Here is a 70,767-nt window from a genome sequence, read left to right as displayed (position 1 = left end):
ATCAGATGGCCATAGAATATTCCATGAAGTGTCTCACTGCATCATGGTAATAAAGTCCTAAAATCACATTTTAATTAACAGACATTCACTGTTCAGTTAGGTTTCACATAATAGACATCTATCTATCTATCTATCTATCTATCTATCTATCTATCTATCTATCTATCTATCAGATAGATATGCTCCTAAATGTTCAGTGGGTGGTGCATTTTTTTTCCCTCTATAACACCACCTGGCCCAGAGCACGTGGAGTAAATATTGGATTTTTCAGGCAAATTATAATTGTCAAATTTAGCTAAATTTTGCTCACATAAGTTTCACCAGATCCAATACCCAACCCCAGTGTGAAACCCGACATAGTTCAGGAATGCATGATGTGTGTGTGAAGGAAAGCCTTTCCAAATGAGATCCTTTGACTTCACAACAGCAATTAACATAATTTAAAGTGCATCTTTCACTTTAAACAATGTATTGTAACAGGTGTGACATAAAAGGTTTATGAGTAAATACGGCTTATATTTCAAAATAAAAGGTGCTACTACTGCCCTTACTTACTGACCTGTTTGCTATTCTGTGTTTGTTCTTGAAGCAGAGCTTTCCTTTTTTTTAATGCTCTAAAACACTTAGAAGGTATTTGGAGAGCCAATTAACAGTTTCACCTCAACTAATGTTTTTCTAACATTTATAAGATGCACTTTAGCAACTCATGAATGTAGTTTGTATTCAAGGTCAAGAGCAGGTGTCATGGTTTAGGGTTCAGGCTTCAGAATCTAAGATCTGGACAGAAGTTACCAGTTTTGATTATAAACATGTTCTCAGGTCATCTTTGACACTTTTTTATTTATTGTGGAATCACAGCTCAAATTCAAACACAAAAATCACTAGAAAACCAGATTACGTCATTTGAACTGTTTTCCCTGCTGCGAATAAAAAAAATGGGTCATCAGAATCCTGCACAAAGGATCTGCACATGCTCTCTCTATCTGTTGGCAGTTTTAGCTCCGGTTCATAGATGTTCAGATTTGCACATTTTAAAGATAAATATTCAAACAAAATCTGTCTTTTTTTCACACAACTGAGCACAAATCCAGCGAAGCTCATTCCAGAGACGTGTTTCTTTAACAACTAATAGAAGAATAAAACGCCTCAATAGTAGTTTATGACCTTTTTGTGCGGGTTTAGAGTGACGCCTCCTCCCCCGACTCCTGTACATGGCAGCGCAGGAGTGCGCGGCGATGTGTGATGATACGGGGTTGCTGCTGCTCTGCGCCGCGCCGCACCGCACTGCAGCATGCAGAGGACCTAACCTCTGAGGAAATTTCATTAGTATTGGTTTCGGCTCAAAGACTCGACGCCACTTTCCTCTGGCCAGAAAAAAAAAACAAACATGCCTGGCGAAGAGAAATGATGCAGCGTTCCTGCACTCCTACAAACAAATCCAATAGAAGACTTACTGTAACGCAGTATTATTTGTATTTTTTATTTATTTATTTATTTTGTAAATGCTGCCGAGCGTAAAGAAACTCGAAAGCGCAGAGGTGATTTTTTTTTTTTTTTAATACATGCAAAACTGTGGCTGCTGGTGTGAATCAGAGCGTTGTTGTCATGGCCATAGATGTCTCCTAGCAGCACGGAGACAGTTGTCTCCTTTCCTGTTGGCCCGCCTACGCAGGCTTCATCAGGGAAGACTTTAACACCGCCGATAGCAGCAGAAGCAGCAGCTCTCATCATTCTGCTGAATTTATGTTTCCCTCACGTATATTCTTAGTCCCAGGCTACAGTTCGGTAGGCGAAAATGCGTCAGTCAGACGCTGCGACGCTTTTTGCACTGAGCAGGGGAAGACTTACTTTGTGCACACGTGTACGGCTTTCCCATCAATTATTGCAGCGGCTGCTTCTGGTTTTGGCTTCTGATTGAAGCTGACGTCTTAAAAGCTCATTCTCTGCCTTTTAAACATTGATCCGGCGCCGGTCAGCCCCGCGTTCAGGCTACTCCTTCTGTCAACATCTCTCTCCCTGCGGCAGAGCATTCGCCATTAACTTCATCAATGTGCGTTGTGTGGCCTGTTTTTTTTTTTTTTGTTCTTTGTAAATCTGTCCTGTGTTGCCAGCAGGAGTATGACAACGTCGCTAAACAAAGGAGCCATATTTCTTTTTGCCTGACGGCGTACAAGATATCAAATGCCGATTGTTCTGACGTGAGGTGCTCTTTGAAGTTCGAACAAATCAATTCTTTTCATCCGTTTAAAGCTGAGTTCCTGCTTCCCTTTAAATTGTCTGTTTCCATAAAGTGGCGGTACTTAGCAGTGATTGGAAAGAAGCATACGGGTCATTTCGTCCTGTCGCCATTTTTGTGGTTTAGCCATTTCAATCTTTTCTTGGCTTCCTTTTTGGTGGCATCCTTTCTGCTACCCAAAAGGAGAAACGTCTGTTGTCGAATGTTTCGTACCGATCAATTCGTATCAATATCATTTCTTTAGAACAGAGTTAAATAAAGTGTGAATTTTTACCAATTTCTCCGTTATTGAGGAAAATACATAACCACCAAGAAATACCAGTTTCTCAATGTTTATGAACTGGTTTGATAGGGGTGTAAAATTTGCCTCTTTATAATTATTTCAAGGATGTCGAGATGAAACAATAGATTTTATGGAAAGTTCACTTGGGAGCAAATTCTGATGAAATTCATTTATTTTTCTTTTAAAACGTGAGTGATCAAGTTTCCTGTGTGCAATTAACTTGCTGCCTCTTGTTTCGGTGTAAACATAACCGGCATACTGTCGTTCTTTGAACCATTGCAGAATGAATGGAAACCTCCCTGATAGATCATGATTATTTTAACGGTTTCCGACATGCTAAGGAGAACGGCTAATCTATTTTAAATTAAAATGTTTGGCCTGGTAATCAATAATGACAATAATTATTAAGCACGGCGTTAAAATCTCCAGGCAGCAGCTTTGGATCTAAAACGACATTGATTCTGTTGGCCTTGGAGCAGCAGCAGGTCTCGGGAGAAAACCTGTCCTCGTTCATTTTTTAAACATCAGCTGAAACTGAGTAAACCGTGGTTTCTTGTTTGATGTTATATAAATTTTAAAAAAGCTAAACAAACCAAAAATATTAATTAGCCTCCACTGGTACTGCTCGATTGACAAAAAAATTCCTTTTCAGTCAGAAACGTCCAAAATACAGTTGTTAAAATTTCACAGAAAAGTCCCCAGAAGTTGTCATTTTAATGCCTATAAGTCAACAGTTGCACACCAACTCTGATCTCCTAATCAATCCAAGATGGCTGACTGGCATACATGCACTATTACATGAGTGAATGCGTAGTACTGTCTCTGAAAAACACAGAATGTAAAAAAGAAAAGAAAAGACAGGTCACTTACCTGAAGAATGAGGAAATACTTTCAGTTTCTGAACTCGTAGGTGGAACATTCTTAAATTTGACTCCCGAAGGTATTTTTTTGACATCAGAGGTATATGAAACGTGGCACAAGTAGCCATTTCATCCAGCCTTACCACTGAATACAACTAAAGGAAGCTCAAGTTCAGGAAATATAAAGTATGTATGTGTCTAGACTGTGATACTAATATCCTACAGACCGTAATTACGTGTGCTAACGTTGTTACGCCACACTTTACTAACCTCTTTCCCTCTTTCTGTGTCTTGCAGGGCCGTATTTGCAGGAAATCAGGAAAGTCCAAGAAAGCTTTTAGTCGTAAAGAGGCCGAGGCCACATTCAAGTCCCTGGTGAAGACCCACGAGAAGTACGGCTGGGTGTCCCCACCCATTTCCGACGGCTGAGTATCCGGCCGCCATCCCTCCACCCGCCCGTGCTAGCCGGAGAGAAGAAGAAGAAAAAATACAAGCTAGCCTCGACGCGCAAAACAACACACCATGCTAACTCAAAAATGACTCATCTTCACTTTTGGCTGTTTCACGCAACGGTTTTTTTTTGGTAACGTTTTTTCATTATTACTGTTACCACACTACTACAGAAGCGATTTTAGCTTTTTTTCTTCACCGTCTTGTCCAGGGAATCTTTCTGCTAACTCAGAAAGAGGCAGCAGAGCAAGGAGGGTGTTCGTGTCTGAATGTTTCACTTTAAAAGAAATCAGCTGGGAATGTGCGTCACTTCCATCGGATTTATTTATTTCTTTTCTTTTTCTTTTTCCCCCAGCACACACTTATGTAGGTGCAGCCGGACAAATCGGATATGCGAACTTTTTTTTTCCACACCATGTGAAAGACTACTGAATAAAGGAGACTCATCTTTCTCGCCAGTCCTCTCTTTAGCACTGAACTGGCTACAACCAACCATTCGTGTAGCTCTCGGGTCATTTCCATACAAATTAAGCTGTTAATGTTTAATAGACGGGCAGCGCACTGGCATTTATACCCACTTGTTCCGTCATTCGTTTAGTTTTTCTCCCTCTCTTGCTTTCGACTGTGCCGTTGCTCACGGTTCAATGCAACATAACGATTGTAATTTACATGGAGCTGTGCTCTTACGCTTTCTTCTTTAACTTGCTTTGTTTCTCTTTCTCTCTCTTTCCTTCTCTTGTGGCTAAACTTAGAGCTGTGTTGCGTAGATGGATTTAAAAAAAAAAAAAAAAAGTCTCACGTTGCTTTATGCAAAGACCTTGTATGATAAACAGAATGATAGTCAGTCACCTTCTTTCGTTCTCTCTCTGCATTCATGTTAGCTTGTCTGTAGGAGTGGAAGGAGGATGTAATTCCCATGATTTAGATACCAGATGGTCCAGCTGAAGGCCGGGCTTCAGTGTGTCTGTGTGTGTGTGGGTGTGTGTGTGTGTGTGTGTTTACGAAGAGACAACCCTTTAAAACGGTGAAACACTTGGCTAACTGCGACTGACGCTACCACTTGAAGGGAGCGCTAATTTCTTTAGCTAAACCACTAGCCGTCTTGTCCCACTGTGTCATTACGTTAAACATGAGTGGAGTTTTAACCGTAGACAATGTCTGTCGACCCTTCATGTAAAGAAGAAAATGTTAGCAGGGGGAAAAAAAGAAAAGAAAGGAAAAACCTTTTTAGCTCCACACAGGGCGCTTTAAGTGAACGAATGCATCAGAGAACTCCTGATTGATGCGGCGGGGAGAAACGGAGGACAAGGAAGGAAGAAGAAGAAGAAGAAGGGAAGGGGAACTGAGCGCTCTTTGATCACTGCCGGCTGCTCTTGGGAAAATGTCAGGTGGCTTTGCAAAGCGGCTGAGCGACGGGTTTTATTTGCTCTACCTGTTGAGTTCTTGAGTTCCATCCTTTTGAAAGGAGTTTCTAGGCGTCGGAAATCAAGCGTGCAGCCACAGTATCAGTCATGGGCCTTCTGGGCAGAGCGTCCCTCCGTCCGGTCCGGTTTGTTTTGCTACGTTCCAGGTAAATGTCAGAGGAAAGGCCGCTAATTGGTCTGACATTTCCGCAGACCGTCATTAGAAAAGAGCAGCGAGAGCAGGAGGACGGAGGACGTCAAGCCCCGCGCTCGGCACTGACATATCGTCGCTTTCCTCTCCCATTTCGCTTTCGAAGCGAGGGAGCGGCCTGTTCGTGGCAAGATGTAGCTAAATGATAAGTTCGGATGAGCTGAATCGTGGTTCGCGGCCGTTAGCAAACATCCGTGAGCAAAAAAAAAACCGTCAACAGAGACACACCATCTGGTATGTGATCATGTTCTAAAGCGTGCTAGTGGTTTCTTTCTTTTTGTTTGTTTGTTTTTTTTACGAGTTTGGCTCTTTAATTTCAGACAAAACTGTAATCTGAGTAATTGTTACAACAAAATATCTCGAAAGCTGAGTGTTTGCTGGTTCCAAGAGAAACCTTTTTTTGTGACATACAGTAGTTTAGACTGGTAGTTTGCAGAAACTAACTGGGTTAACTGACTATTTGTAATATATCTGCATGTGTTACGTGATTGGTAGCTAGCTACTGTATATCGTTTTTCAAGAAAAAGCAAGAAAAATAGAGAAAACAAAAATGCAAATGCTTCTCTTTTCTTTATTTTAATTTATATTAATATTTTTTGTTCTTTTTTTGAGTCCTGTACTGTATGGACTTTCTATTTCTTTCTAAATGTCCTGAATGGGGAAAAAAAAAAAAAAGAAGTCACATTGTGTTGAATGTTTGTGTTTTAATTTATTTGTGGTTTGCCAAAACGATGATTTTTGAAGCATGTTGCAGGAAATGTCACCGGGAAATGAGAGGAAACAAGCAAAAAAAAAAAAAAAAAAGTAAACAAATAAACAAAACAAAAAAAAGATAGCTTATGTATTTGTGCGATAGGGGGAAGGTGTGTTTTCGTTGGGGGTGAAAAAAGATTACGGGAGGGCAACACATTCACTCGCTCCTTCCTGTTCCCCTCCGTAACGTCGCCACTGCCCCTTCCCCGCTGGTCCTAATCGACACACTGATTTGGCTCGAGTGTAACGCAGTCAACACGGCCTGGACGCAGGCGACCCTCAGCAGCAGATCTAGGATCAGTAACTTCTCAAGGGAATCTGACCCGTGATCCGCTTACTTGCGAGCAACTTGTTTTTTTTTGTGCGTGTGTGTGTGTGTCCCACTCCTAGCTTGAAAGCGTTTGGTCAGAGACCGAGGTCTTAAAAAGTTCAAAAGGTGAAAGGTCGTTGCAAGACCAAACAGGAATGTGCAATAAAAATGACATCTTATTGAAACCCGACTGAGCTGGTGGTTTTGTTTCTGATTCTGAGTCCCGAGCTACACTTTCATGCATTTTAATGATCCACTTCAGGTTGCCGTGTCCTCTGCTCGGCCTCCCCTGCATTGTCCCACTTTTGTGCTCGGTAGGGGCAAAGCTTAAAAACCCCCGTCGGTCGAGAAAAGGGCTGGAAGCACCAGCCCTCTGTGCTTTTATGAGCCGCTTTGTCCAGCCTGATGGAGATTTGCTGTTTCTTCTGTGCGAACAGAGCAGCTGTCTTACCATACCAGTCCTTTTTAGTGGGGTGGGGGGCGAACAAAAAATCTTGTTTGCACAAGTGATGGGGAGACGTTTCTTTGGACTGAATATGTAATTTAGGAGCAGTGTGAATTATGTGGAATTACTGAATTGCAACAATCGTATTCGAAACTACACCAGACTGGATTGGAACACCAAAGATAATGACGAATGGTGTGTGCTAAAAGAACAACAAAGTGTCTGTCTTGTTGGCAGTTGATTGTTGTAAAAAAAAAAAAACAATAAAAATGGCAGTTTTGTGTTTTTCATTTTTGAGTATGATAATCAAGTAGTTGTACAATACCAGAATCTAATTCATCTTTAACCCTCCTGCGGTCTGAAGAGGTGAGGAGATTTGTATTTTTTTTCACTCTGTGCTCAGGGGGGCGAAATGCTTTGATGAGTTTTTTTTGTGTGTGTGTTTTGGTTTTGGGAACTGACGGTCTGACGGGACAACCTGCCCCCTAAATTCCCCGCTGTCCGACCGTGACATTTGCCGAGCTTCTTCCTGAGTGTCGTGCTAAAACTGTGGGAGGTTTAAAAAATAATACAGTTGGAAGCATTCTTTGCTTGCAGGAAGGAGGCCATTGGGGTCAAACCAATGCTGGGGTCTGCCTGTTCACCCCATGCTTCTCCATTAAAATAAACCGGTTAGGTTAGTCAATCTCTACAGGGTGTACCCTAGCATTGTCCAATAAATGGTGGAAAAAGACACTGGCCTTCCATGACCCTAGAAGGATAATTGGGTATTGATATTGAAACTGCATGAATGATTTATAATCTATCATTGATACATTTTTATAATCTAACTTTTAATTCTAGTGCATTTATTCATCTCACAAAGAAATAACCCTGAATAATTCTGCAAAATACATAAAGTTAATCTTTGAATTCAAACCCTGAATTTCTGCTTCATTTTAATAAGTTAATCAGATTGCCTGGTAAGGGCTAATCAGTAATCCATGACTTCCTGTTTCCATAAGGTCTACCTGAGACAAAACAAAGGCTATTTTCTCCTAGCCACTCTTCAGAAATCAAGGTGCATTTCTAGTACAAATGTGCTCAAATCTTTGCATGTATTCTGCCAATGTTGAAAAAACACAATTTCCCGATTGCAGCGTTTCAACAGGTGAATAACTTTGTTCATGCAGTAAGCCATTCAAAATCATGGCAATGATGCATGTAAACAGTTACATGAGATGATATTCCTAATTCAGTAATGGCTCTCATCATCTATCAGTGATCAGAGGAATAGGCGTCGTATAGATGCGTTTTAGCAACAAGCCCTTTATACTTTTTTTTATACTTTATACATTTTGGGGAAATTCTAGTCAGTGATTTTATAGAAGAGCTATCGACACGTTTGAATGACAAAAATTTGTATGAACAGCATGAGAGCCATGCTGTGAGAGCTCTGGTGGAGCCAGCTGAACGTTGTCTGAAAAAAAACAAAACACCAAACCATCATCATCCTGCTACTTTCTGTTGACTTGTCATTTTGGCCAGTAGTAACAGCCAGCTGTTGATCACTCGTGTGAAGTGAAAAAGATGCTTCCATTGCAGTTTTGCAAACTACATCTACCTCCACACAGCAAAGAAACTACCTCATCCCAGCGCAAAAAAACTTTTCATAAAAAAAAAAAAACATCGAAACTGGTGTGTCTTTATTAAGCAAATGTATTTTTGGAATTTCAATTTGTGCAATTCCACGGGTAATGAAGGCATATGTGTTGACCTTCATTAACCATGAAGGTTAATGAAATTTTGTAGATTTAGGAGCTGTCTACAAAAAAACGGCTACTTGCATGAACATCTAAATATCTACAGTCAGTGCCATAGTTCAAAACAAAACATCTGGAACAATGACGAGGCTGGATGAGAACACAAATTTATCTTGCCAGCTTGCAGAGTGGTCATTTTGGATGGTAAGGGATGTAGACATGGGCGCAGCATGGGAGGGGGGGGAGTTATGACAATTCTGAGGGCCTTTGACAACAGGGCCCCACAAAAAAAAATCATATATTTTATTTTATTTTTTTTTACAGAAATAGAAAAAAAATTGGGGCCCTGTCAATTACTTTTATTGTGTTTTTTAAAATTGTTTTTGGCAGTAAAAATTAAATGTTACCCCTCCCAGACCAAAAAGCACACATCCATGTTTGCACTGAACTCCCCCCGTATCTGCGTTAAATGCTGCTTAGCGCGATTGACGGTGACGTTTTCAGCAGCAGTCAGTAGAAGACAAGAACGACTGTGGCAGTTACTATGCTGCCTAGAAAAAAATAAAGTTTTTTTTTTTTAAATAGAGATAAGAGAGAGAAAAAGACAAGAGTATCTATTTGTAACAGTTTTTCTCCAAGAGAGGTGGGTAGACTGAGATTATCAACCATTTAGCATAGTTAGCTTAGCTACAGACTACTGTTTGCCTCCATAGCATTTAATGAATTAAGGAAAAGAAATACCAAGATATTCATAATTTTAACTTGTCCCTGTACCTTTTACCACACTTGACAACAGGTCAGCAGCAGCTCTAATCCCCGATACCAACATAAACCCCTCACCCTGTCCCAGTGAAAAAGGTGAGCAAAACTGTATCCAATCACAACCTAGTTAGCATCATTCCAGGGAATCTATAGGTGTTTCTCTGTGTCTTTGCTCCTAAGTGAAATTACAGCTGCAGTATGTAACTTTTATTAAAAATAAAAAATTTTTTACATATATGTTTGAACTGTCATTGTGTTGTGACAGTATGGCATGAGAGATAATTTGTGAAAAAATTATTTCCTCTGCCTTCTCCCAGTGCTATCTAGAAACAACCAATCAGAGGCAGGAGGCGGGTTTTAGCGCTGTCAATCACAATCTCATGCGGCTGCTCAACCTCCCTTCCCCTTGACCGTATAGCTCTGTGCTATGCTGCAGCTAGCATAGCACAGAGCTATGCAGATTCAAACTGTGAATGCTCAGTTTAGTTAACATAGCTACCAATGACGGAAGATAAACAGTTTTCCTGTAACAATAAGTTGATTCTCCACCATTAGCACATTTAGCAGTGAGTGAATGAAGTTGATTAACAACACTAAAACCCTTCTCCTAGTTCTGATTGGTCAGAACGGTGCGTTACTTTAGCTAGCAACAGTAGTTCAGGGAGCAGGTGGAGGTACGTTCTAAAACTAATAATAATAAAAAATTTAAGCAACCTATTTGCATGCAGTGTGCGGACTGTTGCATGTAAAATTCACTAACAGCAAATATTGTGCTAGTATCAGCATCGGACCAAAGAAAGCAAGGCAGTTGCAAGCCTTTAAAATTGTGATGCTTTTGATGGGTCAGATAGACTCAAGAAACTGTAACAGCAGGGGGGGCAATCTAATTTTTTGTCACGGGGCCCAAGATTCCTGTGGCCGCCCCCAGATGCAGATATCTACAAAGTTCAGATTTAGAGAGGTGAAGCAAAGAGTGGCAATGTTTGGGTCATCAAGCATCCATGACAGTCATTAAACACCATCTACATTCCCACCAGTTGCTTAGGGGCCAGTCAGGAAAAAAAGGCTTTTTATATCCTAACATCTACTGGGATAGTGGTATTGGTTAAACAAGACAGATTTTTTATTTTTTTTTTATGTATGTGCTGAAAAGTCGACTTTGTTGCAACCAAATTAGCTTTTATTTAATTCACTAAACTCAGCTAAATATAGCAAGCATTTTGAGAGAAACAAACCCGAATCGTCAAACTGGGTGTGCCAGAAAGTGTGCCGCTTAATGTTGACTAACATAAAACATTTATTTCCCAAATGGAATTTGTTTTTTTGTTGTGGCGAAAATTTCCCAACGTTTTTTGGTGTGATGTTATGCAACAAAAGATTAATTTATTCACAGGTCTTTCGCACATTTGCACCAGGAGAGCAAATAACTGTGGCGGGCGCTCGGCGAGCTCTTCACTCTAACACAACGAATCAAAAGGCGTTGTGACAACTTTTCAGGAGGACAAATGATAAAAATCATCCATGAAATTTGGGCCTCCAGTCCCACGATGAAAATATTGCGATATTTTCTTATCGCGATATTTTCTTATCGCGATAAGTCCTTTACAGTGAGACTCAAAGGGTTGATGTTTGTGACTAGAAGCTTTTCTTTCAGGAGACACTCAGATTTCCTTTAGCTAGGTCTTTAAAAATAAAAAATAATAAACTTCTGACAAAAATGACTTACGGAGGTGTAAAAAGAGTTATGACTGAATAAAATGTGTGTTTATAAGAGTGAACAAGAAGCATTACTCAGCTTATTTCACTGGCGCTGGTTAACGTGCCCTTTGGTTGTCCCTCTGCCAGTAGTTGTTATCCAATACATAAAACATTTTTTTATGTTTTGCATTAACTGAAGGAGTCTAATTGAGACTGCTAGCAGCACTGTTGCTTCAATTACAGCATAAAATGCCACCAGTGAAAAGGGCCAACTACCTATTACTGTAATAGGAATCTATGAAACTGTTAGTGTTATTCCACTAATGCAAATAATACCCTGCTGCTCTTTTGAGTCTTTTTATTTTATTTAAATAAATAAAAAATCCTAAAATTAAAGTATTATGCTTAAATAGGCACAAAGCAGAAACTTCACCATTTACTTTCCTCAACTACATCTCAATCCAGCTATTTCAACTTTAAGCAGTACGTTTCTGTCGTAAAATAATGTCAGCCAAATAGTTTTGTAATGGGTAAAATGACAACTGCTGGGAGAAAGGAAGGAGTGGAAACCAAAAGAAACAAAAACGTTACCTTCAGCTTCAAAACCTTACACTGACCACCTGTGAAGCTCTAATGTGAACTTAGCCTCCTGTTTAATGTCATAAAACTGCATCGTGATATTCAATTTATAGATTTTTCTTTTATGTCAGAAAGCCTGAAAACAGCAAAAATGAGTGTAATCTCGTTTTCTGTGGGCGTGCCGGCTTTTGCGTTAGATTGTTTCGTATCGAGGCTTTGAAAAGACGCCGCCTCGCTGTGCCTGGAACAACGTGTTCGGAAAACGTGTTGGGGGTGTGAAAGGTGATGATTGTTGTGGCTTTCTGGAGCAAAGTGTCCTGACCTGAGTCAGACTGCGGGTCTAACAACTCTGCTGGGAAAAGCTCCCGCACTCGGCAGAGTTATAGAAACACATGGAAACAAATGTTGCACAAAATGTATTTTGTGGAAAATACATTTTGTATTTTTTTAAAATGTATTTTATTCATTTACCTGAGTAGAATTGCGGTTACTATAGCCATTGATTCATTCTAATAGATACATTTTAAGTAAAACTAAATTAGTAGTTTGTAGTTGCAACGTGTCAAAGTTGAAAACACGAATACGTTTGTATTTTGATTTATTGGCTAAACATGGATCTGATGTAGAATTAGCATCTTCGTGCGTTAGCTTAGCATTCTTAAATTTAAGGTAGTTTATTCCCAAGTTTTTAGTTGTCTGTTTATGAGGCTTTTTATGCTATTTTTTAATCTGCAAGCATGATATGAAAGCCACGTTATTGTCACTTACTGCTCCTGGTAAAATGTATAGCAGCTAGCTTAGCTTAGCTTAGTTTACACAAGGCAATCTGAAAGCAGCTCCCAAGTCTTTGTCTTAAGATATCTTTGTCTGTCTACTTGCACCACTAAATCTCATTAACTTACGCTTTATCGAACAGAATCGCTATACTTGGATTAACCCTTGTCTTGAGATAAAAGCTAATTTTAATTAAACAGCCCAAGTAAAAAATAAAAAAAAAACATACTCTAATCTTAATCCATGTCTGGGAAACCGATCCCATTCCTTTTTGTTGGAATCATGCACAATAAAAAAAAAAAAAAAAGTGGTAATAATTGTGATTTTATGAGAGATGATGTGAGAGGAGCCTAAGCATAAACTCATTAAGTTAACAGGTTTTCACGTTAATTTGCCAGGTATTAGCAGAAACCCGTGAAAGGATTTGTGTACATTTTTTTTAAGAAGGTACTGAATGCCGGCTCTCTGCTGTTATCATTGCGGGGACGTCTCTGTTAATTGATCCCCGAGCACTTTTGGTTTTGTCTAGTTGATATTTACCCACTCCTCATTAGGGGAGAGAGAGAGACTGAACAGTGGATCACAGCGAGCCGGCGAGATGTGATGACACCGAGCTTATGCCGAGTGCTCCGAGGACGCCGATGCAAGCAAATGAGCTTAATTTTCTGATTAGTTAACGCCGCGAGCATACAGAAAAGCTAACTCTGTGTGTTTGAGTGTGCGTCACAGAGGGCAGGGCGGGGGGGGGAGGGGGTACTATTATTCAGACGTGAGATAATACCTAATCCCCTCAAGGTTACTTTGACACGGAAATTCTCCGAAACAGCCTCGGCCAGGCTCGGAGACGCAAAATGGAGCTGAAAGAAGGTGACCGTGACTGTTCTTGTGTATTCAGGTTATTGCTTTTATATTTAAATAATCACAAACCTTCCCCCGACACACACACACACACACCTCCCTCTCCCAAAACCCTAGTGAAGAAAGCTGTGATTGGTAAAAGGATCACGCAGCATGACGAATAACACGACAATGAATGGGCCGCATGCACATAGCTCCTGGAAAACACTCTAAGTGAGATTTCAAAAAGGGCTAAAGTATGAGATTTTGTTGCAAGTGATGTATTTTATTCAGGATTATGAATGCAGAAGCGGGGCATACGGGATGTGACCTCTCTCCAGCTAAACTCTTCATCACCATTCTTTGGGATCGCAAGGCAAAGTGATGTAGCTGTAAAGACCCAGGTTTCATGCAAAAAAAACTAATATTACTGACCCTAGAAGGAAGCAGCTACATTCAAGGTTTTTTTGTTATTTTTATTTTTTTATCTGAAATCATATGTGATTTGCTCTTTAGTGGGGCTGCCAACCCTTTTCAGAAGATGAAACCACAAGACGTCTCTGATGGTTAATGCTTGTAAAATGAACATATACAAGGTTTCCAGTGGCCGGCTTGATCGTCTTGATTCCTTGCCAGGAATCAAGGCAGTAAATATTTCACTTTGGGTGCATGTTCAACTAATGACTGTTGAAAACATGCACTAGGCTTTATTTAATTATAAGTAGTTCTCGTGTGGCGCAGTTGGTAGCACTGTTGCCTTGCAGCAAGAAGGTCCTGGGTTCGATTCCCGGCCGGAGTCTTTCTGCATGGAGTTTGCATGTTCTCCCTGCATGCGTGGGTTCTCTCTGGGTACTCCGGCTTCCTCCCACAGTCCAAAAACATGACTGTCAGGTTAATTGGTCTCTCTAAATTCTCCCTAGGTGTGAGTATGTGTGTGCATGGTTGTTTGTCCTGTCTCTGTGTTGCCCGGCGACAGACTGGCGACCTGTCCAGGGTCCCCATTAGGGACAAAGGGTGAACAGAAAATGGATGGATGGATAGTTCTCGTGTGACGTCACCCTTCCGGGAACTTCACAGCTGACAGCCATCTTGGTAGGTACCGTAAATTACTGTCATGAGTTGCTATGACAACAATAAACAAGCCAAATTTAGTTCTCGCCTCGTTCCTATCTAACTTATAAACAATAAGTACATTACAGTTATTACTCAGTGACATTTATAGTAGTACTAACTGCCAAACTAGCTAAATCAGCTTAGCGAATGTAGCTTTTATCTGCTGGCTAAGGTGGACTGGCTATATGTACTTACTCTGCCAGACACCAGAACCTTGTCAATCATGCAAAGAGCTTGAACAACCTTTACAAATCCATTTATACGATTGGATTGGATTGGATTTCAGGGCGTGAAGCTCCTCTTTATGTCCACAGTAAACTATGTCATAGTAGACTGGAGGCAACTTGTCCACATCTTCTGACATGTTTCTATTTTCTGTCTCATACGGGTCAACAGCGATTTTGTTGATACCTATTTCTCTTGCATGTCAATCAAAAGTGTTAATGTATTCTCTTTGCCATGGTTCATCTGTGCCTTGCGCTGCTCTTGCCTACCAAGATGGCGCGGATCACGTCCGGTTCAGACTGGTGGTGAACTACAGTATGTATAGGTGCACCAGTGAACGACGTGAAACAAGTTCTCGTGTTCTGACATGTCCGAACTTTAACTGAGACTCGTCCCTGACTGTGTGATTATTAAAACACACGAAGAAGAAGACTAGCTTAACGACAAACAGTTGCTTCAAAATACAGCTTGCTACAAGCTTCCAAAAAAAAACTAACTTTCCTGCAACTTCAACTTGGGCACTTAACCATTTCTACCACAACACCATCAGGAATAAGACGGACAGAGTGAAAGTCTGTTTTTAAGTAGTGAGATAGTTTCAGAGCTCTGACTGAATCATTTACACTCGGTTAGAAAAATTTGATTTGGAACTTTTCCATTTCCTCTGCTCCCCACACACTTCATTAAACTTAAAACCTCGTGCATCAATGTTTTCCCAGTGGCCACAGAGTCGAGAGGAAAGGTTTGGAAAGGGCCAGAAAAGAAAAAAAAACGGATTATAATGTAATCTACTTTTACTGCCTTTACAATCACACATGGGTCAGAAATTATACTTAATCTAGTAAGATGGCTCCCTTTCATGACGATGATAAATAATGATGTGGTCAAGGGGGAAAAAATCCTTTTTTCATCATTTAATAAGAATTTTTCTTGCCAGCTGTAAGAGACTTGAGAAATAATAGCAAAAACTGTGTGCGTAAGCTAAGCGAAGCCGCATCTCTGGTGCAGGATGAGTTGAAGCTTTCCTGTGCAGAGATGCAATTTTCTTCCATGCAGCAAAATATGAATTATTCTTCCGTGACCGATTCAGTAGCATCTCCCAGGGAAATGTGGTGCTCAATCTGAAATTTGTTTTCGGTGTTACACACGCAGCAAGAAGCTGCATCGAGTTTGTGTGTGTTAAACGAGCAATATACGAAGAAAAATAACAAACTCTAGCAAATAAATTTAAAGAAGAACACGAGAAGCATGTTGAAAAATTGAAGCTGTGTCACAACTATTTGTAAACTCAGAACTATTTGCTTGATTTTTAATAATATTCTTCTTGGCGTATCTAAATTGATCTTTGAAAGTCTGGGAGAGCAAAAAGAAAACAGGAAGCTACTTTTTAAGAATTTCAATGTATTTCCATTTTATCTGCTTAAATCCCAGCATTTTATATACGACAGAATTAGCTACAGTAAATGAAACTAACTTTGTAGGTGTTTACTTTCATTTACGGTAGAGACAGACGTACACATTCTGGCAAAAAGAGAGAAACCATCTTTAGAAAGATACTTAGTGAATGAAAAAACATTATTTGGTGAATGCGTCTCTGTGTAGCAAAAGCCACTGAACTGTGACTAGTTCACCATGTCCAATGTTATTTCAAATAAAGACTTGCCCCTAGTTACCACTATTAGATAATAATTAGCTTAAACATCAATATTGTGTTTCCATTGACCATATAATAGGGCATATTGGAATTACAAAAATAAAGTAGCTCAATGAGAAATTTTTTAAAAATCCTGTTCTTTTGATAACTTTTTTTGCACTAGGATGAAGTGGGTTTTCAGCTGTCTCAAAATTGGGTGTATTTTGCAAAAATGCAATGGAAGCATTTTTTCCTCTATATCACACAAGTTACGTGATAAACAACCGGATGTTACTGCTGGCGAAAAAGACAAAGGAGACGACAGGAAGTGGTAGGAGGATCATGTTTTTTAATGACTTATTGAGCAAACAAACTTATTCACGTGTGATTTTAATTGTGTTTCATATTTAACGGACACACCTCAATTGCGAAATTGTGGGGTTTTTTTTCAACATTAGAGGAAAATCGACCGTTTTGGAAAGCATGTGTTGCACTAGAGCTCAGCGGCATAGGAGCTGTATTGCCTCAACTCTCCTTGTGAGCTTTGAGTTTGAAGATTAATTGAGAGAGGCAGAGGCCAGATGAATACCTCTAATATCTAATGCTAAAGTTTGAGTGGGAAGTAATATTTCCATTACTAGAAGTAAATTTGTCTTTAAAATGTCTAATTTCCCTTATTTTTGGTGTCTCTCCAAGCTTCGGAAAATCACATTGTAGCAAGTTGTAGGGCACCGAAGAGTGAGGCTGATAAATATAGGATCCTGTAGAAAGAAGTGTTTGTTTCTTTTTTAGTATTGCTCTCATGCTTGTGTTAAACCCAGATAGAGTAAACCTTGTACTTGTCCCTATCAAACCGCAACTGGCTCTTATGTAAGCTCTGGCACTGGGATGGGAAGTACAGTGAGCTTTGGCAGCCTCGTCCAGCCTCTTTGTCTCTCTCACACGCTGCAGCATCTTTATCATTCTTAGCAGACCATTCGGAGCTGGCTATAAATATTTCATATAGCACCGTGCAGTTGGAAAAAAATATATTTTTAGCCTCTTTCACAAGCAGCATTCACAAGAAAGCAGATTCGCATGAATTCAGTTCTTTCGGCTCAAGGTTGATCATTTGGATCAGCTTTGACTACGTCCCACCGGCAACAGCTACAGCATTGATTCCCAATCATTTCCTTTAGGATACGGTACCCTTAGTGAGTTCTTAAGTCGATAAAGTTCGAGAGTCAGGCTCTGCTCCTGAGCACGTTTGGGACGTAACAAAAGGTGATCTCTCTGTCCCAGAGGACAGTTAGATAGATGGAGACGCTAACAGAATAAGACAGGGGCTGTGAAGGAGAACCAGGAGTTAGTTTTTTTTCCTTTTTTCCAGTCTGGTAGGGGGTGTTAAGATGCAAAACACAACCGTCTCTCGGCCTCAAAGACATGCTCTGATGAGCAAAAGCAACAGGACAGCTGACAGACAATCAGAGATGAAGAAAAGGTTGGATGTTATGAGTTCCTGTATGTAAAATGGAGTAGAAAATAAAATCAGCAGTGGCATCTCTAGACCTGGTTCAGGTCTGAATAGACAGGTCAGGATCACTGAGTGGATTTCTGTTAAAAGGTTTAACCAAATAATTGAATAATAATGATTTTTCTTTTTAAAGTATGATTATCGGTATGGACAGTACTGGCCCTGTATTTACTTGGTACTGTATTGATACAAAGACTCCCCTAGTTTTGAGGGGTCCAGGTGATTCTACAGGTGGGCATTTATCTTATCATTTATCACGGTACATTTCTTATGATAAAAGTTTGGATTCATTGTTGTCACAATAAATCCCAATTAATGATGTTTAAGTGCCTCAAAACTGTCTGTATTGACAGGATTATCAGTTTTACTGTGTCCCCCCCCCACCCCCACCCCCACCCCCACCTTGTTCAATGAGAGTATCAATAAATGTGAAAGTATGATTAAATGCAATTACGGAGTGCAGTTTAACGATACACATTTATGTGACCGGTGTCCCAAAGACATGCATTATAAATAGGGATGTCCTTCAAGAGCAGGATTTGTGTTTGTGGGGATTGGTATGTCAGACAGCCACAGCCATACAGTTACCTAAAAAATAATGAACTGTTCTTATCGTCGCTTGTATCGTTATCACAATAGCACCACAAAATATCGTGATAAAACTTTTAAGTCCATATAACCCGCCCCTATGTGGTTCATACGTGAGAAGCAACTCTGAAATATTTGTAGACCAAAGACCTACGAATAGGTGGTGCTTCGTCAAATCAGTGCTTCACAGACCATGATGGTGAAAGCGATTGGATTGGAGCTTTTAGATAACCCGCTGACATTTTGAGAAAGGAGCTGCTCTAAGTTGATAAAAGGGTGCTTTGGTCTTGTTCTTATTGTTCTAGAACCTTCTAACATCTATAACATCTGGGCTGGAAGAACATAATGTAACCACATTTCTGCCTCCATCATCCAGAAAACACTGATTTATACAGCTAGTTATTCTGCAACACGCCTACAGCTAACTTGTTCCTCTGTTCCAGAGTCCCTCATCCGGATTGGCGAATCAGGAAGCGTACCTCATTTCTCATTTTCTACGCTCTAAAGCAAGACACGGAAGACGAATCAGTTCCATTAAGAGAAGGTTGGATGCGTTGTGATGGATGTGTGCTTAAAGATAACACGTAACGAGGCAACGAATGCTATAAAAACAACCTTGATGGCTGTGATTTTTTTTTTGCGTTTCTTTTTCTCCCCTCTGTCGAGTTTTCCTGCTTAATCTGTCCCTTCCCTCCCCTTGCCCTCCTTTTCTCTGCGTCTTTCTGACAGGAGGACAGCAGCCAACCTGACTGCTAATGAGGGACAAGGCCTTTGCTGAGCGTAAGCCGGTGGTGGTGGTGGTGGGTGGAAACAGAGAAACGGGGTGTGTTTGTGTGTGTACTGCCTGTACTGGGATTCTGGCAGAGGGTTAAGGCCAAGAACAGAAAGAGAGCGAGCAAAAAGATAAAGGAGGATGTGCTCTCCAGCTTTCTACCCTCGATCTGTTTCCTTTCTGTTACTAGGCAACACCTGCAGGCATGCACTAAATAAAGCCTTGTACCCTCTATTCACCCAACCCCTCGTACTTCCCCCCACCCCAACCAGCTCAGTCTCTGTCTCCATCTCCCCTACCCATCACGTCATCCATCTCTCCTTCATCCCTTCACAGGCCGCCACCCCTTCGCCGCCTTATTTGATCACTGATTGCATCTCGTTCACAGACCTTCTTCCTGTTCTTTTCCTGGTTCATCATTTTCTCGCTGTACTTAAAAAGGTCTACTTAAAGGACCAGATTTATTTAGAGATGAGCTGAAATGACGGAGCCCCTTTGTTTTATGAAAATACAGGAGGATGTCAAGGTAAATCATGCCAATGGTCAAGAATGAGCAGATTGGTTCAAGATGACAGAAGTAGCTCAGATCAGCAGTGTTTCCATTGCAAATGTACGTGAAACTTTGTCAATATTCCGCTAATATCGAAGAAACACAATTTCGCAATCGCAGGGTTTCCATTAAATAAGAAATGCGATTAAAATCACACGTGAATAAGTTTGTTCACACTAAATAAGTCATTAAAAAACATGCCGCACCCTAATCCTCCAACTATTTCCTGCTGTCTACTTCTTTGTGGTTTGCGCCAGGGGCAACATCCAGTTTTTGATCATGTTACTTGTGTGATACGAACAAAAGTGTTTCCATATTTAAGCGCCTGACCGAACTGATGACGCCTAGCAGGACAATGTACAAAACCACAAATCATCTCAAACTGATTCCTTCAACCTGAACGTACTCAGTGTGTGTGGTTTTCACAGTCCTTAGATCTCAGTCCAATAGAGCAAATCGGATGCTAGAGCTCACAGACACAATGGTTAGAGAACCTATGAATTTAGTGATTTGTAGTGTTTTTCTTTGACAATATAGTGTATATTTCCTACAGACGCTTGATCAATAGGTTAGCTAACGTGGTTGGATAGCCGTGGCTTTGTGGCACTGGAGATCTAACATTTTGTGTTAGATTCTGCTGCCAACTTGGGCTTTACTTATTGGGCAACCTTGTTTGATATCTATTCAAATATCCATTGCTTTTGAGGTATATGATGTGGACCCAGCAAATATCACACCTCAGTGGTTCCTTGGACGACTGGTGGATGAATCATTATTTACTATTAGTTTGCACCCTTGAAGATCCACAGATGGACTTATTGAGTCAAGGTACGAACAGAACTGCTTCTCTAGCTATAAAACACCTGGTTTAAATTTGAAGTTTTCGTTCTCTAGGACTAACACTCTCTCTTGTAAGTCAGAAAATTAAGATAGTTTATGGAGGGCAGAGGATAGAATCAGATTTACAACCAAACCCAAGTTGCCATATGGCCTTTGTGGGCTGTAAGTAAATTAGACAAATTTGATTTTCCAGAGCTTCACTATTGAACTTGTGGTCTTTATGAAAATATGCGTGTACTCTCTTACAAAAAAAAAATCCCATGAAAATCACATGTGCCACATGAAAGCCACACATGTGGTTCACACAACTTTTCACATGTGAATGATGTGTGAAAGATGTGAATCCCATGTGAAAGCACATGTATATGTGTGATTTTGGAAGGTTTCATGGTAAAATATGCACGAAACGTTACACTAACTGGGTAGCTAAGCTAATTCCCCGTTGGTGGACAAATGAAGGTTACTCTGTTCTTTCCTAAAGTCGCTCCTCGGGCTTTTACATCTACCGAGCAAGTTCACTTTGGATACAGATGCTGTTGCCAAGGTGAATGTACCAAATCCCATGAGTGCGCCACATTAACACACAGGTCACGAGGATAGCCTGAGCCAGTCTGAATTTTACAGGATATTACTTCACTTTCGTTGGGATGGCTCCAGGAGACGGAGACAGACATACAGCGATGGGGAGGATATAAAGACACCACAGTCTGAAGCACTGGCAGGAAAAACTAACCCCAAAATGTCACTCTGACACACTATCCCACCTTTTTCTCTCTCTCTCTGCTGTTAAAAAGGATTACCTTCAACGCTTACAGAAAATCAGTCAACTTGACAAGGAGCAGCAGAATACAGCTATGCAGTGGCCTTGTGCTATTTGGAAGCTTGACTGGTTAATGAAGCTTTCATGCTTTTACACAACTTAATGCTTTTCAACCAGAGCTAGTTGTGCTTGTGGGCGGTGTCCATGCATCCTTTAAAAAGTCTTAAATTCATGTATGCAAAATTAAGACCTTATGTTATCTTAAATTCATTGGAAAATAGTTTAAACAAGTTAATAAAAGGTCTTAAATTTTGTTGTAGTGGGACTGTTTGGTCTTGTATAGTGTAGATTGTTTCTTTCCTGGGACTTTTCTGTCAGGTAAAAGTTTGAGTTGCACGCAGACATCTTAACATTCTGGAACAAGAGGAAGTTGAGGCAACTGCTAGCTAGCTTTTTGCATATATCATCGGTAAGTGTGAATTATTGCCAGTTGGCTGGACGACGGTCATCTTTGCCACTGGCTCACTTCTGTTGCCAACCCATATGAGGCTACATGCCTTCTGTGCAAAAAGGCTTTGGGCTATTATACAAAATATGCTAATTTTTTTGTACGTTTCTGTCATGAATCAGGCCTTAAATTATATTCATGGTGTTCTTAAAAAGTCTTAAGTTTGAGTTGGCGGAACCAGCAAAATCCCTGTTGTGACTAAGTGTGATCTTCACACTATATATAATTTTACTCAGTTTAGTTGGCCCAATACACATATAAATATATGCACACTAAAAATTCTAATTCAAAATTGCATTTTTTTCTTCAGCACAGACGACTGATGCCATTTGAGACGTTTTTCTCATTTTAATTTTAGAAATCTTTGGTGAAGTTTTCCACTGACAATTTCAGAAACAGTCAATGATGATTTCTTTGTTTTAGTTTAATTTCAAGATAAAAACAGATAACAAATGTCCCTGGTCTTTATACCCAAAAGCAGGCCTTTAATTCAATTTGGCCAAATTCTCAAAGCCATATCTCATTGTTATTGCTTAGAAAAGTCTGAAAATGTTTTACAACCTAACAAAATAGAAAATTAATCTGGAAAATTTAGGGTAAGAAAAAACAGTTTCCCTTCATCTTAATAAGACAGACATGCAAAACCTTTTTTTTTAAAAATCACATTTGCAAAAAATCATAGATTGGTTTTCAGCAATGATCAGACAACTTTATGCATTATTTTGAAATATATTGTATTATTAAATACAACATATTGTTAAATTGTAACTAAAAATAAAATTTAAAAAAACCCATGAAATGTAATGTTACATTTTCAAAAAAATTTAAACAAATCTTAGTTTTGTGACCAATTGAGAACTTGCAACTCAAAGATTTTGGCCCACGTTACTGTACTAAATTACAGTAAATGATTGACATACTATATGTTAGGTGATTTTAGATAGAAATGTCTGATACCTCGATAAGAAAATGCACATTAAATTGTATAATGTTCCCACATTAGAAGTGTGTCTGGACTGAACAAAACAAATAAAAGAATTGGCATCAGATTGGCAGACAATGAGGACAAAAAGGTTGTTCTACGCCAAGCATGCTCAGCCCGAACGAGTTGTGTCGTAGAAAAGAAGCTAAAAGTCTGACATGTAAAAACTGGACATGTGCACGCACGTGCACACACACCACGGATACACACACCCTCTGGCTTCGCACAACAGAAGCAAAGCCCATAACCAGAGATTTACCAGAGGACTTTAAAAGGGCCAACAGTTGTGTGTAGAGAGAACCGAGTGGGATTTGGTTTAATCCAAAAACATAAAACACCAGATAAATACACACACACACACACACTCAACCTCTCTCTTCCAACATACGCACAACAACACCGCCACCGCACTCTGTATCTCTCCAAGTGTGTGTATGTCAATTTGCCTCCTGCAGTCTCTTTTAGCGTTGCGTAAGCGCTTGATTATATAATCCCAGATATATGTGCGTCTCCACAAGGCCGAGTGCTACAGGGCATAAACTATGCAAGAGCATCAAACCGGAGTGGAGGGTGGAGGGGGGGGTGGTGATGATGATGGTGGAAGGAGAAAGAAGAAGGTAAGAAAAAACAAAGATAAAAGAGCTACAATGTGGCACTTTAAGTGCTATTGCCATGGAGATGTTGAGTAAAATCACATATTTCCTTCTACATTTTGATGTAAGATCATGTTACACTGTTTTAAGAAGAAGATGGTGTCAGTCATCTTTCATGGGTGTTGTGTGGAGAAAATACTCAATCTGAACTTCCTGCTATCCATGTTGTTGTCCTTCAAGATAACTGCATGTGAAACTCAGTGAAACAGTTAACAAGCCACATCATCTTCATGGAGCGAAGGTGAACGTGTGGCATGCCTCCGTCTGTAGATGTGAAGCTTCGACGTAGCCGTGGAAACCGGTCCTTGAAGTGGATGGCTGTCAGATGCTTTTTTTTTGATGTGCACTTATCTCAAGAACTACTTTGATCTGCTTCTGACAGGAATTAGATCGACTCCCTCATAAATAAATAACGACTCGGGACGAATCCTGCCAGAAGGTTTTCCCTCCGGTAATTAGATGCAAGTTAATTGACACCTCAACAATTATATATTATAAATTTATACTTTTTATATATACATATTTGATCTGAATTATGGAGATTTAATATTTGGCTCCTTCCATCAACTTAATAGGATGGTTTTATATTATGTTTGTTTGCCATTTCATGTCTACTACGTATATATTTGAAATAGAGATTTCTTTCATTCGTTTAAAATCTTTTCCAGCACTATCTGATTAATATTTACTGCACTGAAATCAGTTTTCACATTTAAAAAGATATTAAAAATGAATGAAAAGAGATCTGACAAGAGAGGGCTGTGAAGAAATGCACCTATTGTTTTCCAAACTCTTTTGCACAAGACCTGGCGTACGAAGACAACAATGAGTAGCTCTGTGAACATTTGGGTCAAGTTAGTAGATTTTAAAATAGCTTTCAAGGTTCTTTTCCATATTGAAATGAATGCCAACTTGTCTCACTGTGTGACCTAATCAGTATTTAACAATAAACCAGAAGAGAAGTCTGAGAATTTAGCTAAAGATTCAGAATAAGAAATCCGGTTGTCGATAGAACACACTACTGGAAATTACATGAACACATGTGAAATATTAATTACATGGAGGAACCGCAGCTAACTGACCTGAGAGTAAAAAGGAATGAATAAATAAAAGGTTGAGTGATGCTTTTGACAAATTGCGGTTCTTACTTTGTCATTAAGGCGTCCGTAGGCCTGTCGCAGTAAATCAGTTAATCACATCATACATTAAAACGAGCTCAATAATTTCCATTTGCATGATTTATCGTTTTTCTCCTTTCTCCCTTTCTACCAAAAACTGGATGATAAGAGTCCTTGGTCTCAGCTAGCTCTTTTTTTAAAATACAATTTTGTTTACAGAGACGTCATAATTAATTTTATTTGTGGCTTCTGCAGTTTTGTTTATTTGTTTTGGATATTTAACATGTCGTCCAGTTCCAGTGTGAAATGTTCATTAGAACTGAATTGATCTCAGAGTGTGTTCTTGCATTATTGAGCCATTATTGTTATATTACAGGAAAATGGTCTCAAAACAATGTTATCGCTTGTCGCAATAAAAACTTTCAATCCAATCACACATGCACATATTTTTATCATTCCACGCTATCCATTTATTGCACAATATCTGACTAAAACAGATTACAATAAAGCAAAGTAACACTGCAATTCTTCTTTAGAGATTGAGAGAAAGAACCTTCTGATGACCGACGACTAACTCAGATTTAGGAATCTTCTACTCGTGGAAAATGTCCAAACTGCACCGCAACCACAAATTTCTATAAAAATGATATTAAAAACAAAGAAATGGTGCAGGTTCACTCATCTAAGCAGAACCCTGCAGTTGATCACAAAACCATTTTTATTTTCCAATTCTAAGAAAAACAAATGTTTTTTTCCGAGGAAGTTTCAATGAAAAGCAATGCGCGTCTGCATCGTCGCAACATTCTCCACCGAGACAGCGAGGAGAAGGACAACATCGTTTCCATGAAAACGCGTCTATTGAGGGGGAAATAAAGAAAAAGCCGCATCTTAAGTTGAGATTAAAAGCTGGGGTGGGGGTGGGGAAGAAATAAAACATTTTCTTCAGTGCTGGAGTGCTCTTAAAAAGCTTCTCCTGGAGAAAAATAATTATAATGAAGAGCAAATTGGTTTGTCTGACCAGAGACTAAAAACAGGAAAGAAGGAGAGGAACTTCAAAGGGTAAAACAAAAGATAAAACGGTAGAGAAAGTGGAGCGGTTCAGTCGATAGCAAAGGAAAAAAGTAAGAAGAAAACTCAAGCAAAGTTTAAAGTCCTGGATAGATTTTAGCCATTGATAATGTTTAATGCCTTTTAAGGTTGAGGTGAAAAGGCAGAGGTCATTACACACACACACACACCCCCACACACACTAGGACCACACAAAGATTGGCCGAGCTGTAATAACTCAGACATACACACACAAATACTTGTCCTGTCCAACTGAGGACTTTGACTTCCATTCATTTTAATCAACTACATTTATGCTGAAGAAACAACATTTTGCAACTGCAGTGTTTCTGTTAAGTAAGAAATGCAGTTAAAATCAAACAGGAATAAGTTTGTCTAAGCGATAAGTCCGAAAAAACAAAAATGCCGCTCTGTGATTCTCCACAAACCACGTCTATCTTCTTTGTAGTTTGCGCCGGTGGCAACATCCTGTTGTTGATCATGTGACTCGTGTGATGAGGGGAACAAGTGTTTCTGTCGCAGTTTTGCTAAATAAACCAACTTTGATTGGTCAAAAACAAAAAAAAACTCCCACCTCATCCAAAAGTTTTTTACCAAAAAATGAGTTTTACTAAATTGGCACGTTCCAGTTAAGGGAGTTAATTCCCAAAATGTCAAATTGCAGAATTGTACGGTCAATGGAAACACAGCTGTCGTGTGTGTGTTGGAACCACAAACAGCGATGTTTGATAGAAGAGTGAAATAGGATCTGCAGTTTACTTCGTGTTTCTTTGTAAGAATTGGTCATAAAGTCACAGTTACCTTGCTGCTCTATTCTCACTATGTAAAGACTCTTCTGTCCTCAGAACTCTGCTTCTCAAGAACATATCTGTCGAAGCCAAAGGTACTCGACATGACAGCTGCTCTCCTGAATCACCAGTGCCACACTTTCACACGTCAGACGAACAAAACAAACACCAAACCGACCACACAAAAAGCAGATAAATGCAGGAAAAAAAGAGAGAGCATGGAAGAGTACAGGATGCTCTCTGCGGTCTTTCTGTCCTCCCGTGTTCTCTCCTATCGCCGCAGAGAGGTTGAGGGGGCCTGTTGTCATGACAGCTGTTGTCAAGGCAGTAGGACGAGCTAATAAACAAGAGCAAGACACTGCCAGCCATCCATCCATCCATCCATCCACCCGGTGCGGCGACGATGCCGTGGAAACCACTGACAAGATGCGGCAAAGATGTGAGATGCTGAAAGTTTTTTATTTTTTCTTGAAATTTGTTCCCCTTTATCCGCACTCTAAGGAAATTGAACAACCTTGAGATGGTTAAACAGGACGGGTCAAGGCCAAAGCTTGGACACTTTAGATGGGTCCAAACTGTATAGAATTGGAGACATCTTCACATCAGCTGCCTTCCACTCAGCCAACATCTGACACAACAGTTAACAGCCATGCCAGTCACAACATCTACAAAACACGATTCTATACACCTACATTCATTTACACCCGGAACCTAACCTGGTATGAGAACAGCATAGTTATGATTTTTGAGTATGCGAATGCAAGAGCCTGTTCAAGGCAGAAAAAACAAAACAAAACAAAAAAACACAGTTAGCATCATGACTGCGTGGTCAGCCACGAACACCAACCGGCGCAGCTCCCACTCATAAAGTCACATTTTTCCAGCCCAACCACGGGAAAACTATAAATTATATCAGCAGATGTGGGGGAAGGCGAGATAGCGCCTGAAGGACCCGTTGCATGCAGTATGTCATCATACCACTAGGGGGCGCTAAACATTTGCAGCAATTAAAAATCTAACTATTAATACATATTATTATTTTGGGTGAAATTCAATCATCTTGTATATATAAATACATACATACAAAATAAATAAAAATTAATACATATTTCTCTCCCTGTTACACTCACCCCTGCTGAATTTATCTATCGGCCAAAAATAATTAAAGGTCGGTCCTCTTTAGGTACAAAAATAATAACTTCAGTTTTGTTTCTGTTCAGCTGGAGAAAGTTTTGGCACATCCACACATTTATCTGTTCTAAGCATCTGTTCAGTGATTGGATGGTTTCAGAGTCCCCTGGTGATATCATAGTGTAGAGCAGAGTATCGTCTGCATAGTTATGGTAGCTAATCGTATTTCCTGTTATAACCTGAACTAGTGGGAGCATGTAGATATTGAATAAGAGGGGTCCTAGAATTGAACCTTGGGGTACCCCACATGTGACTTTTGTCTGCTTCGATGAGAAGTTTCCAATTGAAACAAAGAAATCCCTGTTCTTTATGCAAGATTCAAACAGGTTGAGCACTGGGCAGGAGAGTCCGGCCCAACTCTCCAGTCGATTCAGTAATATGTCATGGTCAACAGTGTCAAAAGCCGCACTGAGGTCCAACAGAACCAGCACTGTGGTTCTCCCACAGTCCATGAGCATGAATACACGGACATGAGAGATGCAGCGCATTGTTTGGAAATGGTCCAACAATCTCTGAGAAGAAAACTCCAGGAGCTTCGGATGGAGTTGAAGAAGGCCCAGCTGACTATGGATCAGCAATCCGGAGAGCTGGAGAGTCTTTCTGAGGAACTGGACAATCTCCAAAGGCAGCATGAGGCAGATTGTCTAGAGATCCAGAACCTAAACAGGCAGAACTTGGGTTTGAGGGCTGAAGATGCTCTGCTTTGGGAAAGATTGTGGGAAAAGAAGGACCAGGAGCAGCAGGAGAGCCAGGGGCCAAGATCAGCTCTGAGAAGACTCAGCAAGAGGGTAGGTACAGTTTTCCAGAAAATGTACCAAACGGGAACACTGCGGTTCAATACGGGGCGCAACATTTAACAGTGAAATACGGGACGATTCCGTATTTTATGGGACGGGTGGCGACCCCAGTTGCAAGACAACTACAGCCACCTGTCATTGTAAGCTAGCTTCTGCTAACCTGAATATTTACCACCCTCCTGTTGATATACTGACACTGTCTTTCAACCACTTTGAAAAGCTTTTCTTCATCCCTCCAACAGGGAGAGCGACAGGAGGGGAGGTGAAGGAGCGAAGGGGCGCCTAATCAGTGCCGTTCCTCTGTTGGTGATCATTTCATACCACAACAAACAGCCGGTAACAGAAAATGCAGACTAGAAAAAAAAAATTCCCCACATCGTTTTTGTGTCCCCTATAGTGCAGCGCTCCTATGCATACCCACTTTTTGCGCCACTGGTCACAGGGTAACGGGGTCCAGGCCCAGGAGAACACCCCATACTTCAACCCCCGGTTTCTCTTCCACATGGCACCTCAAAAAGATTTAGCATCTTGGCTGTTTATTGCTGCTGCAGAAATGCTTTCCATATCAATTAAAAATGCTCAATTTGGTAAATTATCGGTGCTAGGCGAATAGTTTTCTATTAGTCAGCTAGCTGATGACACAACTATCTTCTTAAATAACCTGAATGAAATTCCCAAAATTCTCAAGTTGATCGAAATTTAAACAAATGTGAAATTTTGCCTCTAGAAGACTGTCCTATATCTACTGCTTTTAATATTCCTGTAAAGTCCAAAGTCAGGTATCTGAAAACCATGGCGTCAGGTTGTTTGGACAACGGCAACGTTGCTAGATCGGTTTCTTCCAGAGACTGAACCTATTGCCTAAAGCTGGAACTTCATCTTTATTAGGCTGGTAGGATTAGAAATTGTGCAGATGCCCGTTTTTATTGTGTAAATGAAAAATAAATAAATAGAACCATATCAGCATTTTTAATCACCTTTGTACTTCTGATTACATTAGTTGGTGGGTATCTAATATAGAGGGGGGGGGGGGGGGGGGACAGCCACTTTATCAGCGAATTATGTTCGGTAAAAGAACAAATAATAAAAATAATAATACAAGTCATTGAACTAAAAATATAACTCCTGAAGGGGAGCTGAAATAAAACCTCTCAAAGGAGTCCATAACTGAGAGGAAGCTGGTCTTGTGGTTGACCAGAGGCACGTTATGCTCTGTTGGACACGTAGATCTCCAATCAGTAATCAGTCCGCCACGGCGCCCTTCGTATCTTTCAGCTGCTGCTGCTCCTTGTTCCCACCCTCGGTCTTTGGCTCCAGTGATCCGTTTCCATCGCCGTTCTCCAACTCTCCCCCTTTTCCCACCGCCTCCTTGGCTCCGTCCCTGCTCTTCTGCCCCAGGCCCTGCTTGTCTCTGAACACCTCCACGCCCAGCAACCGCAGGTAGTGGAAGCGCTCGTTGCGGGGGACGAAGGCTCGGATGGACGTCTTTCCCCTCCAGCCGCACAGCTGGATGGGACACTGAGGCTCAGAGGGGTCGCTGTGGGACAGAAAAGGACGGGGTCGGTGGGAGTATGCGAGCGCCGCAAACCACGACTTCACATTGAAAGTTTTATAAGACGAAGATTTAGGCAGCTTACTTCGGGTTTGGGATGTACTTCAACACTATGCTGCCCATTCCTGCGGAGAAAGACAGTCACGTTAACGATGATTAATGACTACGAAGCGATAGAGGATCATTTCAGAGTCTATTTCTATACCTGCATGAGGAGTTCTAACCAGGCTCGCTACTTGTAATTAGAACCCGAGGAGCAGATGAATAGCTTATGCCGTGTCAGCGATTTTTTTTTTTTTTGTGAGGAGGACGGAAGATGAACACGTTGTATTTTAAAAGCAGCTAGGTTCGGCGCGAACTTGGCAGGGCGTACCCGTTTGCTTGGCCTGAGCGTGCGCGTCGTTCTCCAGCTTGCTGAGGAAGGGGTTCTCCTGCGTCAGCAGCACTTTGATGTCCTCCACACTCACTCTGATTATCCTGGAGCGAATGTACGGCTGGAGGGTGTAGATACCCTGAGAAGGCCAAAGACGAGATGCGGATAGTGAAGTCGGGGTTCGGACGCTTTTCACCAAAGTAAAATTCAAGCACTTTTTGAGGTACATTTTCAAATTTAGAACAAAATGTTATGTTTTGAAAAAAAATAAAAAATCACAAGCAGAGGTTGTGAAGAAATTCATTCAACTGTCCAAATTTTAGCACGGTATCTAAAGAAGAACGACAAGAATGAGACGGTCTGAACATTTTGGTAAAGTCGTTTGATTCCAAGACGGCATTCAAGGTCATTTTCCAAATCTAAATGAATGCTAAAATATCTGAATATATGACCTAATCGGTATTTAACACTAAATCAGAAGAGAAGTCTGAGAATTTAGCTCAAAATTCAGAGTAAGAGATCTGGCTGTCAATAGAAAACTATAATAGGTTTTTGTGCTTCAAATGTGGAAAAACTGCAAGTTAATTATTTGAAACAACCATAACTGCAGTTCTTACTTTGTCATTAGGACGTTGCGTGTTTCAATTCACTACTGTATGACATCAGTTATTACCGTTATCCATAGGTTTACATAGCGCCATCTTTGTAGGGAAGCGCAGTGCAAAACATATGTTGTGCTTCATTACAAAACTGTACAGTTTCCAGGACTTGATAAAGAAATCAAGCACTTTCCAAACCTCAAAAAGACCTCATTCAAGTTCCAAGCTTTTTCAACAATTCAAGCACCCTTACAAGCCTTGTAAACTGTGTTTTGACATAACATAAATGAATGTGGGTTCAGTTTGCTGGAAAGCTTGTTATTTAGGCTCAAATCAATGCATCATTTTCACTCCGGAAAAAGTTGAACGTTCTATGAAAACATTGGTGGAAATTTGACAAGGGTAATTGTAACTTGCCAAAGACTGGCCTCTATAAAAAGCACCCTGTGTGTGTGTGTGTGTGTGTGTTTACCTCCTGAGCCAGTCTGAAGGCACAGCCAAACTCCTCTCCGTCGCTGTTGCGAGACCACACCTTCACCCCGGTGTTAATGACCTGAGGAGAAAAGCAAAACAAAGACGACTGAGGCCGACATGAAACCACCACAGACGTGTTGGACAAAAGGATTACATAATAAGACAAGTTGTTTATTTCATTACATTAAGCTACTATGGGAAAAGTCCAGAAAAAAAAAAATCTTCATTTTGTAATGAACTCCAACCTCCAAACCAGGGTAGAGAGAACCAGAGGGATTTGGGATAGAAGAGGGACCCATCTGTTCGCGCCGCTTTAGTCACAACGACACACACTCGCACACACCCGGAGCGACACACGCACACTGAGCAAAAGGCCGCTGCGATAAAACGGCTTAATGCACAACAGTTCGGATCAATACCAGATATATTTTTCTCCCAGAATGAGCCGCTTATGCATCAGGCTTTAATGTCCCCCTCATCGCAATAAAACTCAACTTATGCAGACAAAAGAAAAAGAAAAAGAAAAAAGCTAAAGACAGCTGCCTGGACAAGAGAGCAGGGAGAGAGAAAAAGAAAACACACCTTCATGCGCTCGCCGTTGTTGAGCAGAACGTTGCGCAGCTCTTTGGACACCATGTACAGGTGTCTCTTCTTGCCCTCGTGCGTCCTGGTGAGAACGTTGAGCTTGGGGAAGTCAGGAGACAGATCGTAGAACGATCTGAGGGGGGGAGGGGGGGGGGGGGGGGGGGGGTTAGCATGTTTTACCGACACGCTAAAACCATTTCTACCCAGAATCCAAAGAGTTGCTCACTGTATGGTGGTGAAGACTGGGTCGTCTTCAGTCAGGAACACAAACGGGTCTTCTTTATAGCCAAACACCCTCAGCTTTTTAGATGGTGGAGGTCTGAGAGACACAAAGACGATTGTTCCAATACTTCCTCAGATATAAAATTAATGAAGCTTGTTAATCAATCTACAACCAACAGCCAGAGAAGCTGCGGGACAGACGTCAGTGACCAGAAGTCTTCATCAACAAGACATTGTAGGGAGCTCTAGTAGGACCAAAAACAGGTCAAAGAAACATCATAGGGAGCGCTGGTTATGCCACCAAAAAGTTTCAAAAATTCACTATGGGGAGTTCTAGTAATGCCACAAACATATCATCAAAACATTGTAGGAAGTTCTGGTAGAGCCAAAAAAAGAATATATTTTGGCGGTTTTAGTTTTATTTCTTAGAAAATGTGCCTAAATTTCTTGTAATTGTTCCTTTTATACTAGATTTCCAAACAATACACTTCAATTTAACAATTTCTTATTGTTTTCTTATAAATGGATGAACATAAATGTGGGTAATGGAAAAAAAAAAATCAAAAGTAGGCAATTTTAGGCGTGTGAATATAGGTTTAGTAAGTAAAAAAAAAATCCCCAGTTTTGTAGATGTTGCGAACCTGTGCCTAGGGCAAAATGCCAAGTTTTTTTATTTTTTACTAAAACATTTTTTTACATTCATTTTACATTAGTTGTATCAATTTTTGCACAGATAACGCGGATCTATGGTTTCCAAAAGAGTGTAGTCATATTTAGAACAGTTCTAAAAGATTTATATACTATGTAACGACAAAAAAAAAGTTCTTTTATATTCCATCCATCTTCTCTAAAACTAAAGCAGCTGCTGTGATGCTTTCACTTCTGACGTATCCTCCCAGATTTTAGCTTTATTTTGACACCAAACTGATACAAATAGAGTTTGTAATTGCAGGAAAAAAGAAATTCAATTAAATTTGGGTTTGTCATTTTATGGGAGTGGACACCTCTCTCTTGGTTATTGGCTTAAACAGGACTCACCCACACACAGCATCTTGTTTACCAGCAGCCTCCTGAGCCAGTGGAGCTCCTGCGGTCTCCGTCTCCCCGTCTCCTCTCCCTCCTGGGCCGCCGTCCTCCGTCTCCTCCGCCGAGCCTTCGGGGAGAAGACGGGGGACGTCTGCTGCCAGCGAGCCTCCGGTTTGGGTCGGAGCGCTCTTCCTCAGCTGCGGGCGAGGTAAGAAGAAGAAGAAGAAGAAGAAAAAAAAAATGAATAGAAAGGAAACCTGGCTGAGGTTAGCGGGCGTGTTTATGTAGTTGTCGTGGGTTTATTTGCGGGGTTTTGTTCAGGATCAACGGATGTTTGTCGGAAGCACCTTGGGGTGTCTTTTGTTCCACGGCATGGGGGCTTTCTTCACCAGCACGGCCACAAAGAAGCCTCCGGTGTTCTGGTGATGAGGCAGAATCCTCATGCTGACAATAAAACACAGAAACATCAATCTCAGCTGTGACTGTTGGAGCGCCACCTGCTGGCAGAAAGCCACGACGTCGTTAAATCGGTCAGACAAAAGAGGCGTCGAAAATGTGAGGCAACAGCGCCCTCTAATGGTCTAAATCTGAACAGTCTTCAAGCTGAATTTGTAAAGCAATACAATTACTTTTCCATTTGCTCAAGGGGATTAATGTCGTACGAAAAAACACAAAACAAAAGAAGCAAGGTTCGGTAAGTTTTCCAATCCGAAATTAATTCGATTTTTTTGATATTCTAAAACAAGAGGTTACACAATAATATGTCTATTCGAAAACAGTCAGTTCTTAGAGTAAGGCCGTCTCCATATTTGAGAATAAAACATGTTTACACCACTTTGGAGTTTGGTTGTTTTTTTTTTTTTTGCTTAGACAGCCCTGTATCCCAGCTGTACCTGAATGCAGCATGCACAACTGTCTTATCAACGGACTGATTGGATGGAGGTTCTATTTTAATCATTTTTTTTGTTGTTTTTTTTTATTGTTGCCAATTAATGTTTACAAACAAAACAGAAACCTGACCTTGTTTTTGAGATTTTATCCACTGTTTGTTCAGTGAGAGCGTCAATGAATTTGAAAATATCATTAAAAGCAGTTACCGTGTGCCGCCGTCACCCAAAAAAGTAGTGATAAATAGTTCTTATGTTTGTTGTCGTTACAATAGAACTAAGTCCATATTGCCCACCTCTATTCTATTACCACATGTTTATGTTTTTATGATACCAACACTTTTATAGACAGCTGAATCAATCTTTTTGTACCTTTTGTAAACCTCATGGTCAACATGACAACACAACATTTGGGGCGGGGGCGGAGTAACTTTGCTCGATTACAGCCAGAGAAAACTTGGCATCTAATTAAAGAATCTAAAGTTTTATGAGATTAAAGCGTTTTAAAGCGTTCGGCAGCATGTAGCAGCAGGCTGACGCTTTGCAACAGGCTGCAGCAAAAACACGGACCAGATTCCTTCTGGTTTCGTTCCAGTGAGCCGTACGCAAGCGCGTGAACTGGTACCATCGCTCCAGGTGCAAGCCGGCCAGCTTCTCCGGGTCTTTGGGTGGGAACATAGTGGGACGGATCTGAGTGTGGCGGCTGCTCGGAACCTCGGACCAATCGGAGAACCACTGGCCCTCCTTGGTCATCAGCTGCAGAACAAAAACAAGATAGAGTTCTTTCCTTAACTTTGAATGCTGAGTTGTTATTTTAGTTTTTTGGCTCTATTAGCATTTATTTGAAAGTGATATGACAGGAAAGTACGTGAAGAGAAAGAGAGAAGGCTTGCAGCAAAGGTCACCAGCCTGGGAATCGAACCTGCGGCGGCCGCCTGTCAAGGACTAAGGCCTCCTTATGTGGGTTGTGCTTAACCCCCGCCCCACCACAGCACACCCGAATGCTAAATTCTTAAATAAGAAAATAATAATAAGTAAGATAAACTTTGCAGTACCTTCCAGGAAGTAACCCCGGGCATCCACTTGAGTCCAGGCAGGTCGGCGGATGCGTCAGCCAGCTCCAGCGCTCCTGCCATGATGTGGACGGGCCGAGAAGTTTCAGGTTTGATTCTTGGTTTTTTTTAGGGATTAATAAACTATAAAAACTTCTCTAAACATGTGAAAAGTGTCTGTCACCTTCACTCTTCTCCAGCAGTGCCGCTATGACGGCTTCGTCCTCTATCGGGTTGAGCGAACAGGTGGAGTACACCATCCTCCCCCCTACGGCCAGCTGCTCAACGCCACGCACCGCAATGCGCAGCTGCAACCTACAAAACACACACACACAAACAAACACACCCGGGTAACGCACCGGTGCCAACTTTGGAAATCAGTGCCACACCAACGGCTCTTTCCTCTGCTACTTCGGCTTTGTCTTCCTTGAGGAAACGTCCGACTCACCCGTGGAGGTGCAGGCTGTTGCTGGTCGTCCATTTCTTCCACACGTCTATGTTCTTCCTCATGGTTCCGTCTCCGCTGCGGAACACAGGGCAGAACCGGTCAGCACGTCTACATGTGGAACCAAAACCTCCAGACCGTTCGGGTTTCAGCAGACGGACGAGTTCATGCCTGGTTTCGCCCCTGCTGAGTTTGGCAGCGTCTCCCTTGGCTCTGGAGCCGACCAAACTCAGACAGCTTTGCAAACTACTGCAGTTTGGTTTTGGCTAAAGGATTTTACATAACTTAAAAAAAAAATAATAATCCTTTTTTAAAAAGTCACTTTGAAAATACCTAAATGGAGAACGAGCCTCGTCTCCATTAACACAAATATCATCTAGTTATTTTTCCTGAAGAGCAAACGTCATTGTGACCCTGCCTTGGTTTTGTTTTTGGAACAGATAAGTCATTTTTAAACACTTTTCTGAGCTCGACACTGAGCCAAAACCATATTAGCTGCGTTTGCATTACAAACGTGCGCAGAACGCCGTCGATATTCAGCCAAAATTTTCAAAGATACGTTTTCGCGATGGTGCCGTTTCATCCCAATTAAAAATCACACATGAATACGTTTGTTCGTGCGAGAAGCCATTAAAAATCATCCGGCGTCGAGATGCTTCCACCACTTCCTGTCTTCTTCTAGCAACATCTGGCTGTTGATTGCGTGACTCATATGATGCCAAAACAGCGTTTCCATCACGATACAGCCAAAAAATACAAAAAAAAACAACAAAAACCTTTTAGTGTAAAATATGAGATTTTTCAAAATGAGCAAATTTATTTCCATAATTTCAATTTGCGCAATTATATGGTCAACTGAGGCGCAATTAATGATTTTTAAAAAATTTTTTTTACCAAATGACCGACCATTCTTGTGGCTTTAATTAGAATGAATGTGTGTGTCAGCTCATTGGCAACACACAGATGCAAAAAAAAAAAAAGAGTGAGCACTCTTACTTTTTTCCTCAAAAGATCATCTAGATCAGTGGTCCCCAACCCCTGGTCCGTGGACCAATTGGTACCGGGCCGCGCAAGAAATAATTAAATGTTTCCATTTATCACTTCCGATGTCCACCGGACTCTCAGTTGCCATGTCAACTGTTTGGGATTCCCCTCCGTTCTTACATCCCCGCGCTTTCAGATTGGCTGCCTGTCACATTCAACTGGCTGCGTTCTCGCTCCCACTCAGTGAAAACCCCACAGGCTGCGATAATCGGGCCAAGACAATGTTGAGTATTCCCGATTTTAGATCGGACATATTCAACACACCACCATGTAACACACCACACACTGCAGGACGTTGTAAGATTGTCAGAAAGGGAAAATCTGGGCAAAAAACAACAACAAAAAAAAGGCTTTAGCGGGAACACCAACATCCAGAAGCATTATCTGACGGTTCCTTTTCTTTTCTTATCTTGTTGTGTCTCCCGTGTTTGTACAAAACCCCCCACTCTTGTCCACAGTTTACAGCTTGTCGTAAAACGCCTAAAACTCCAGCCGGACGCGCCCTCTGACCTGCAGGGAACGTCACACAGGACTCGGTCGTAGAACAGGACGTCCTTCCTGCCGCCGGAGTCGATCTGCAGCGTGGGGATGCAGGAGGCGTCGTGGTTCACCACCATGATGCACGGACTGTTGAGGCGCTTGGCCTGGTGCACCAGCAGGTAGCAGCGCTTGTTGTCCACGTCGTTGGCAATCACAAAGCCCTCTGGGCGGCCGAGACGGAGGTTTAAACGCTAGTTAAAACATATAGTGTGGACTGATTTTTCTTTTCTTTAAACAACTGCGTTCACCTGGAAACGGCACGTCCATGTCGGAGTGAAGCATCTCGATCAGTTGAGCCGTCTTTGAACCGGGAGCGGCGCACATGTCCAGGATCTGCACAGGGAAGCGAGTCGGCATTTAGAAATGCAGCTGCGAATATAACTTCAGCGTGGATGGAAACAAGAGAAATCAACTTTTTCTCTGTTCCAAATTAGAAATGGATGTTTGCCTACCTTGTGGTGGGACTCGATTTTCAGGAGCAGAGGAGGGATCATGCTGACAGCTTCCTGTCTGCTGATGTTACCCTGCAAAGGAACGTCAAGCAAAGTTCTGAGGGGTGTTCAAGTGATTCAGACTTTAATTAAATGTTTTAATTAACAGGGGGAAGAAAAAAAAACAAAAAAAAACGTACAGATTCTGTCTCGCTGACCAGGAACTGATGAAACTTCTCCAGCAGGGGAGACTTCCTAATGAGCTTCCTGCTCATGTTGGTGTGCCAGGCCTGCTCATCGGGATACCTGGAGAGAAGAGCTTAGATTTATCACAGGTTAAATCTGTAAACAAAAACAAAAAAACACAGGTTGAATCTGTAAAATCTGCAATAAAAACAGACTCTGCAGTTAGTAAATAAAGGTTAAATCTGTAATAAATATAAATTTCACAAGTAAATACAAATTTTACCTGTAATCAATGAATTACTTAATACAGATTTAACCTGTAAAATCTGTGTTTATTACAGATTTCACAAGTTAAATCTGCTTAGTTAAAGACTTGCCAGCTGAGAGGCTGTGGGGCTTCAATCTTCTGGCTGTCGATTTCCAGCTCCTGAATATCTTTGAAGTACTTTTCCTTCAGACAGTGGAGGATCTCCTTAGCGTGACTGCAACATGGTAAGAAAAGAAAATAACAACAAATCAGGAAGTTGCAAGAAATTGACCTTAAGTGGACCTCAGCCTCATGCCGCTCACCTCTTGTATCCGGTGATGCGGATGGTTGCGGGCAGCGGCTCCCTCATGGCCTCCATGAACTGGTCAAACTCTCCCTCTGGGATCAGGCCTTGTTCCTTGTAGTAGTCCTCAAACAGCTTGTTCTCCTTGATGATGTCCGCGTAGCCTGCTCCCCAGCCCTGGAAAACACGGACGCCTGTTTATGAGCTGAGGGAAACGCTCTGAATAGTGCATGAAACCATGCGGGCTTTTTACATGCAACTGCTTAAAAATGTGCATTATATGGTTCTAGTGAAGTTCGACGTGTCAGATTTGTCTTTCAAGCCTACTTTAAACCTTCAAACTGCTTGGCAAGTCTTTAAAGACTAAATTATTGTCTGCAATGTCTCGTGTAGATGTTTTTTTAAAAGACATTTTAACTGTAGGCCTTAAATTAAAGAAGGAAACCACGTTTACGGAGTGACAAACTGTCCACACACATGGCAGCTATAAAGCAAACTTTCCACTTTTGCTGCTCAGGCCCTGCAGCAAGTTTAGCTAACCAGACTAACCACAAATACCTCTGATGTTCACAGAAGCGGCGTGGTTTTACTTTAAATGCCGTTAAATCGTGGCTGACTGAACCAAAGACATTAGCGGGATTTGCTACAGCAGGAGTGCGACTCTCTTACAGCGTTGTCTCTGTCGTCTCTGCTAGCATTCTGGTTTTTCTGCCGCTGTCGGCTTCTTTTCCCCATGCTGGACCAGCAGACAACTCTGGAGAAAAGTCTACGCAACGACGTGGAAGTCAGGACGCGCGAACAGGAGACTTGAAACTCGGCAAAACAAATCTCCGACCAGCAGCCTTTGGGAAGAGATGCGTTGCTCTGCTGGGTATCACCGGAACGTGTTGCCTGTGTGACGCACGTGAATCAGGACCCATTCGAGGTAGCCATAACATTTGCCAGAAGTAATAGGACACACCTCCAGGGCACTGGGGCCGTTTATATGCCTAAAAAAATGTGTCTATATTCATAAGTAAATCCGTTGTGTCCAGAGTTTTAGGTAAAGGCTAATAATAATAATAATAATAATAATAATAATAATAATAATAATAACAAATACAACTAAGCTAAATAAATTAAATGTATTATTACTATTGTGAAATAAATGCTTAATTATAATAACTAAAACTATACAATATAAAGATTTCGTATTAAATAAGAGGGGTAAATAAGAGCGTAAGTCAGATTAAACTTTCGTGCTTTTTTTCCACCAAAAAATAAAAATCTAAATAATATTTTAAAAGCTTCCTGTGATCACCTCTACCACATATTATATTTACAGTGACATCACGGGAGGAACAAATTTTTTGGATCAGATCTAAAATAAATATGTGCCACTGAATGCGAAAAGATTACTCCGATTTAGTTTAATTGTATTATTATTATTATTATTATTATTATTATTATTATTATTATTATTATTATTATTATTATTATTAATAATGGTAGTAGTACTAGTAGTTGTGCATATTTTGTGGTTGTTGGAAGCGAGCTTGCCCCTCACAATATGGTGACCTCGTTGCTGTATTGAGTCTCCTGTTAAACTAACCCCTGGCTCATAGGTGGCTCTGATAGGTGGGTTTTTAAGAAACACTTTTGTCTGATTGGCTAATTATCCATGCTTATCCACAACGGATAACTTGGACCTTTCGTATTAAAAGTGCTATAAAAGTGCACAGCAACAATAAAATCACATTAAGCTAATTTCATAATGGAAACATAAATAGTTTGTAAGCTTAGATAGCATTTAAACAAATAATGATTTGATTTGTTGTTTCATGGAATGATATGGTCCATCTTTTCTAGTTGAGTTTTGTGATTGGCTAACAACGTCTGACAGCATATGGTTCGAAATGTGATTGGTTCGACGCGGTCCCTCTCGTGCGCTCAGTCGGTATTGCGTTTTCTGAGTGACAGCAAGTAAACCAGTTCATATCCTGTGAAACAGGAGCAGTATCATACGTTTTGACCCGGTATCGTTCACCTTTCCCTTGCAATGGACGTCTTCCTGTCCTGGCTGTTCTCCTCGGAGGAGCAGGAGCGGTATATTTTGGACTGCATGGCTTACTTCATGGATTTCATGGCAGCCTGCACATTCGTTAGTTTACTTTTCCAAAACGTCCCATACGGAAGGTATGCTTCGAGCAAATATGGGTTTCCTGTTAGTGTGAAGTTTGCCTGGTTCATCCAGGAGCTGCCCTCCTTATTGTTGCCTCTGTGTTTGGTGTTTTGGACATCTTCCTCTAAAACGTCTCTATTACCCAATCAGCTCCTCATTGCTATGTTCTTCTGCCACTACGTTCAAAGGTAAGTAACCAACAACCTTTACATAAACTTAATCTTTACGTTAGATGTGTCCTTGTACTTATATTATTACCTACATATATGTAACTTTGTGTGTTATATAAATGTGCAAGTCTGTAAAATATCTAACACGTTTTATTATTATTATTATTTGTTATTTTTTGCAGAACCCTTATTTATCCATTTTTAATTCGAGGGGGTAAAGCGACACCGTTCGCTTCATTCGCCCTGGCCTTTGTCTTCTGCATATACAATGGCTACATGCAGGCTCGATACCTGAGTCACTATGCAGAGTACCCTGCAGACTGGGTTACACATCCGCGCTTCATCACAGGTGAGGGTTCTCTGGCTAATCAGCGGATCTTTCATAGTAGCCATTAACAGTAGAATTCCGCGAGTTGAAATTACGAAACTAAATTAATAAAAATACGCCAACAAACTTGATAAAATAAAAAAAAATTTTAAGTTGTTGTGCTGGGATAAGGTGGTGTTTCAGTCCTATTGAAATAGATGTATGTTGTTGAACTGCAATGGAAACACTTTTTTTCCGAGTCACGTGATCATCAACCGGCTGTTACTACTGGGGGAATCCACGAATAGGACGACAGGAAGTGGTTGGAGGATTTTTTGTTTTGCTTTGTTTTTTTTGGTCTGTTTTTTTTCAGACAATGTACAGCTTGCTCTCACATTTTTGCAAAGTTCATAAAACGCTGAGTGTTATTCGGACGTGTTGAATCCACTGCTCTTCTGTAAAATGAACATTTCCCCAAATGGCTGCACGTGTAGCTGAGGCCGACATCTCCTCTGATGGATGACAAATGGTGAGGGCTAGCACCAAGCGTTAAAAAAAAAAAAAAAAGCTTATTCAGACTTAATTTTAATTTCATTAAATGGAAACACCGCAATTGCACAAAGTTGTGTTTTTTCGACATTAGCAAGAATATAGACAAAGATTTGCTCACATTTGTAATGGAAACGCAGTTAGTGACTCGCAAATGTCTTCACATTTTCTCACCTTACAACTTGAATGTGTTTTAAGTGATAAATAGACCGACACAAAGTAGTGTGCATTACCCAAGCGGAAGGTAAATGGGTTTCTCTGTAAAACTCTGTAAAAATGTGCCCTGCATTCCTCATTAACTCATTATCCCTATCTGTACTATTTACATTCTGCAAGGCTGAATCTTCCGCACTATCTAAACACAGATGCGTCCCCCTCAGGGAATGGTCGGATAAGGGAGGCTAGGAAACATTTGCGTCATCAGCAAAACTGGTCACAGTGACCTTTAAAGATCGAGGATGTTCTGTGCCCAACCTGGCAACCCTAAGTGGGGGGAAATTTAGTCGAGGATAACAGGTGAAAAGCAATGAAGGAAACCGTACAACCCTACTGTTGATCGTTGATTGATAATATCTGCTGACAGAGCTTTGGGTCCGACTTCAGGTTCTGCTCTGTGGCTGATCGGCTGGCTGGTGAACATCCACTCTGACCACATCCTGAGGAACCTGAGGAAACCCGGCGAGACGGGTTACAAGATTCCGAGAGGTAAAGTGTTTTCTCTCAGCAGATCCACACAGAAGCGTTTTCCTACCGTCACACTGACTAGAAACCGCGGCTCTTTAGACCTTCTACCGTTTGCCCTTAATAACTTTGGATAAAGCGATAAAGAATCACCAAACCTGGCGTTAAAATGTCTTCGCAACATTTTGTGGCTTTTATAGTAACACCAATAGAAGTGACAATAAAGTATTAGCAACTTCTTTTGGAAATGTATTTAGGCAACTGCGTGTCACTGCAGGCAAACGCAGTCATCACATCTTCATAATTTACTGATGCTGTAAAAAGCCAGACAGTAGAGAAAATAGTATAAATAAATACTCAGTTTTAGGGTTTTCAAACATTAATAGGAATTTGCAGTTGCTGCGATAAATTCAAAATTATTTTAAGAAACACAATATGTGTCTAACAGATATAATAAGAAATGCAGGTTTTTGCTGTCTTTTGCCTCTAAATATGAGTCATATTATTTTTTTCAGATATGCCTTGTTATGTTGAAAACTGTGTTTTTTTTCTTATCATTTTCTGCAAATATCAACAGCCCGTAGAAGAAAGTGTATTGATTTTCTCCGCTTTAAAACCTGAAAACAGAAGTTAAATTGTGGACAGATGGTGGATATTTCTCAGAAATGATCGTTTTCTTTTTTTCAAAAGCTTGTGTAAGATTTGTGGCTCCAAACAAGATTTATTTATATGGAAAATGTTTTGTGTAAGTGTGTGTGTATTTTATTTTCTGTCCTGTAATGCTGTTTACATTTAATCAAAAAAAAAAGAATAATGTCTCATTATATGTTTTTTTCCTGGAGATAGTCAAAATGTTGCTAAGAAACTAGAACTGCTGGCACATTGTGTTATTTGTGAAAATGGCCGTGAAAATCTCTCCAACGTGTTAAAGCTGATCAGCGAATCTTGTCTTTATTACATTGTTCACTTGAATGAGCTCAGTTTTATTTGCAGATTACAAACATAGCAGAAAAAAAAAATTAATATTATCCAGAAATGTGCATTTTCATGTGCAAAAATTGTTTAATGATATTCAACATGTAAAACATGGGGAGACGGCTGTCTGATTAGAGTCGCACTTTTCTCATAGCTATCAAAGCAGGAGGTGCCTACAGTGCCATGAGAGTCCATTTACTTTAATTGTTTTCCTTTTTGTCACATTAAAACCATAAACTTTAATCCAGTTTATTTGTAATTTTATGCAACAAACCAATACAAAGTAGTGTATAATTGTGAAGTGGAAGGACAATCATATGTGCTTTCCTGCAAATGCCAGAAAAGAACATCTGAAAAGTGTGACTGTTTGGGGGAAACCTTGTATCATTTTCCTCTCTCCTTTGCGTTGGTCACATGAAATCCTAAACAGAATCGTCAAAGTTTGTGGCTATGAAAACGCATAGGAGAATCCAGAAGTTTGAGTCATTTTAAATGGGACTGTATTTAACTATACAGTGTCTGATCATTGCCTCCTTGTATAAATGTTTTTCCTTAGCTCACGCTCAGTTGGTCTTTTTTTTCTTTTTTCTACCATGTGCCAGCCGGTCCAAACCCATTCTTTATATTTACATCTTTCAAAAAAGCACTGCGCTGCTTAATCAGGGTGTCCTTAAAAAGTCCTAAATTCATGTATCTAAAATAGAGACATTAAAGTGACTTAAAAAGTTAAATTAATTGATCTACAACTTCCAAATATCCTCAAATAAATGCGGTGTCCAACGGATTTACATAACTAAATATATTTCACATTAACAGTGGAAAACAGCCTCCTTACATCACAAGAGAGCCGCTGTAGATGTCAAACAGCCCGGCTATGTCTTCCAGAACAGCGACCTAGTTAAAGTTGTATATTGTTTATATATATATATATATATATATATCCTCTCCTCTTTTCCCCGGCCTCAACAGGCGGAATGTTTGAGTTCGTGTCCGGAGCCAACTTCTTGGGAGAGATAACAGAGTGGGCCGGCTTCGCTCTGGCGGGCCGCTCGGCTCACAGTGCAGCCTTCTCCGTCTTCACCACAGTGGTCCTCGCCAACAGGGCTGTGGCCCACCACAAGTAAGAATAACATGCACGCCGAGTTGAACTCTCGTGGGGCGTGCGTACGTTCACCCTGAAAGGATCTTTTCTTGTCTCGCCTCGCAGATGGTACCTCGCTAAGTTTGAAGACTATCCCAAAAGCAGGAAGGCACTGATTCCCTTCGTGTTCTAGAAAGCTGCAGAACCGCTCCGGAAAGGTATTTCTGACATAAACTTTGTTTGTTTTCTTGCTTTCTTTTGCTTGGAAATGACGTCTGTCAATATTCAGTTAAGTAATAACGCGGACGGACGTCGCTAATTCGTTCATAAAGCAGCAGGAAGCCCCTACGACTTCAGCTGAAATGCCACTCGAGTCACGCTCACAACACCAAAGACCTTGTGCGACGCTCGGCCTTATGCCACAGGGAAATACGTGGATCCTCCTTCCATCCTAACAAACTGACAAAAAAGGAGTAGAGACTGGAAATCTGAAGCTGATGTTGAATGAAGACCAGTGGTGTTCACAGATATCTTGGGGATCAGGTACTCAAATTTTTTCCCACTTTGTTCAATGAGAGTATCAATAAATGTGAAGATCTGATTAAACCCACTTACTGTGTGGGGATACGTTACACTGCGTTCAGCTTCTGTGCAGCAGAAATCTGGAACAAACTTCCAGAAGACTACAAAACAGCCGAAACACTGAGTTCCTTTAAATCAAGGCTATAAAACCCCACCTGTTCAGAGTTGCTTTCCACCCATAAACGTTGACCAACACACACGATGCATATTGATGATTTTGACAATGGCACTCGACAAAACGGTACGTTTGTTACTAGTTTCTCAATTGATGTCTGTATGATGTTTTTACGGATTTCTGTTTTCGTGTTTTCATGATGGAAAGCGCTTTGAACTGCCTTGTTGCTGAAATGTGCTGTGCAAATAAACTTGATTGAAATTACACTTCTTTATGTGAGCGGAGTCCTGAAGAAGCGTCTTACAAAGGGGAATGTTTCTCAAAACTAGTACCTGTGTTTGTGGGGCTGTAATTGCTGCGACACAGAGTCACAGCCATACAGTTGTAGAAAAACGTAGTAAATGGTTTTAATTTAGTAGATACTGAATTTATGGTGATATGGTCAAAGATTTAAGAAGGGCACTTTTTTTGTCCATAGGAACAAAACAGCAGGTGCTCTAGCACCTCCTAGTGTCTTATCTGTGCATGCCTCTGATGGAGACATTTCAAATCTGGTCTTCCTGCTTCATTCTGTTCTGTTTATCACTAAAGAAATCTAAAAACCAGACAGAAGAGTCTTTGCAGTAACAGTAAACGCCTGATACTTTTATCCGGTTTCAACATGGAGAACACGCACCTCCTCTCAATAACTCACCCAAGCCTGAAACAAGGAGATGAGAGTCCTGCCTGAGCACCGCTATGGGGGCTTCTCCACCAATCAATGAAGAAGAGGAACTCACTGATAAACGTGGATAGCACGTTAGAGCCACACGGAGAACGTGCAGAGCTTAAAAAGACAGAAACTCTGAGAAAATATACAAGTGGAAACGTTAGAATTGCTTTGAATGTCTGGTAGCTTCTGGCCTTTGTTTTCTGGTGACTGTTACTATGAGTAAAGAAATGTATTTTTTTTTTCTGAGTGAGAACTGTTATAGATTTATAATAATGGGATGAAATGTTCATCAAGTGACATTAATTCTCCTCTTTTTTATGTAAACAAACATGTTCAAAAAGCATTTTCCTTGAAATTATGTTGTATTTTCCTGTCACTTTTTACAATTGTACACAACTTAGTGCTGTTCTGTCACATAAAATCCCAATAAATTGATTTTTTTTTTATGACTGCAACATGAGATCATGTGAAAGTTTTGATATCTTTTCCAGGCACATAGTGCCATTTTATAGCACAATCAAGTAATTGTGTTAACTTCAGTTGGTATAAAAATGCCGTATGTATATCAAACATGACTTAACCCCTTAACCTTCACCTCCGGACAATAAAATGGAAAACCGGAACGCAGGCTGCTCTGTGAGGCGGAAGCTCAGAAGCTTGGAAACTGCAGGAGGAGGAGCTTCATCCTCGTAGGCGGAGCTAGGTCCACCCAGGTGGTTTCACAGTTGAGTGGTTGCCACGGGAGATTAAAAGATTCCTCAAACATGCATGAAAGAACCAAGGCAACACTAAAAGTATGTTTTAGATTACCATTATAATGTTATACAGCTAAAAAAAAAAAATCAATTTTACATAATACTGCCCCTTTAAGGCTCTGCAGTTCAGCTTAGTGCTACACCGAGATGTCACCGTCAACATCTTTTTACAGACCTACGTGTTTTGCTGTAATTTTTCCACCCATCATCAATAAAAACTTAACCACTGTATCTAAGAGTGATGAATCTGTGACGGCTCTGCCACAGATTGACGTCCATCATTTTCCAAATCCCTGCTGGCGTCTCGCTCCTTCTGCTTCTTCTCCGGGCCGTTTCCTCCATGCATCCTCTTTAGCCACGCTCCTTGTATTTGCATCACTATGTTCCACTCGACAGTTTTAATTGAGACTTCCTCATAATTTTAGCATTTTTCATTTTGGGGAAGATGGAAGTGAGAGCTCTCTTTCTTTTTTTTTTAAAGCATAGCATCTTGATGAAAGGTTTCGGTTTTGGGACTGATTTCCTCGGCCTACTCAAGCGGTGTGGTACGTTTAGACTGCATAAATTTCACTAAATGCATGTAGAAGACCTAAAATAAAATGTTAATTCCAAACTTATCTACAGAAATATTTTAGAGTGAATTGATGTCTATGTAATTAATCAACCGAATAGTGATTAAGCCTCTTCTGTCTGTGATTTGTGCTGTTTAGTCATAGTAAGATAGTTTTCCTTTACGGCCAGTTAAGTTCAGAAATCAGATGCCATCTTTTCAACTATTATTCACTCGGAGCAAATTATAAAGCTACAAAAAAGCATCAAAAATGATGAAAGGAAACATTTACAGTATATGAATAATACTTAAATTAAACTGCACTGATATAATGTGACGTTGGTTATTTCAGTTACAAAGAAAAAACATTTTTTAGAGATGAATCTTTATGTTCTCTAAGCGATATTTTCCTGAAAGGCTGAAATTAGATTTATTTACCACAAACACAGCTACTTCCTACAACTTATTTATAATAACTTACCACTAACAACTAAGTGAGCTGCAAAGTAAGTACTATGTTATTTTTTTTTTTTTTACATCTGGAGCATTTGGGATTCAAAGGTCCCACAAATTTACAGCAACTTTAATATGCGCAGATGATTACATAAAAGAAAGAAAAATCCTTGTTTTGATCATTTTATAAATTTATTTCTTAATCATTGAAATAAATCATGTGGTTCTGTCATCAGTACATATTACTAAAAGTTAAAAAAAAATTAATACCTACTGTCTGATATATTTTTAAATTTTATGACTTATTGTTTGAGTTCATTTTTACATAATAGCAACCTATAGTTTATAATATTATGTTCCACTTTGTGACATTAAATTGTCCAGTCGGGGCAGATTTTAACTTTCATAATGTTGTCTTCAAGAGGCAGAAGCTTTCAGCGCAGCATTTCAATAAAACACTAATCAATAATCTAGTTACATTGAAAACCTGCATTTAAAAGATAAAATTTGACATTTTTATTGTTGATGTCAAAAAGCAAAATCCTTCCTTTTTATGACAAAAGCTCTTTAGATGAAAAGTTTTCAGTATGTCCACAGATACTTGTTAATATGTTTCCTGTCTAGATTGAAGTGAGCCATTGCATAATGTAAAAAAAAAAAAAAAAAAAAAAAAAAGGGAACAAAATGTTCTGCTACCAATACCTGAACAATTATCCGTGCCCGTAGAGGGCACTATTGAGCAGACTTGAATTTCTCTGCGTTTTTTTTTATTTTTATTTTTTTATCTTCAATCTATCTATTTTATGATGGGTAAAAAGCAGTCTAGCAGAAAAAAATCATATGTATAAACATCTGGAAAATCTCCTCTCTTTATGTTTGTAAAAAATCTCTTACTATGCTCCCTTCTATAAAAGATGAGTATAAGATAAAGCAGCAGTTTGAAAGCAATAACCTTCTCAGGCTACTCTGTCACTTTGAAGCTTGTGTTTTGACTTGATTTCCGCTGGCTTACAGTGTGAGTGAGTAGCTGTGTACATCCCTAAGTATGCTACAGCTACATATCCTAGCTGACACATGGCTTCCCTTAGGGGGGGGTTTCCTTGACGGGGTCACATGCCGCATATGAGTAACAGACTGAGGCTGGAAATTATGCGAGTAGACCATCTCCTCTCTCTCACTCCTTTTTTGCACGCGTACACAATGTTTTTGCTTTGCCTTATCCAGCAACTCTGTGGCACTTTAGAGCTTTAAAGGTTTGGAGAGAGCAGCACCTAGAATGATCCACACCATCTGCTTTTAAAAAAAAAAAACCCCGGATGCAACAATAAACAGAGAGGGAGAAATTCCTGTTGCACTAACACAGCAAAAACACACAGTGCCTCACAAAAGAATTCATGGTGAAGCAATTTGCTCTCATTAGATTGACAGTTTATGAAACAACAGCAAACCTGCCAAGACATCTAAATTGCTTAGACTTATTTATTTTATTTTATTGAAGAATGAGCATTTAGAAATTGAACCACTTTACTTACATGCAAATACTAATAAGTGTAAATAAGACACACTGCTAACTGGTACGTTCGAAAAGTAGTCGAAACTCAAAAATTGCAGCTACAAATCGTAAGAATTTGTAGCCTCAAGCAATGGTTGCTTGGGGGTCGCCATATGGGAATCCGAACAACTCAGAGTATGTTAATGGTGTGTTCCATTTGTAGTCAAAGATAACAAATTCCAGCTCTCCAGTTGGAAAGAAATCACCCAGAATGCTCCTCAAAGTCGGACTTCCCACTCGGAAAGCCTGAAAGTCAATTTTGAGATCCAACATGGCCGCTCCTAGCATCAACAATAGCAAGCTGTGGTGGAAACACATTTATTTTATAACACACACTTGTACTGCGACTATAATCAATGTTACCTGTAGCGAATGTTACCTGTATAGAAGAACCAATTAAAAGTGGTGTTTGCGTGAGGAAGTATGTCTTAAAATGAAGTTTGTAAGAGGTGCTACGGACAATGGTGACTTTGGTGTCGCCATATTGGAATCCCAACTACTCTCACTCCTCCCAGAATGCTAACAGTGCATTCTGTTTGTAGCGAGGACTCGGAAATCAGCTGGAATGCCCCCGAAATCGGACTTCCCACTCAAAAAGTCAAAGAAATCTCAATCAACAATTCTGAGATCAAATATGGCCGCTCCCAGGTTCAACAGTGGTAAACTGTGATGGAAACATGTTCATTTTACAAGAGTACAAGTGCATTTAGAATGAATGTTACTCGTAGCTCTGGCAACAATAAGCTAAACAAAAGTGTTTGCTTATGGAAAACCATCTTAAGGTTAAAACGATCTTCGTAAGAGGTGCTACAAACAGTGGCTACTTGGGCGTCGCCATATTGGAATCCCGACTTCTCCCTGTATGCTAGCTGGAATGATGGTTAACTCGGGTGTGACGTCATTCCCAGCTCCAACTTCTGAGATAAATGGAACCAGCGTAACACTTCTTATGCCTTGTTTTAACACACCATTACCATGTTTTACTCCACAATTAAACACGGTAATGGCAGCACTATGCTGTTTTCTTTTTCAATGGGAACCATAAAGAAGGTCAAAGTTGATGAACATGGAAGGAGCAAAATGTAAATGTATATTTATACAGATTTTTAAGTGTATATGTCATTTCCTTGTCAAATAAAATAAGGAGATATATAAAGGTTGGAAGTCTGAATATTTTAAAGAGGTCTGAATACTTTTGGAAGGTACCTTCTGGGGAAATTTTCTTCTGTTTTCCTCTAGCAGCCTGGAGGCTTTTTTTTTTATCCCACATATCAATTTAGCAGCTGCTAAATACCAATTTGTATGATCAGAATTCCACCTCTACAACTTCAACATGTGGTTACATGTTCTAGGACAGCAATTTGTGGTTAGAGTGCCAATATTTGTCAGTCCTGATGAAAGATTTAAACCCAGTGTTGTGGCATACAGAGAGGGGATCCCTGTAGCTTCCCTTCCATGCGCCCCCTATTGGTGATATCCGGAAAATTGAAATCCCGGTTTCGTCGACCTCGTTGAACTTCCAGAAAACTGCTAAAAAAAAAAAAAAAATCAACTGCTCGCTCGCTGTAAAAATACTTTTATCAAATAAATTGTCAGGTGTTTCTGTTGTCATATTCTTCATTCGTTCGACTGTGAGGAGTAAAAAAAAAAAAAAAGGAAGAAAAAAGAGGAGTGGGTGGATGGGGGCACAGTCATTTAAAAAAGGGAAAAAAAACTGAGCAGAGCGCATGCGCCTGATTTGAAGAGAATACGCCATATTGAATTCCCGTAGGAATCACGGCATTCTTGCAGCTACGAGGGCCAGTTTATTAGTGGTCCGAAATTGATCTCATGTTTTTATTTCGCTTCGTTCTGTGACACCGAATAGCTCAGCGAGTCTCGTCGGAACCGGTACAGCGACGCAGATTCAAAACGGACTCGCTGACGACAGGTTACTTGTCGGGGGAGTGGAGGCTGGGGGGGAAGGGGGGTTTACCAGGCAGAGGAGTTGAATGGATCCGAGGGTAGCTTGGATTCAGCCGGAGCAGAAAGGACCTGCGAACGCCTTATGGATGCAAATCTGGGAGACCTCTCAGGGAGTACGGACGCTCTCCGCTCACACTCGGAACCACAGCCGGTGTGTGAGTTATGCGGCTTTGATGGCTTTGAATAATGTGGCGGCCGCGGCGGCATCGTGCAAGAGCGCCTGCAGCCCGAGCAACGGGAACGTTACGGGCAGCCTGAGCAACGGCAGCAGCCATCACAGCATCATGAACTGCCCCGCACGCAGCGGAGGCGGCGCGGCCACCTCCACGCAAGGGACGCCGGCGACCAACGGGACCGCACAGAGCTCCCTCCCGATGGCGAACGAGCCGGGCCGGGCCAAAATCCCGAGCCCGAAGACGGGCTCCGTCTCCTCGTCGTCCTCGCAGGAGTCGGGGACAGAGAACCCCGTTTCCAGCAGCTCGCTTCTCGAGAGGACTTTGGGTGGCAGCGTGGGGGGCGACTTCAACAAGAACGTCTGCGGCGCCGGTCTGCTCCTCGGCTTGAGCGACGGCGCGGAAAACAACGCGAACCTGTACCATCAGCGACGTCAGCGCAGCCCGGAGGAGCGTCCGGCTTTTAACTCGCAGCAGATCTGCGCGAAGCAGCATCAGGTCCACCACTCTGCCGTTAATCACACACACAGTCTCCACCCGGGACGGAGGAAAAGTGACAACAAGGCGAGCACCTATGGGATGAATTACCTGTTTTCGAACTGCACTAATGGGAATCATGTGAACAATTGGACGCCGTGGAAGAAGAGGAAATACAGCTCAGGAGTGCTTGGGTGAGTTGCGTTAAGGATTTAAAATAGAGTAACGTCTGTCTTTCTGTCGTTGCTTTCAAGTGTCCGCCATTCAGGTTTTTTTTTTTTTTTTAATAACGTAGGTTTTAGTGAATAGTAGTATTCGAAGTATGGTATTGCACTTTGAAAGTACTCCACTGAGTAGAAATGTTCGTTTAATGCTTTTCTTTTTTCTTCCTGCTCTCTTCCCGTTGGCTGGCTGGCTGGCCCACTGCCGTTGAATTGTCCACTTGTAGTTTCCTACGTAGCTCACTTTGTAGTTTTTTTTTTTAAAGAATTTATTGCTGCTAAAGTTGAGCTGGAAAGTTTGTGATATTATCAGTAAATGTCAATAGAAGCATTTTTGAGACTTGTGTTGTCGCATATAAACCATAGATGCCGCCTTAAGTATGTCCCACATTTCGAAATGCAGAGCAAGGCGCGATAGAGCGAGTGAACTGGGAAACAATTGGTAGGCAGCTATGGACAGGAACCGGAAGTGTCCCGATTTGTTTACTGGGATGTTTGAAAGGATTAAGTGTTGTATCTGAATGTACAATTATGAATATCTGTTTTTAGATTCTCTATGGATGCTTCAATAAGATATGAAAAGATTCTCAAACATGCCAGAAGTAATAACTTGTATTGGTTGATGATTTTTTAAGTTTCGCGATAAGTTTTAAAGTCTGTGCATAAATATAATTTTATTTTAAGGAATTAAAAAAAAAAAGACAAGATAGCCATCACTGTAGAATACTTAAAGTTGTGCTATTCATTTAATGTCTTTCTTTTTTAAATCTTTTTTTTTCCTTCCCATTGGCAGATTAGCTTGCCTTCTGCTGTTGTATGGCTACAATTGTCCTCCTGTGTCCTACCCAGTGGACCAAGTAAATTCACTATGTAGTGCATGTGATATGTAAGGTTTGAAAAATTATTGGCAGTTTGTGTATTTAAGGTCTTTTTGAAGCCTTATGTCAAAACAATAAATATTTCTCAAGTTAAATGTTGAAATACAGAGCTATCTATTCCTTGCAATAGATAGCAAGGAAACATATAGCACCCTTCAAAGACCACAGTGCAGTGTTTTGGTGTCTGACTTTTTAAATCAAGAATATATAAATAAAATGTACATTTATAACCATTGTAAAAGATTTTAAAAAATTATATTTAGAATTGAGGGCGGGGGGGGTCATATTACAGTTTTCACTGCAAACTATGACCAGACATTTTTAACTGATACAAGCAGGCGGGAATACCTTTTTATTAGGGCTGTATGGCAAATAAAAATGTATAGCAAGTAAAGGATGCAGTCAAATTAGAAGTAATAGTAATATTTCGATATAAGTAGCTAATTCTTCAGAGGCATTCTGTCAAAAACTGCAACTGATTAGCTTGTTTTCTGCTGTTATATTGCTAAAAGGAAGCAGTAGCAGTGTTCCAATTGTTTGCTCGCTTCCTGTGCAATGCACTATGCATATAATGTTTAACTGTATTTCTCCTCCTAGGGGTGAAGAAAACTTGCGCTTTGAAACATTTAAACTTGTTCTACCGAGGCTAGCCGATGATCATGTCCCAAAGCAGACTGCATTTGTTATATTTTGAACACAGTTGTGGAAACATGAGGGTTGCTGATTGTTATTTTTATGACGTTCAAGTGTAAATGAAAAGATATGCATAATTTAAATGAGAAAAAATTGGCTTTTCGTTTGTCTTAAATAAATGATTTGGAGGCGTATGGTTTGATAGTCGGAGGTGCTACGCATCTTGACGCATGAATTTTTCTAAAAAGTTTAAAAGTTGCTAATAAAAATTGCCTGACAAATAACGGATCATGTAGGGCTGGGATTAAACAAAAATTACTGATATATTTGTTACAGATGAAATTAATTACAGCCTCCGATAAAGAGGATCTCTGATTTTTTATTTTTTTTAAACTAGTGGCTGCTCCGAGAAGGGTTTGGTAGTACGAGGACAGAAAACAAGGTGGAGGTTTTATCCCTGGAAGCTGTAGCTGTTTTTTTGCTGTCCCTGCTGCCATAACAGCGTGAGAAACCCGCGTGACCAAATGCTGCTCCTTTCTGCAGTCTCATCCTGTATGCTGTGACACACTCGCCTGGTAGAAAGCTGGATGTCGTTAAAGAGAGCGGTGCTCCCGACTGTAAGCAGCTTGAGCGAGACGTACAGTAATGCAGCAACGTTTGGACCTAAAATATGCAGAGACCTGTTTCACGTACTCCCTTTTAGTTATAGTTATAAACACAACACTGAGTGCTACACGCTGTGACGTTATTGTATGAGGGAAAACAATTCCAGCAGCGTATGGTTTCTACGATTTCTGGACGTATGACGACCCTGGGTTTTGTTCTTCCTCAGACTCCACGAAGAGGTGATGGACTTTTACAACTTCATGTCCCCGCGACCTGAAGAGGCAGCTATGAGGAAGGAGGTGGTGAAGCGAATAGAGATGATCATCAAGGAGCTGTGGCCTACTGCGGATGTAAGATCCATGAGTTCACCAGCACCTCTGAAGCTCATATCTGTCCGAGTCGGGTCCGTTTTGAAAAGTGTTGTTAACTCTCTCAATTCTTTGTTTTGTGCAACATGGAATTGTAAGGGGTGTGTTTCTATATTTTCCTTCAGCGACTTGGAAAGGGGCCAGACTTTAGAAAGGGATTATATGGCAGTAGCCCAGGGCCTCAGTGTTTAGGGGGTGGCCCAAATAATTTTTTTTAATAATGGTTGCATCTTTTGCATTGTTTTCTATATAAAACTAATAGGCCGATAACCGATTTAATTTTCTTAATACTTTGAAATTTTAAATTTACTTTGAATTTTAAAACCTCAACAAAAACTCAAAACATTTATGGATTTTCAATTGTAAACGTCTTTTATTTTTCTGTTCTATTTTTTTAATAAGTAAACAACATTGTTTTGAAATTGTACATGGTGTAAAGAAGCATTTAAATTGAGTGGTGTTAGGAATGCAGGACTGGTACAATGAATCAAATTAATCCTGGTTAATCGATTGAAATAATCGTCAATTAACATTGTAATGATAATGTGTGATAATTATGGAACGTTGACCTTTACCATTAGCTCTGAAATGTCCTGAAGGCTGCCAATATTTCCTAATCCAGCGTGTTCCCCTGCTGATTGGAAGCTCAGGAAGATCAAACGGAGAAAGTTTGCTCAGTCTTCCCGGTATCTGCTAAAAGTCCTGCTCTCAAAGACGTGTCTCAACATGTCTAAAAATAACACCGTTTCCTTTGGAATAGCTTTTTACATCTGCGATTCTTTTGACTAGCTTGATCCACACCGTCTGCTCTGACTTTGACTCTTTTTACCGAGTTAAAATCTTTTCCACCGAAGAGAACCCGTTGATGCTTAGCTTTGCTGCGTTCACTGATCAGAAAAATATCTGATATTTGAGTTTCTAACCAGCCAACGACCTGGACAAGTAACCAGACAGGATCTCGGTACGTCTCTGCAGCATACGCTATCGTTCAGATCAAATTATCGACGACATGTCAATAAGAAACCACTTTGAGTGAAAGCTTTGAATTTGCCTACAAAGTAAATGTAAAGTCAACAATGTGGACAATGTAAAGTCCTTTCTGTTTTTAATAAACCCAAATGACAACTGGACAAGAACCTGCAGCTGAGTAGACTTCGAACTCAATAACCACAGAATTGTCATATGAAGTCAGTACATCTAAAAACGTCTTAATTCCTGTTCATAAAGTAATTTTCTGAAAGAAGAGTACTTATTTTAACTAGAAAAATTGCTGTTCCTAGCGAAGCAGCCGTGAGAATGCATATTTGCAGAATGATTGCTGCAGAAATGCAAGAAAAAGCAGAAAAATGCATAAGAATCTGAAATATTTGAAAAAGCTGAAAACTAAAACGTAGCAAAAGAAATGGCATAAATTAGCAGAAGCATAAATTGGTATAAAACCTGAAATAGTTGAAAAGGTTGAAAAGTAAAACGTATCAAAAAAGCATAAATTAGCAGAAGCAGAAATTAGTACAAAACCAGAAATAGTTGAAAAAATAAAAAAAGTAAAACATAGCAAAAGAAATAGCTTAAAGTATCAAAAGAAGCAGAAAATGTTGACATATGAATTGCTAAAATTTATGAAAGTTTGCAGAAGACCTTTGTAGAGCGTAAAAGCAGAAGGCATATACAGATGGAAACCGAGCACAAGCGAGAAATGCATTCAAGGAATAGGAGAAGTTGTGACATGTCTTTACTCCAGAAGAGTTTGACAGAAAACAGTAAGACCAGTAGCAATAATAGTAATAGTTCCTTAAAGTAGACATGCGTGGCTACGTTTTAATGCATACATTATTCCTGTACAGCTAAATATGTATGAACAGCATCATTTTGTTTGTCAGAAAGCATGAAACGTTCAAAAATCGTCAGTTACTAGAGTGTACACAGAGAATCCCACCATAGGATTACATTGTAAACCTGAAAACCATCAAAAATCTGCATAAAACTTAAATCGCAAGTGTGGAAAAACCGTAAGAGATATCAAAAAACCGAGACATTCGAATATAGTTTAACGTCTTGTGATTTGTTTAAAAGTTGAATGGAGTTTCTAGGTTGAAGTCTAGGCAGAAGTAGTACGCTATGAAAAAGCAGAAGATTTCAGCAGAATTCTGTGGAATTTTGTAGAATTTCAATGTATTTCAATGGGGCAAAAAATGTGCACAAAAGCACAAATATTTCAAAAAGTACAATAGTGAATTTTAGCAAAAGTCATAGCAGAAATCTCCAGACAAAGCAGAACGTTTTGATATATGAATTGGCACAATTAGTTGAAGGTAGTTGAATGTAGTAAAACGTACAGAACATTATATAATAATAATAATAATAAATATTCTCTTACATATTCTCACTGGCGGTATTACACAGTAAATCATGTCTTATCTGCCTCAAATTCAACAGCGTGGAATCAAATTTCTGTTTTTGTTCCAGTTGTCAAAAATCTGTTCTTTTACTTCGGATTTTAAGTAAAAGAAAAATCTGAAGTATTAAATAATTTCAAGAATTTTTTAAATAAATGGTTTAAGGAAATAACCTAATTTCCTAGAATTAATTTGTAATCAAATTACGTTTGATAACCTTCATTCAGAATATGTATCTGAACATTTTATTCAGAATGTCCGCGTATCCTTAAACAAAAATCTTAAATTCACGTATTTAAAAAGTTATTTGAAAAAAGTAACGTTTTAATTTCATTTAAATAATGCATGTCAGCTTTAAAACGTTAACCACAGGTCTTTTGTTTTGACAAGACTTTTTTAGTCTCATATTTACATGTATGTAGTTTTTTTTGTTGTTTATTTCTCGTTGGACTTTTCTGTCAGGCAAAAGTTTGAGCCTACTCAGACATCTTAATTGCGTCTTGAGGGTTCCAGTAACAAGCAGCTAATATATGTCTGCTAGTTACCGGTAGCCAGCTAGCAACTTGCTAGCTCTTTGCATCTATCATGGGTGATGACTCGACGAATGACAGCGACGCGCAAACGTCACCACCACTTGGGGTGAAACCCAACACACTGGAGGCGATAGCGGCAAAAGTCTTCAAAATTTCTTTTTTACATTTTTTGTCTCGTCCCAAGCGCACATGTATAGGAGGGCAAAATCTCACATGCCTGAATATTATTGGTCGCTTTTCTGGAAAAGAGCAAGCGATTTAATCCTCGTGCAAGGTCCATAGGAATTGGACCAGCCATCTCTGATATAAATTTTCGTTCAAGATGAAAACGTCTTAAAAAAGTCGTATATTCAACTTGCTGAATCCTGCAGGCGCCCTGTTATAATACAACCTTGTAACATTTCCCCTTTAAAGTGCTAATTACTAATATGTAGAAGCAGAGGGGTCACGCAGTGCGGTAAGACTGATGTCATTTCCCAGCTCGTTACTTAACGGCGTAAAGTACGAGCGGTGGTGATTCATTCATTTCCCACTTCCACTGTGAGCCACATTGTTAGATAAATGGACTCAAGTCCCCGCATTTGTTCCAGCTTCCTTTTTTTTTTACATCCCAGCCTGTTATTTGAGGCCCGTGCCGCTGCCTTGTCGCATTTAACAGAAGGAAAGGGAAAGAACTTCATTCTGCTTCCTTTCAAGAGCTTTCACTTCAACTCCCCTCCATAAAGCCCCAGCCCTTTGTTTCCAAACCTTTTGTGTGCTCCAATTGGCTGCTGTATACTCACCTTGGCAAGGGTTTACGTCTCCTGAGAGGAACCCAGAAATGCCTTTGTTGATGGCAGTTTGCAAACATTCAACTGAATAAACGCACCACGACTTCAAAATATGTCATCTAGAAAGATGTGGTTATCTTCAGCAGTACTTCAGTAACGTCTCTTGAATCATTTTCACCAGGTTCAGATATTTGGCAGCTTCAGCACGGGGCTCTACCTTCCAACAAGGTAAGGTCCTGCAGAGACAGACTGTCACTTTAAATCCTGCTGTACTGCTATCATTTAATGCTTGCCGGTATTATTTTTTTTCCCTTTTACCCACAGCGACATTGACCTGGTGGTGTTAGGGAAGTGGGAGCGCCCTCCGCTGCAAGAGCTAGAGCAAGCTCTTCGGAAACGCAATGTGGCCGAACCTTTCTCCATTAAAGTGCTGGACAAGGCTACAGTAAGTAAAGTGTGGCTTAGATCTTCTTTTAAGTTTTTCTCCAGCTCGTTTACATTATTACATTTCCTTTTAAAGATCCTCATGAACATCTAATTGCTGATATAGCGGTAAAGAATGTCGTTAAACAAACAAAAATGACTATTGGAGACTAAATACTCTTCCCGTCTGTGATCGGTTGTCCATTTTTTTCAGTTTAGAAGAACTTGTTCCTATTTTCTCCCACATTTTTGACAATGATAGAGCAATAATTGGACTCATTTTCAGGGAATGCTCATAGTGATCAGGACTTCCAGGGGTCAGAACCTGTGAACCTTGTCAAGGACTCTGCACATCTGCTCTAACGGCTACGATTTCTCCCTCAGGCTGTGAAACGACTGTTAAATCTGTATTACTGCACATACTTTACCATTCACTCCCTCACAGATTTGTTCTGGGGTACTTTTCTGTCACCCCAATATTTCTAATCAACAAGCAAGTTAAAATATCAGACAAAAATAGACTGAATAAAAATAAAAAGCAGTTTTAATCATGGTAACTATCTATTCTTAGGGGATGCGGGAAAGCTGTCCTGATTGAATAAATAGCCAGTGGTGGGCTCTGCTAGCTAAAACGTTAGCTGGACTAAAGCGCTAACTTCAATTCAAATTATATCTGTGCTTAGGACTACAACCCTTGAGCACAAATTTAATTTTGACATCATTTACATATTCTAGAATGCTCTTAGATATGGTATTTGTGTTTTATATTTTGTTATTTTATTCTTGTTTGAAATAAAGTCATTAGGGGGGAGAGAACGTAAGGAGAGGAAACTGAACTGCTACATAAACATTCTTCACGTGCTTCAAAATAAGACCATGGATATAAAAGTTTAACGACTTGACGATAACTAAAGCTTTATTCAACTTTTACGAAGCAGTAAAAGTTTAGTAAATTTATCCATAAAAAGTGACTTTAGGGAGGCTAAGTGTGCTAAACGTTTTGAAAGTTAGCTAAAGCACTAAATGAGAAATTAACTTGATTAGCACATTAGCAAACTAGAGCAGGTGTGCCGTAACAGCCTGATTTGTCAATTCATGACTGAAATAATAACAAACAAGCCTTAGACTGCTTATGCTAATTCTACCTACGGCTACTTACTCTAGCTAAACAAGTTAAAGAAACTCTCAGAACAGATTAGGAAAAAGGCACTGAGCTCTTTCAGTCTTCAGAGTTACAGAGTTTTGACTTGGCCAACATGTAGGAACCCTGAGGTCAGAGATGGTTCCCCTCCGCCATTATTTCCCTCCATTGTGTTAAAGCCAGAGCCATCTTTCCGCGGCTAATCGTAATTTGTTCAACAGCTTGGGTGGAAGGGCTCATGCTAACAATACTGCAGCATTTCCACATATTAATATCCTGTGGTATTTGCACAAAACCCCGGCAAACTGTCAGAATGCTGCATTTCCCTTTAAACAGTTAATGGTTTCGTTTTTCTCTGCTCTGAAGCGCCTCAGTGTGGGACTCAGGATGTCGTCTAACACCTGTTTTTTTTTAAATTTGTTTTTGTTTTTCTTTCTGAAATCTCTGTTTCAGGTGCCAATCATCAAGCTGACTGACCAAGAGACCGAAGTCAAGGTGGACATCAGTTTTAACATGAAAAGCGGGGTGAAGGCGGCGAGCTTCATTAAAGACTACTTAAAGGTTGTTGACGACTCGGATTCGCACATGAACGCGACACGCAAGTTCACTGCGGGTTTCTCCGGCTAAATCAGATCAATGGCCGACCCAGAATACGCACAGCTGGAGGGAGAGAGCTGGAAAAGGTCATGGAGATGTATTAAAATAGACACAAAAAGCCACTCAAGTCACATAATTATAGTTCCTGCTTCAGCATTTAAGTAGAACTTTGGAAATTCCCTCTTCGACTCGCTGAGCAGTCCGAGTCGTTCACTCCAGGCAAGCTGGCTCATCTCTGTTTAAACTTCAGAAAAAAAATCACTAATTAGGATTGTGTTGTCAAAATCCCTTCATCTGCCTGGAGTTTTTTTTTTTTACCTCTTGGCTCTGAAGGAATTCCTGCTGAAGGCGGATCTTTGGCCATGTCAGTCACAGCTATTAGCTAATGAGGGGAAAGGAATGTCTGCAGCTCATGTTCCAGCAAGCTGTCAGATCCGTTCTTTCGGCCGCCGCTGGTTCGCACCTTGTTTACTCTCTCGTCGTGCGGGAATGCGTGTCGCAGCCTGAGAGGCCTCGGCCTTCAGCATCACTCAGCGTCAAGCTCAGCGAGTGCCGAGTGACGATGATGGCTCATCTTAACATGCGAGGTGTTCAGGGAAGGAGGTGAAGCACCTGGTGTCAAGAATTCATGTAATAGAAGCTGGAGCAAGAGCTTCTTGTTAGCTTCAGTACCTTAGAGAAAGCACTAATTATGTCTCCATATGAGTAGTTTAGCTTCCAAAGGTAAATAGCAAAATTGGTTTTCTGATTAACACGAAACTGATGCTACACAAATTCTCTATCTGCATTAGGCTACATTTTTACATATTATTAGTTAATTTTTACTGTTGTCACTTTCTTAAAATAAGTCCAACTAAGACTAAGTTATTTTTTGCCAAAAGGGATTTAGGCAAAAAAGAAAAAAAGGGGTCGCTTTTGGCTCAACTCGGGTCTCTCCAGGTTTTTGTCTCATTGAAAGTATTGGAAAGACATAAACTTTTTAAAACCTTTGCCACCGGTTTGCTCTCTGTGCCTAATCTTAAGGGAAAAATCAAGTTTTGCTTCCCTCATAATCTGCTGGCTTGTTGAATTTTAAAATGCATCTCAAATTTGTAGGCACCACCTGAAGAGGTGGGACTTGAAAAGTCTCATTGACGCAGTTGTAGCGTTATTTCATTTCCAGATTATTTTAGCTATGTGAAGCTTTTCTGAGTGGAATAGATGTGAAGATTTCACCTTTCATCGACATTTTTCTTTCTTTTTTTTAATTCAGTAGGAAAAACTGAATTCTTGGTTCAAATTAGGGTGCACCGATTGCAGCTTTTTGGCTGATTACCGATCTTTAAAAATCCTGACCTGCCTATTCTGATTTTGTCTGATGCAGATTTTTGGGGGGGGTTTTGTCTCAAAACTTGCTAAATATATCAACAAAGTTGATTGTCGAACTTCCAAAATAATAAACATTGTGGCCAATTTATTAGCTGGCGAATTTATCGGTGCACTCCTACTTTAAATCTGTTGGGCAGAAATTAACTGCACAATATTTTATCCTTTCACTAAAACCACAACAGCAACATTTCCTACTCCTGTAATAAAATAACAATTTAATTATTACTGTTCTATTAGTATGGGATTTTTCCCTCATAGCCTGTACAAGCAGAGTGTGACTCGGTGCTTTTAATTCCTGTCCTGTTCTTCCTTCCTCTCGGTTAACCACTAGGTTTCTCATTGTTGGACTGTTGTTGTTTTTTTTTGTCGTCTCTTGCAGAAGTATCCTGTGCTGCCTTACTTGATCTTTGTGCTGAAGCAGTTTCTGCTGCAGAGAGATCTAAACGAAGTCTTCACTGGGGGCATTAGCTCTTACAGCCTCATCCTTATGGTCATCAGTTTCCTGCAGGTATTGTTGTACAAGCTTTCAGGGCAGCCCCTGTTATTTGTACCCCTATGATATAAGCCTTTAAGTAAATTCATGTTTTATAGAAGTAACATATGTTGAAAACTGTGGGGGGGAGGAATAGTTTTTTTTCCATGTAGTGTAGTATTTAAGAGACCCTTAATCTCTATGAAATCCATTAAGTCCAAGGTGGTCGGTCTGTGTTGCTCTGTGTCTGCCTCCTTTCCAAAGGAAACCTTATTAGAAATTAGGGTCACGTGATATATTGAGATCACCATATTAAGTCTTTTTTTTTTTTTCTTTATGTATCGGCTTCGGTCTGACATGTAAAACTGGACTAATATTAATAGCCGATTATTATATCCGTCTCGTTTGTGTTTCAGGAGTAGTTGCGTGGTTTCTGTTGGGTCATGTGACAGAATCAGAATCGGTCAGGGTCTTTAAAGATCCTTTCACCGAGTCTTTAAATGTACCAGTGATCGAAAAGATATGGCTAAATTCACACAGAAATGGTTCGTCGTAGCTTTTCCCATAAACCTCTGCCTCCAGATCTTAAAATAAAAAAAATGGATAGGTGAAAATAGTTTAAATTCAAAACTATTTTCCCACTGAAGAAATCTTAAATTTACGATTAAGTAAAGGCTTTTTACCCATCTTCTTTTGGAGTTTCTACCCTTTATGATTAGTAGTAGTTCTTATGTCGATGTGTTAAGAAGTGACATATAAAAATATTTTCTCCCTCTGCCTCAGCTCCATCCACGTATCAACGCCAGAGACCCCAACCAGAACCTGGGCGTGTTACTGATCGAATTCTTCGAGTTGTACGGCCGTCATTTCAACTACTTGAAAACAGGGATCCGCATCTCAAACGGAGGTGCGTACGTTCCCAAAGAGGAAGTGATGAAGACCATGACGAACGGATACACCCCATCCATGCTCTGCATAGAGGACCCACTGCTTCCAGGTAAGCAACTCAATCCAATTCAAACTCGACTTCTTCAAGCCACACATTTTGCTGTTTTGTTACTTGACTAAAAAAAAAGAGAGTTCTACTCTTTCTGTAGCCTGGTTTTGATGAAACACATTTGATTTATTGATATTGCTGGGTTCTAACTTATTTGTGCTGGCCTGCTTTGTTTTTTTGCATCGCTCTGGTTTTCAATTTTCTTGTTACTGCAAATGCAAATAAGCTGAGGAAATGTCCGAAATGTTGCTTTCTCTAATTCGGTGTTTTCAGAGACCCACCATAAAGAATTCTGAGAAGTGTAATATAGCAACAAAGTCACTAAATTAGCAACAGTGGAGTATCTAATGTAAACCGCGCACATGCAGATGTGACCTGGTGGGCGGGTCTGTCAGTCAGCCGTCTCCAGGGTGTCCGTGCATCCTTAAAAAGTCTTAAATTTGTGCATCTAAAAGTAAGGTTTAAAGTTGTCTTTTATTCATTTAAAAAGCTGAGTTGGCCTTAAATTTGTTAATCACAGATCTTAAATTTAGTCTTGGTTGGACTTTTCTGTCAGACTAAAGTTTGTCACATGCAGACATGCTAATTGCCGTCTGCTAACATACCCTTGCTAGCTAGCCAGCGTTTTTGTAATTGCAAATTTATCGCAAGTTGGCTGGATGAAGCTTGCGCATTTCTTTTGCAGTATAGGTCTTAAATTCCATTCATAATGGTCTTAAAGTCTTAAATTGGAGTTGGTGAAACCTGCAGAAACCCAGTCTCTCAGCTGCTAAGTTTCAGACCTTTGCGGAGGCAGATGAGATCAGAATTAAGAAAATCTGAGCGTTTTATCAGTCATAGTGCTGTGATTGGTTTTATAATTATGTTGTGCACTGCAAACCTATTTGAGGGGAAAGGGGGAAAAAAACTGTCCAATTAATAGTAACACTGAATCTTTGGACAGTAAAATTCAGATAGCAAAATCAGAGAGGAGAACGTATCTTGCCCAAATGTTTTCTTTACTCTAACTGCACATCAATAAATAATATCCCAATTTCTCTCAAGCAAAACTATGAAATGATGTAACATTCAGTTTTGTTTTCTTCCCACGTAGGTAACGACGTGGGGAGGGGCTCCTATGGTGCCATGCAAGTCAAGCAGGTGTTTGACTACGCCTACACGGTCCTCGGTCATGCCGTGACGCCGCTCGCCAAGTCCTACCCCAACAAAGACTGCGAGAGGTGAGGATTCAGCCGAGAAGCGTTTGTTTTTCACGAATCAAAGCGAGACGCTCATATCAAAATGTCTGTCTTGCTCCACAGCACGCTGGGGAGGATAATAAGATTAACCCAAGAAGTAATTGAATACAGGGAGTGGATTATTAAGAAGTGGGGAGGCAAGGATTCGCCGCAGACGGACAACAGAGGTAGCAACGCGCTTCCGGAGAGCATCGTAAAGATGATGTCACCGATTTCTTCTGTTTGTGCGAATCATCGCTTATGTTTTCCTGTAGCGTCTTCTCCCAAGGAGCCTGTTTCGGAGCAGGAGTCCTGTGTGCTGGGTGGTGGTTTTGTAGGTCCTGAGGATCAGCAGAGGGACTCTGCTTCACCTCACAGCGCAGACTCTCCCATGTCCATCTCCAGCCCCAAGCAGCACTCATCGGCCTCATCCGTTTCCTCGCTGTCTGGCTCCGACAACGTAAGACACACCTTTCATGATGCTGCTTTTTAAAAACCGAATTCTGAAAAGCCTCATTCAGTTCAGTGGGGATTAATGAATTATTTGATTAAAGTTAGTACCAGTCGATTAGCTTGTGATGTCCTCTTAGACCGTCTTTCAGTGTTTTAGTCTGGCCTCCATCCAGAAGAGGGCGCCGCTGTTCATCCTTAAGCGAATAAAGCAACATAGAAATCAAAATGGCAGAGGGAATTAAGAGCGGATTAAAGAAACTTTCCAAACAGAGGTCGGTGTGGGAGGCAAAATGAACTTTATGCGGTTCTGTTTGGAAATATAAACACTCGACAAACTCCTCACGTTTCACCTTAATGGTGCTTCATTCAGTCGAGTGCCGACTTCTCATCCAGGAATTAATGTTGTACTTTGAAGGTGAGGACAAGATGTCTTTAAAAGCAGAGCATAACAGACAAAATATGCAAAACCATTAATGAAATAAACATGAAGACAGTAAGCCAGGTTGATTTTTGAGGGCTGTCGTGAGTTAATGCACGTGAAGCGAAGTTTTATCGTTCCTTCAAGAGCAACATCTGTAAACTGGTTCGTTATCAAACGCCGCAAACAAGCCTCTTCCAGAAAATATTCAAGAAATATTTCTCAGCACAGATGGGGGAATATAATTTAAAACAAATTTGTGTGCGTACAACTGTTATACAATTTTCAGTTTCTATATGTGGAGTGAATTCTTTCTGTTCATGGGAATTAGGTGTGTCAAACATTTTTTTATCATCTTTTATTTTTCTATTCTGCAACCTCAGAGGTTCCTGTTTTGTTGTATTGCATAAATATGTTTATGTTTAATAGTCTGAGAAAACATTTTTTTCTGTTTATTCAGCTAGTATTTAATACAGCAAAAACAAAATAATGTAAGAAAATTGTCATTTTTAAAAAAATCCTACATATTATGAAAAATTTCACCCTTTATGGAAAGACGGTCGGTCCTTTTGATCGGAGAGAAATCTCAGGTTTTTGAGAAAATGGCCGCTTATCTTTCAGTTGATGACAATCAATCAGCTTTAGACTAACTCGATAATGGAAAGTTTACATTCCGGAAACGATTTATTCTCCCTGACAGCTGTTTTTTGATTTGCCAGGACTCTGACTCAGCGTTGTCATACACCCTCCCTCCTCCGACCCTGTCGACGTACGCGTCGTTCCCGGCGCTCGGCCTCGCCCTGCAGTCGAGCGTCCACCTGGGCACCGGAAAGCACACCATGGGAGGCCATCTGCTGCTTCCTCCGGGTTCACAGGTAGGCCGCAAGCCCTCTTTCCTTCAGCTCAATACGACACATTTGAACCTCAAAAATACTATTATTAGTGGCTGAAAAAAGTCAAGACGAAAAATCTTTCAAATTGTAAACATATTTTCTTTTTAAAAATTGCTTTTTAAAATATATTTTCTATAGAAACCCAGTGTTGTCCTGTTTGCTCTCCAGGCTCACGTCTCTCTGCCCAGTGGTCTAGCAATGCACTCCATGCCTGGCAGACAGGTGTGTATGGACACCGGGCTCCCCTCCTTCTACCACATGCCCCTCCCAGCCCATGCTCATACCCCCGCCCCCTCCAGCCCCCAGCCTCCGCTCAGCCCCCACTCCAGCCACACACACAAGGTAGGCGCCGGATGCTGCAAACGCTCTCATGCACTACATCAAGGGAAACCTTGTCTCTCACTCATCTTTGCGCCTTACTCATCCTTTATTCGTCCGTCTTTTACAAGTTCCAGCCACTATTTTATTTCTTTTTCTCTCATTCGGTTCACACAAACCCGCTTCTTTCCAGCAGCAAGTGACGCTGGAGGTGAGATATTCAGCTGTAAAACTGGATGTTTGAGCCTTATGATTTCCCATAAAATATCCAGACTCGTGTTTCTTAAGAAGACCGCAGAGCAATTCTGCAAATTCATGCCGCCGTCTTTGCAACAGATGCTGAGCTTTACTTGGCTGGTCTGCTCGCACATTTTCCCCATTGGCTGTCCCGTTCAAGGTTAGCACAGAGTCAATATGAGCTGATACGTTCCTGTTACGCCCTGCTCACACAATTCTACCAGAATTAAAATTTTGCTCTCTCTTTTTTTCTGGATGCTACTTGCTTGTACTAGACACCTGTGGTGTCCAAATGTTTTGCGCCGCAGGGCAAAATCATAAGGTTAACTTTTTTTTTGTTACACAAAATTTTATTTTATTTCTCTCTGTTTTATTAAAATATTGCATGTTTAATTTGTTGTTGAGCAAGTAAAAAGTAAAGAGCTAATTATTATTAATGTAGAAAAGGGTTTGACAAGTTTGCCTTCATTTGAAGAAAAGGTGCATATTTTGATAACTTTTTGGGTGCGATGTTTTACATTTCTTTCGGTTATACATGTTTTTAGTCTATTCTGTGCAACATAAGTTTGCTTCTGTAATAAGTAGTTGTGTTTCCATCAAAAATGTGCACAAACTTTATAAGTAGTCTGTTAATTTTGAAAAACACTTTGCAGTGTTTTTATTGGATAAGAAAATAGATTAAAGTCACAGCCAACACCGCAATTGCAACGTAATTTTTTTTTTACTTTAGCGGAACATCGCCAAAGTTTTACGCATATTTGTATTGTAATCGGAGCTAATGATGTATTTTTAAAGTGTTTGTTTTTGTTCATTCTGATAATTGCTTCCTTTATTAATGAAATTCACAATCAAAAAAAAAAAAAGATTGCACCTTTGCAGAACCCACACATGCTGGACACAAACTTAGGTTCCTGCTACCAAAACATGGCTGTTTGTCGTACAGTTTTAGTCAGTTACTCCTCTAAGCAAAATAATTATATTTGTACTACCTGCCTTTCTCCCCCCCCCCCCCCCCCCCCCCCCCCACCTTTTTTTAAGTATTTAAAAAACAGCTGTGCATGCAATGCTCTTGATATGAAAGTCAAATTCCCTGTTTGTGAACACAAAAACAAGCTGAATCTGATTATCAGCTTTGTGAGTTTTAAGGTAACTCTTTGTCCCTCTCTGTGTTTTTTCCTTAATTCGTCCACCAGAGTGGAACGAAGTTCAACGTGAAGGGCTTCCACAACCCGCCGCCGGTGAACGGAGCCGCCCTGGCTAACCGCGGACACACACACGCGCAGTACCACCGCAACTCGTGGGCACGGCGCAGGAAGAGGGACAGCCTGCCCGTCAGCCTCAGCAGATAGAAACCACTGCTTCTTCCCCTTTAACCCTTCTCTCCCTCTTTTTTTTGTTTTTTGTTTTTGTCTTAATTTTATTTTTTATTTTTTGGTCTCCCCAACTTGACACCCATAAACAGGACGGACGGACAGAGGGAGCAGAGACCAGCTGTTTTCACTTTGTTTTCGCGGAGCAGCATCCCTTTAGATCCGCATCCTCCTCTTCTTCGTTTCAGTATTATGTTCCTGTCAGTGTTGTCACTTTTTTTTTTTTTTTTTTGTCGTTTCCATCGGTGACGGCACCACCAGCTTCACTCGACCTCGCTCTCCAGTCCTTGCGGAAAAGCCCCTTGTGGTTTTTTGTTACACTTTTTTTTCTTTTTTTCCCAGCACACTTAAGCCGATTTTTTTTTGTTTGTTTGTTTGGTGCAATAATGTTTTTTCTTTTCAAAATTAAAGCTGTTATTTAATTGTGTGTGTGTATATGTAAAGGCATTTTATATTTTTATTTTTGTAGTTGTAAAATTTTGTTTACAAAGCGTCTCCCTGGGTGATATCTGTGGAGGCTTAGAGCGTGCATCTCTGTAGGTGATAAAGTTGGGATGGACCTGACTTTGAACTTTAAACCCCGCCCCCTCCTCCTTTTCCTTTTTCTTCCAATGCGTTAATCTTCTTTATTTGGCATCAATGTGGAGGTCAAAGAAAGCTTTGATTGCAATATTGTCTGTTTTTCATCCTACTTCTCGTTGAGTTTCAATCTCGAAGTTTTGTCGATGTGATTGTGCATATCCTCCTTCCACTAAATCATTAGGATTAGGGATTAGGAAATGCTTCAGCTCAGTTTACTTGAATTTAAAGATCGAGAGTCTGAGTAATGGATATAAATCAGTGCAGTCCGACAATATTAAGATGCTCAGCAATTAGGTTTTCTCCTTTTTGGAACAAATGGAGGGAGAAAACAAAAAGAAAGAGGAGGTGGGAGGGGGAGACCTGATGGGAGTTAGTTCTTCCTGAACCAAGAACTCTTATATTTTGATTCCATCCAGGAATCTGGTGTATATTTAAATGCCAGGTACTTCCGCTAATTGTTTGCAATGCCTTTCTTTGTGTTTACTCAGAGTGTGTGTCCGTTTTCTGCAAACACACACACAGATACATATATATATATATATATATATATACACACACTCAAACAAGTCTGTGGAAGGCTGAGCAGAACTGGTGTTATTACTATGCAAAAGGATTCGTCTTGATTATCGTGTCAACCGTTGTACGTTCCCATGACTACACCGCTTTCGGACTGACTCTCAGGCTTGAGCCAACTCATGTGAACTCCACCCCCCTTGCCTCCCCTTTTTTTTAATTTATTATTTTTTTAATGAAGGCCCTTACGTGTACTGAAGTCTATAGTTTTCTACATATGTCATAAATACGGACTGGGGAGAGCGGTGTTTATGCCAGCGACTAAGTCTTGGGTTGGTGTAGTGTGTGACGTAGTAAAAAAAAAAATATATGTGTGAGAAATTGAGAATTTGTGTCTTGCCAACGCAGGTTTTTAATCAGAAAAAAAAAATATTAAAATTACAAAAAAACAAACAACAAAAAAAAAAAATGCCTGACGGTTCATGAGCGGTGGTGCGCCCGGAGAGCGGCTTGCTCTCTGCCGGCTGCACTTTCAACAAAAGGGGGCGCCAAAGTGTCCGAAAAACAATTCTTGAGTTTTTACTGAGATTTTTTTTCCTTGAGCTCTGTTGAAACTATTTATTTATATGTTCTTGTTTCAAAGAAAGCTCAGCAACTCTACTCTGTCAGTCAAAACTGCACCTGGCGTCCTATTTTTGTTAAATTTAACCAAAAGTTTAAAGGGAAAAAAAAAAAAATCACAATGGGTTTTTTGTCATGCATTGAGGGTGGAAATCGAAGGTGGTTCAGATGTGTTTGGCTACAGATGACCTAGCTAGAGATAAAGTGGACATGATTGACTAGTCCACGCTGAACCTGGAATGAAATCGGTGAAGGAAGGCGCCTTCGCTGGGTTAGAGTTGTGAGTTATCTCTGGAAGTCTGTATGGATTCAGATTCTGTGCGTCTCAGCGGTCCAAGGAGACTTGCTCTTCTGCGCTTCCCTCCTCCTCACCTCAGAGGTGGTCGGTAGAACGGTTCTAACGAGTCTCGTTCAGATCTTTCCTCATCGTTCTCACTTGTTCAGATTGGTGTCTTAAGAGAAAAGGCGAGCAGGAATGAAGAGGCACGGAGCGTCGCCTGGGTCGCTGAGATTTACACGTTGATGCAATGTAATATTCCCCGTACCCCCATTGGGACACAATGAGGGATTTTAAACTGGTGACCTGCAGCCCATCACTAACCTCGTCAGTTCATGTCACCCTCCGATTGGACACTCGTCTATCAGTGACCAGAGGGAACCATTGCCAAGCTTTTCTCTCTTTTTTTTTTTTGTTGACATTTTTATGTAAATATATTTTTTTCTATTTTATTTTTTAAATAAATATTTTAAAACTGCCAGTTTCTTGTTTGTGTTTTGTATGTAAAGGGTTTACAATATTTAAAGCTGTAAAGCACATTATTTTTATTACTACTGCCCTGATGGAAGTACTTTTATTAAAAACCTTTCTACTGTTTTGACATTCGATCCAACTAAACTTTTTAATGTTTGAGGTCATTTATGTTTACTACTTTTTTGTTCTTTTTTTTTTGTACCGCAGTACTTGGGTCAAATGTTTTGGGTAGCCATAACAACTTCCTGGGATTCAGGCCCACTCCTTTGGGCAGAACTGGGGAAATGGAGTTTGTTTATAGCACTGAATGGTTGAGACTAAGGG

The 70,767-nt window shown here is 40.3% G+C and overlaps 4 protein-coding genes across 7 annotated transcripts in view; 3 read left to right on the top strand and 1 right to left on the bottom strand.

Moving 5' to 3' along the window:
• ube2ql1 (ubiquitin conjugating enzyme E2 QL1) overlaps positions 1-4,659 on the top strand; it is a 13,247-nt gene extending 8,588 nt beyond the window's left edge. For both annotated transcript variants that reach the window (XM_032581129.1, XM_032581128.1), the window contains exon 3: positions 3,677-4,659. In XM_032581129.1, the coding sequence (XP_032437020.1) occupies positions 3,677-3,808 (132 nt within the window). In that variant the 3' untranslated portion in view covers positions 3,809-4,659. The remainder of the gene's footprint in view (positions 1-3,676) is intronic.
• Positions 4,660-25,539: 20,880 nt separating this feature from the next.
• nsun2 (NOP2/Sun RNA methyltransferase 2) lies at positions 25,540-39,323 on the bottom strand. The gene is made up of 19 exons (XM_032580305.1): positions 39,079-39,323; positions 38,429-38,586; positions 38,236-38,340; positions 37,873-37,978; positions 37,694-37,765; positions 37,490-37,574; positions 37,212-37,404; positions 35,661-35,735; positions 35,397-35,527; positions 35,216-35,289; positions 34,786-34,916; positions 33,621-33,717; positions 33,286-33,470; positions 32,252-32,344; positions 32,023-32,158; positions 31,439-31,519; positions 30,368-30,506; positions 30,080-30,119; positions 25,540-29,979 (listed from the first exon to the last, which is right to left on the bottom strand). Exons 1-19 carry the CDS (start codon positions 39,142-39,144, stop codon positions 29,685-29,687), a joined length of 2,262 nt encoding a protein of 753 aa, XP_032436196.1. The 5' UTR covers positions 39,145-39,323; the 3' UTR covers positions 25,540-29,684.
• A 996-nt stretch (positions 39,324-40,319) lies between these two features.
• Positions 40,320-46,202, top strand: srd5a1 (steroid-5-alpha-reductase, alpha polypeptide 1 (3-oxo-5 alpha-steroid delta 4-dehydrogenase alpha 1)). 2 transcript variants are annotated; one of them, XM_032580307.1, is made up of 6 exons: positions 40,320-40,758; positions 40,923-41,089; positions 42,200-42,301; positions 44,222-44,372; positions 44,460-44,551; positions 44,623-46,202. In XM_032580307.1, the coding sequence occupies exons 1-5, from the start codon at positions 40,448-40,450 to the stop codon at positions 44,524-44,526; spliced, it is 798 nt and encodes a 265-aa protein (XP_032436198.1). In that variant the 5' UTR covers positions 40,320-40,447; the 3' UTR covers positions 44,527-44,551; positions 44,623-46,202. The 2 variants fall into 2 exon arrangements, with proteins under 2 accessions (XP_032436198.1, XP_032436197.1); XM_032580306.1 differs by having other exon boundaries at positions 44,460-46,202.
• Positions 46,203-48,267: 2,065 nt separating this feature from the next.
• On the top strand, positions 48,268-70,450 carry tent4a (terminal nucleotidyltransferase 4A). 2 transcript variants are annotated; one of them, XM_032580302.1, is made up of 13 exons: positions 48,268-51,861; positions 54,232-54,355; positions 58,254-58,300; positions 58,397-58,517; positions 60,090-60,197; positions 61,981-62,109; positions 62,857-63,070; positions 64,164-64,290; positions 64,372-64,475; positions 64,563-64,747; positions 65,878-66,033; positions 66,220-66,393; positions 67,800-70,450. In XM_032580302.1, the coding sequence occupies exons 1-13, from the start codon at positions 51,044-51,046 to the stop codon at positions 67,953-67,955; spliced, it is 2,463 nt and encodes an 820-aa protein (XP_032436193.1). In that variant the 5' UTR covers positions 48,268-51,043; the 3' UTR covers positions 67,956-70,450. The 2 variants fall into 2 exon arrangements, with proteins under 2 accessions (XP_032436193.1, XP_032436195.1); XM_032580304.1 differs by having other exon boundaries at positions 48,269-51,861; positions 66,220-66,273.
• Positions 70,451-70,767: the final 317 nt, after the last annotated feature.

This window comes from Xiphophorus hellerii, chromosome 13, assembly GCF_003331165.1.
Source record: "Xiphophorus hellerii strain 12219 chromosome 13, Xiphophorus_hellerii-4.1, whole genome shotgun sequence".
NCBI classification, from domain to species: domain Eukaryota; kingdom Metazoa; phylum Chordata; class Actinopteri; order Cyprinodontiformes; family Poeciliidae; genus Xiphophorus; species Xiphophorus hellerii.
This window is presented reverse-complemented; position numbering and strand designations above follow the sequence as displayed.

Excerpts from the sequence above, each read along its gene's own strand:
- tent4a (XM_032580302.1), top strand. The coding sequence starts at position 51,044 with ATGGATCCGAGGGTAGCTTGGATTCAGCCGGAGCAGAAAGGACCTGCG. Across the intron at positions 62,110-62,856 it reads TGGTCATCAGTTTCCTGCAG|CTCCATCCACGTATCAACGC; the intron begins GTATTGTTGTAC and ends CCTCTGCCTCAG. Across the intron at positions 63,071-64,163 it reads AGAGGACCCACTGCTTCCAG|GTAACGACGTGGGGAGGGGC; the intron begins GTAAGCAACTCA and ends CTTCCCACGTAG.
- srd5a1 (XM_032580307.1), top strand. The coding sequence starts at position 40,448 with ATGGACGTCTTCCTGTCCTGGCTGTTCTCCTCGGAGGAGCAGGAGCGG. Across the intron at positions 41,090-42,199 it reads ACATCCGCGCTTCATCACAG|GTTCTGCTCTGTGGCTGATC; the intron begins GTGAGGGTTCTC and ends GTCCGACTTCAG. Across the intron at positions 44,373-44,459 it reads AGGGCTGTGGCCCACCACAA|ATGGTACCTCGCTAAGTTTG; the intron begins GTAAGAATAACA and ends CTCGCCTCGCAG.
- nsun2 (XM_032580305.1), bottom strand. The coding sequence starts at position 39,144 with ATGGGGAAAAGAAGCCGACAGCGGCAGAAAAACCAGAATGCTAGCAGA. Across the intron at positions 37,766-37,872 it reads TGGTCAGCGAGACAGAATCT|GGTAACATCAGCAGACAGGA; the intron begins GTACGTTTTTTT and ends GTTCCTTTGCAG. Across the intron at positions 32,159-32,251 it reads CCAGTCTTCACCACCATACA|ATCGTTCTACGATCTGTCTC; the intron begins GTGAGCAACTCT and ends TCCCCCCCTCAG.